General features: G+C 35.6%; 4 protein-coding genes across 6 annotated transcripts; 1 reads left to right on the top strand and 3 right to left on the bottom strand.

Moving 5' to 3' along the window:
* The first annotated feature begins 42,445 nt into the window (after positions 1–42,445).
* Positions 42,446–45,136, top strand: LOC113318548 (AP2-like ethylene-responsive transcription factor PLT2). 2 transcript variants are annotated; one of them, XM_026566717.1, is made up of 9 exons: positions 42,446–42,606; positions 42,865–43,128; positions 43,215–43,297; positions 43,907–43,915; positions 44,011–44,105; positions 44,225–44,298; positions 44,418–44,468; positions 44,584–44,660; positions 44,764–45,136. In XM_026566717.1, exons 2-9 carry the CDS (start codon positions 42,866–42,868, stop codon positions 44,949–44,951), a joined length of 840 nt encoding a protein of 279 aa, XP_026422502.1. In that variant the 5' UTR covers positions 42,446–42,606; position 42,865; the 3' UTR covers positions 44,952–45,136. The 2 variants fall into 2 exon arrangements, with proteins under 2 accessions (XP_026422502.1, XP_026422501.1); XM_026566716.1 differs by having other exon boundaries at positions 43,203–43,297.
* Positions 45,137–45,715: 579 nt separating this feature from the next.
* LOC113318546 (PH, RCC1 and FYVE domains-containing protein 1-like) lies at positions 45,716–52,504 on the bottom strand. 2 transcript variants are annotated; one of them, XM_026566713.1, is made up of 9 exons: positions 51,855–52,504; positions 51,581–51,667; positions 51,289–51,378; positions 50,916–50,996; positions 50,585–50,773; positions 48,310–50,433; positions 47,816–47,962; positions 47,102–47,364; positions 45,716–46,311 (listed from the first exon to the last, which is right to left on the bottom strand). In XM_026566713.1, the coding sequence occupies exons 1-9, from the start codon at positions 51,900–51,902 to the stop codon at positions 46,131–46,133; spliced, it is 3,210 nt and encodes a 1,069-aa protein (XP_026422498.1). In that variant the 5' UTR covers positions 51,903–52,504; the 3' UTR covers positions 45,716–46,130. The 2 variants fall into 2 exon arrangements, 1 of the variants encoding a protein (XP_026422498.1); XR_003344626.1 differs by lacking the exon at positions 45,716–46,311 and having other exon boundaries at positions 47,228–47,364; positions 47,816–47,972.
* A 1,133-nt stretch (positions 52,505–53,637) lies between these two features.
* LOC113318547 (receptor expression-enhancing protein 4-like) lies at positions 53,638–56,033 on the bottom strand. The gene is made up of 5 exons (XM_026566714.1): positions 55,225–56,033; positions 55,092–55,118; positions 54,837–54,959; positions 54,310–54,547; positions 53,638–54,227 (listed from the first exon to the last, which is right to left on the bottom strand). The coding sequence occupies exons 1-5, from the start codon at positions 55,269–55,271 to the stop codon at positions 53,778–53,780; spliced, it is 885 nt and encodes a 294-aa protein (XP_026422499.1). The 5' UTR covers positions 55,272–56,033; the 3' UTR covers positions 53,638–53,777.
* Positions 56,034–56,154: 121 nt separating this feature from the next.
* LOC113318549 (HVA22-like protein a) lies at positions 56,155–58,427 on the bottom strand. Its single transcript, XM_026566718.1, has 5 exons — positions 58,219–58,427; positions 58,101–58,127; positions 57,882–58,004; positions 57,267–57,513; positions 56,155–56,535 (listed from the first exon to the last, which is right to left on the bottom strand). Exons 1-5 carry the CDS (start codon positions 58,272–58,274, stop codon positions 56,464–56,466), a joined length of 525 nt encoding a protein of 174 aa, XP_026422503.1. The 5' UTR covers positions 58,275–58,427; the 3' UTR covers positions 56,155–56,463.
* Positions 58,428–72,089: the final 13,662 nt, after the last annotated feature.

Here is a 72,089-nt window from a genome sequence, read left to right as displayed (position 1 = left end):
TTGCATGGGTCTCTTTGTAATTTAACAAGGTGATTAGCTCTCGATACATATAGAGCTTTTGTGACTTTTAATCTTTGTTCCATCTTGGAAACAAAATTTGAGCATTGCTTCGCTCGATGATCCAATCATCGTAATCACATTATAAGGAAATAGTTCAACAACTAATTTAAATTCCTTAAGAGTTTCGTGTAATAAGTGGTGTGACCTTATTACGTAACAAAAGAAATTTGTCTCACTTACTTTAGAGTGTTACTGTTCATGAAGATGATATACTTTTCATCATAATGTACGAATGATCCTTGTAACTCAAGTACTTTTGAGCATATCTCAAGTTCTTTAAAGTATTTCAATCTCATGAAAATGATATACTTTTCATTCCATAAGTGCAGACAATGAATTTAATTCTTCGCAAAAAAAAAAAAAATTTTATTTTAGCTAATGAAATATATGTCAAACTATCATGTAGACAACATTTTAGGATCAAAATGTAGAATCTAACCATACGAATTCGATTGAATAAAGGTAAGAAAAAAAATAGGTAAGTGTATTGACTCATTATAGTCTAACAAGTGGACTACATCCCACTTAACATTCAAGTTTGGGGGAAAATGAATGTTTCGACAAACTTCCTTCAAAGCAATACATCGTCAGAAGTTAATATGTCGCCTTGGAAATGTTGAAGGTATGGCTTCCTCTTTGAAATGTGTATTTTTATAAATTGAAGATTTTTATGAAGAAATTATTGTACTTGCGTACACAAACTTCCACATCATAGACTCTTTTGTGGTGCTCAAGTACTTCTGAGTTCAAAAGGTCAAATTAGAGTCGAATTGGTTTAGTCAAAGTCTGGTCAACTATTTAGTCAAGACCCGATCCATTGGGTTGACAAGGTCATTTTTAATGAATATAAGCATATATGGTCCATTATATATGAAATATTTAGGCCCATTGATAATAAGTGTGAAACTATTAGCATATGAGCCCAAAACATATTGTTGACCCTAAAAATTGACAAAAATATTCTTTCACTTTTTCTGATCTCCAGACAAATGTATCATGTTCCGATCATGATAAACATTTTACAGTAGATTCACCATAATGTTTCCACAAAAATATTAAAATTTCAGAGACATCTAACGGCTAGATAAAAAGATATTTATGATTCCGTATAACTGTTCCAATTCACGTTTTTGTGGATACAACAGGAAATATCACGTACTTTGGAGTACTTTCCATGGTTGGATCTTTATGAAATTTTTATAGTATCTCCAAGAGGATAACGTATACCACATATAAATGTTACAGAATAATCCAACGGTTAAAATTATATGAAACTTAGGTTTTTCTACGTTGTTATAATTAGGGTTTTCTAAATGAAGACAGTTCTACTAAAATCAGATTTTGGAGATTGCATCATATTTCGATTTGATTTAATTTTTATCATAGTACATAAAAACTAATTGGATTAAACATACTAAATTTTCATGAAAATCTAACGGTGAAATCTATAATTTTGATAATCATGCTTTCGTGGAACCCTAATATATATTATGAAACGAAATTTCTTTGTTCAAAAAAAAAATAATACCTGGTAACGCATCCACGCAAAAACAAAAAAATCAACTGATCCAATATAGCTCTGCGGTATAGCTTCGTGCATGATAACGTGTTGTAGTAGAATAATAGGTGAAAAAGGAAGAGGCAGAGAAGAGAAGGATTTCTATTGATTAGCCTATCACATAGGTAAAGTATCCTTTATATACATGTAAAGAGAAACCCTTAGGCTTCTAGTTGGGCCGCACACCCATGGGACGTAGGCCCTACAACAGGATGACAAAATAAATAAAATTTTATAGCTTCTGATCCATCATGCTTGATTTTCTTGGCTCTTCAACTTCTTGAATTCTTCGTAACTTCAAGTTACCCATCGTTTCTGAATGTGTTCAACTCAGCATCATTGTCGTTGAAGATCCGTAACCATAACAATAAGAAAACAAATGTTGTCAATCATTGTTATTCAATGTCATAGTATTATTATGTTAATCAAAGTCCAATTGTATCATAACTTGGAAATAATATTACGGTGGTATGTTTTACTCTCCCTTAGTCAATACTTCCATCTTTTGCATAATAGGTAGAACCTATAGATTGGAATCCACTCCCCTTTACATAATGATCCGTAAACCATATGTATGTAGTGTGAACTACTAAATAATTCTCCCCCTTTTTGTCAATATAAATTGGCAAAGGTACGAAAACTATGGGATCGTTGTGAATTCTCAAAAGATAATTCATGACTAAAGAAGCATATCAACTTTTCTTTAGATGATATCACATAGTCCAAACTTAGTGTCTTCATCAAGGATTTTATTAAGATACAAGATAACCCCTACATATTACACAACCACTCTCCCCACAAAAATATCGTAATTAATCGCAAGCTCATTTAAGAACTCTCCTCATTTGATGTTATTCCCAAAAGAAGAACATGAGCGACCTTACTTTTACGAGAAAATAAGGATTTCTTTGGACATTAACAAATTACATGGATTTGTATCCAGTAAACATCGAATAAATTAACCATAAGACAATCTTTTTGATTAATTTAAACGGTATTACTCAACATAAGAAAACTTGCGGAGTAACATGCAGTACTTTCACAAAAGTAGATCAAGGAGAGATCAATACTGCGGAATATCTCAAAAAGTTCATTCTATCTTTTATCAATATATGCATAAAGACATAATAAATTTAGTAAAAGATAAAATGAACTTTTTGAGAAAATTCCGCAGTATTGATCTTTCCCTTATCCACTCTTACGTGAAAGTACTATATTAATTGACTCCGTAAGTTTTCGTATGTTGAGTGATTTCCGGATAAATTAATAATAAAGGTTCTCTTGTGATTAGTTTAATCGATGATATTTTAGACAATAACAAATCGCGTCCAAAGAAATCCTTATTTTCTCGTAAAAACAAGGTCGCTCATGTTGTTTTCTTGGGAATGACATATAATGGGAGAGAGTTCTTAAATGAACTTTTGCTTAATTACCATATCTTTGTGGGGAGAGCGGTTGTGGAATTTTGTAGGAGTCAACTTGTATCTTAATAAACTCTTTGATGAATACACTAAGTTTCGACTATGTGAAATCATCGAAACAAAGTTGATATGTTCTCTTTTAGTCATGAATTATCTTTTGATAATTTCATTATGATCCCATAATTTTCGTACCTTTGCCAATTTATATCGACAAAAAAGGGGAGAATTATTTAGTAGTTCACACTATATACATATGGTTTATGGATCATTATGTAAGGGGGAACGGTTTTCATTATAAGATGGAAGTATTGACTAAGGGGGAGTGATAAATATCACCATAGTATTATTTCAAAGTTGTGATACAATTAGACTTTGATTCTATATAATAATATTATGACAGTGTATAACAACGTTTGAGAACTTTTGTTTTCATGTTGTTATGGCTACGGATCTTCAACAACAATGACGCTGAGTTGAACACATTCAGAATCGATGGAGAACTTGAAGTAACGAAGAATTCAAGGAAGTTGAAGAGCCAAGGAAATCAAGCATGATGGATCAGAAGCTACAAAGTTTATTTATTTTGTAATCCATATGTATTGATAGTTTTGCCACTAAAATTGACAAAGGGGGAGATTGGTAGAGCGCTGCTCGGTCGATCTCGCAAGTGTTGCTATCTCAAGCTTGTTTGTCAAGTTTAGTTGATCAAAACTATATACTCGAATTCTAGCCTACTTATAGATATGTCTCGGACTAGGATAGAAGTGTGTACTTGAGATTTAGACTTCACGGCGTTCACCAATTGAAGAAGAAGATCTACCGAAGAGCTTGGAGGAACTTCATCAACAAAAGGTATGTGGAGACTAAAACTTATATATTACTCAGAAGTCTATTATATGCTATCTTCTGAAGAGACTAGGTAGTATAGCGATATAGAATTTTACATTATACACATTTGATATTTCGAGCCGAGTTTATCTCGTGTATCTATTTCTCGAAATATTTGTTGGAAGCTTTTATCTTTAACTAAGTTCTTCGTATACTTGAAGAGTTTAGTTGGAAACTAAATTTTAAGTCAAAGGTGATCATGTGAAAATTATCTTGAACATCTTAAATGATTTGTGTGAGACATTCATTGATGTTAACTTAGGAAGTTTCATATTGATCGATTAATCACTTGAAAATTGCTTGAAGCTAGTGGTATGTGTAAGATTACCATTGTTATCTTCTAAGAATGTTTCAATGATTAAATGAGAGTTTAGAACGACTAACAATACCTGGATATTTCATAGTATGTATACTTTGTATGTGCAATGTGGAAGTCTAGTTCAGGTCCAAAACTATTGTTTGCGAACTGGTTTACCTGTGAAAAGGTCCGGAACTGTTGTTTGCGTACCCTGTTTGGCGAACGGCTAGACAAAGCCCAAGTCCGGAACTGTTGTTCGCGTACCCTATTTGCGAGCAGCTGGACAAAGCCAAAGTCTGAAAATATTGTTAGCGTACTCGGTTAGCGGACACAGTGGTCAGGTTCTAAAATCGGTAAAGTGTGATTTTCATACTCATAAACTCAGGTTCGTTTGCGAACTTAAGTCCCTGGAACTTTAATGATTAAGGTATGTGAACTAGTTTTACAAACCGTGGCATTATTTTCATGATTTGGTTCTTGTATAAGTACTTTGTACTTTGTACATTTACAAACCAAACCGATATGGATTCAAATGGTTCATATACATATTCCTATGAGATGATGAACATCTGAACAACTCTCTTGAAACACATTTAGTTTCAATTGATTATCTATCATGATTGATTGATCATCATATTTGATATAGAAGTGTTAGATGAATATGGCTAAGTTAGTATAAGTGTTAATATGGCTAACTTCGGTTAACTGTTATTGAGCCAACAAGGTAAACACATTTGGGTATGGTTCATCCATATCTAAATATAGGTATATTTCATTTGTGTATATCAAGCTAATGACATCTAACGGTGGAGATTGATTGCTTAGTTTATAAGGAGACTTAGCTTGAATCTTAAATCAGGAGTTCATCTAACGGTGAATATCAATTGCTTTGTTACTAAGCTTTCTCAGCTTTGACTGCAAGCAACCCTGATTTGAAAGACTATATAAGGGAGAACTCTAGCAGCTGGGAAACCTAATCCCGACACGCTCGTGTGTCCTAGTTGTAAACTAGAGTCGATTATCCTTTAACCTAGGTTTTTCCAAAACCATTATTAGGTTAATGACTTGAAGATTTTTTTTGGGATTCGTGAAGCCATATCCAACTATTTTCTTTGTAGTTGTGTATTCTGATTATTAGAGTACGGCTCGGTCGAACTTGCAGGCGTTGCTATCTCAAGCTTGTTTGTCAAGTTTATTTGCCAAAACTATAAGTCTTGATTTCTATTCTACTTATATCTAAGTCTCGGAATAGGATAGTAAGTGTAGTTGAGCATTAGACTTCACGACGTTCATCGATTGAAGACGAAGAACTACTAAGGGGAGATTGTGGAACCTCACAAACAAAAGGTATGTGGAGACTTGAACTCATCCGTTACTCAAAAGTCTATTTAACCTATCTCCTATTTGATATAAAAGTTGTATAGCTATATAGACTTCGATTATACACATTTGATATTTCGAGTTGAGTTTAACTCGCTTACATATGTCTCGAAATATGTGTTGGTAAGCTTTCGCTTTAACCAAGTTAATATTATATTCTTGAAGAAAGTAAGAAGATGATCATGTGAAAATAGCCTAGTAATATCTTACATGATTTGTGTGAGACAGTCATTTAATGTATACTCGGAATGTTTCGTATTGATCATTCGATCACTTGAAAATTGCTTTGAAGCTAATAGTTTGTGTGAGACAGCTATTGTCGTCTTCTAAGAATGTTTTAATGATTGAAATGGGAGTTTAGAAAAATTAACCATGATTGGATATAGCACAATATGTGTACTTGTATGCTAAACTTTTGCATGATATTCCAAGTCCGGGAACCATAGTATGCATACCCGTATGTGCACTGGTTGGTTAATGAAAGTCCGAAAACTTAGTATGTATACCGGTATGCGTACTGGCGTGAGTTTCAAGTTCCGGAAATTCAACTGAGTTGAATCGATCAATTGGGAAATCCAACATTTGGTTGTTGATTTAAATTGATTGATTCTTGAACATTGGTCTTTGGTACCGTTCAAGTTAATTCTCTTATATTCAATCGGGCTCGCAAATTCCTATTTGCTGATTGTAGATTGAATTGAGAAAGAGAGATACAAAACTCTTTGATATACTTTTCTTTAGATTGAGTCTAACTGTCTAGTTGATTCTCTTGAAAGTATATTGGAGTTTGTATATTCAGATTTCCAAACGAATTGTTGGGTGTGGTTGTTAGACCCCCACTTTTTCAATTGGTATCAGAGCAGGCAAACATATTAAGACCTTATAAGTTTGTGTTTGTATCTATCTGAGTATGGACAATAATATCACTGACAACGCATATCCAGTTCAGAAACATTCTAACTTAGTCCAGAGCCTTGTTTTCCCCAATAAATCTCTCTTATCTTCTTCATCATCCAAAACTGTGTATAACTGGGAAGCACGCCTAGATGAACAGTTGGATGAACTGTCTGATGAAAGTAATTCAGAAGAGGGACAAGATGTTGATGAGTAAGTCTCAAAATACTTCAAGCTTTTTGATCATCTTTTAAAGAAAGAAAAGTCAACATCTTGCTTGGCTGAATTTCTGACTCCACTATGTCTTGAAAACAGGAAAATAAGAAAACTTTGATATGACTGTGGGTATAGCTTACTATAATCTATTCTTAAAGATCGGAGAGGAAGATCTGCATTTAAAGAATTCTGAATGTGATGAACTTCGCCAAAATCTCTTTGTGTTGAAAAAAAGACTTGCAGTAACTGAAGCAAGGTATGTCTCTCAACAAAATTGTTTAAAAGATAGAAAAAGGTTTTTCTCGCTCGTGAGAAACAATTGGAGACTGATCTTAGTGCTTCTCTTGAGAAAGTTAAATCCTTGGAAGAGAATTTGAAAAGATTCAATTCTAGCACTACAAAACTGTCTTCTACGCTAGGGGCATGTAAAGAACATTGTGATACACGTGGTCTGGGATATAAAGTAATAGACGCTCCAAGTACCGGTAAGATCAATTTTATTCTATCTAAAAATCTTCTTCCTGCTGAATATTTCACGGGCAGTAAAAGTGAAAAATCTTCTCCAGCAGCAGATGTATCTAGAAACCAAGAATGTCATCCCTCTAAGATTGCTCAGCTGAGAACGGTTAAAAATATTCTTGTCAACTGCTATTATTGCGGAAAGAAAGTTCACATTGAAAGAAGATGTCATCTTCGTTTACGGAAAGAAAAAATTCATAACATTCTTGTCTGGATGTCTAAAGAAGTAATCAAACCCGCTTCTCAGTGTTCACTTAGAAATTCATCCCTCAATCAAGAAAAATGTTATGATGGGCCAATTATTGATTATGAATATAACACAACTTCTGATTACAACTGTAGTAAGAACAATTTTGTATGGATGACTGATGACTCTGAAAGATTTGTGAAGAGAAAAAGGTCTCGAGGGAATAAGAAAACTTCAAACTCTTATTTTTTCTTCAAAAATGATCTTGCCTCTAAAACAAGTGTTCCTGATTATATTCACATCAATAATTGTGTTTCAGAACTCAAGACCAGTATCAATAGTTTTAAGCGCAAGATCAAGAAGGCAAGAAAAGCAGTCGACTCAGGTAATTTTTGTCCTTCTCCTGTTAATTCGTTTGAAGAATGTAATAAGGTTTTTGTTTTATGTCAAGGGAGTAAAAAGAAAATATCAATACCCCTGATGAGCTTTATCCTCATCATATTACAACCTGACCATTCTTTCGTATGTGTATCCTCTGTAAGACCATAAGATGATACACATATATCTCAAGAAGATGTTCCTTCCTTGACAATTGGTCCGTGTTGTACTTTTTGTATTGATCTTGTTTCTTCCTTATGAGCCTTGCTCCGGACAATTGTTGTGCTTTGTCTGTCTGATGACTTGTTTAAATATTTAGATTGTTCTTCCTAAATGACAATTTATTTTCAACTTTGTGTTTCACTCTTCATGAGCCAAAATTTCCTATCATGTGTTCAGAACTTGTTTTCAACATGTTCCTAAAACGTTTGCTCCTCTGGGTTTCTGGTTTTTGATTTTTTGGATCATAACCATGAATTTTGTGTACCCGCCCGTTACCAAACAGTCACATGTAACCCTAGGTTTCCTTGTGAAAATCACTTATATATATATCAAGTATCTCTTTTGATATGTATACTAGTTCGATAACGTCAAAACTTATCTTGGTGTTTTTATGTGCACAATGGAATGATGCAATAAGGAAGATAAGTTTGATGATGCGAAAGTTTTTGAACCTCACGAAGAACCCATATCCATAGTTTTCTTTCAATCAATTGATCATTAAAAGGATCTTCCAGTTCAAATGTCCCTTCAATTGGTTGGAAATCTTCTTCAAGATTTTCAGGTCGTTTGTGAACAACTTGAAATTGCAACAAAGAACCTTGCATCTCTGAAAAACGAGCTAAAGAAAGCATTTGATGAACTCGCCCTTGTTCGTTCCTTGGTTGTTGATCATGTCTAAGTTTTCTTTGTTTAGTATTTCTTTTTGATTATTATCTAGGAAACTTCTTATGAGAAATTATTCTTGTGTTTTAAGAAGGATAACGAGGGTTTGGAATAGCCATTATTGTGAGTACACATAGCTATTGCCAACGATTTTCATCTTGCAATTTTTTTTGATTTATTTATTTAAATTCTAAAGTTTATTTCGAAGTGATTTTTGCAGTATTAATCTTTATGGTTTTATATATTGCAAATTGTAATGGGATATGTGTTTACGTCCGTGAACCTTGACTGTCCCATTCTTGTTCAAAAGTTATCTCTATTATGTCGGTATGAAAGTATTGATAAAAGATAGAATGAACTTTTGCCTACAAAAGTTAATCCTTTTATGTCATTATGCAAATATTGATGGAAGAAAGGATGAACTTACAAATATTAAATCTATTATATGTCATTGTGCAAATAGAGATGAAAAATAGAATGAATCTTTGATTATATATTCCGCAGTATTGGGCGTTCACTGATCCACATCTTTGTACATATACTGTGTTGCTCCGTAAGTTCTATTATGTTGAGCATGACCAATTGAATTGATCATTTTTGAAAAAGCGGGGGTCTAACAACCACACTCAATATTTCACTTGGCAATCTGTATGGACAAACTCTAATATACTTTTTAGAGAATCAACTAGACAGTCAGACTCAATCTAGATAAAAAAGTATATCAAAGAGTTTATATCTCTATCTCTCGATTTAAATCTTACTCAAGCAAACTGCGAGTCTCAATTTAAATACAAGAGAGATAAACTTGGATGGTACCAAAGACCAATATCCAAGTGTCAATCAATTTAAATCAACAACCAAAAGGTCAGATATTCTAATTGATTGAACAATGCACAACCTGTGATATCTGAATTATATAAAAAAATATAATGCGGAAAAGAAATAACACAGACACAAGAATTTTGTTAACGAGGAAACCACAAATGCAGAAAAACCCCGGGACCTAGTCCAGATTGAACACACACTGTATTAAGCCGCTACAGACACTAGCCTACTCCAAACTAACTTTGGTCTGGACTGTAGTTGAACCCCAACTAATCTCACACTGATCCAAGGTACAGTTATGCTCCTACGTCTCTGATCCCAGCAGGATGCTACGTACTTGATTCCCTCAGCTGATCTCACCCACAACTAACAGTTGCTACGACCCAAAGTCGAATACTTTAATAAAAAAAATTGTATCACACAGAAAAATCTATGATAATAGATAAATCCTTCTCCCACGAATATACCTACGAGTTTTGTTCCATCTTTCGATAAATCAAGGTGAACAGGAACCAATTGATAATCCAGACTTATATTCCCGAAGAACAACCTAGTATTATCAATCACCTAACAATAGTCTTAATCGACGCAGCGAAAAAATATATTGTGGAATCACAAACGATGAGACGAAGATGTTTGTGATTACTTTTTATCTTGCCTATCGGAGATAGAAATCTCAAGCCAATTATTACAATTATACTCGTGCGATTGAAACAGCAAGATCAGATCACACAACTACAAGAAAAGTAGTATCGTTCTGGCTTCACAATCCCAATGAAGTCTTTAAGTCGTTAACCTGGTTTAGAATAAGAAACCAAAGGTTAAAGGATAATCGACTCTAGCTTAGCACAACTAGTATCACACAGAATGTGTGGGGATTAGGCTTCCCGGTTGCTAGAGTTCTCCCTTATATAGTCTTTCAAATCAGGGTTTGCAGTCAATGTTAGCTTAGTAACAAAGCATTCAATATTCACCGTTAGATGAAAACCTGATTAGATTAAAGCTAATATTTATCAACCGTTAGATCGAAAACATAGCTTGTTATACAAAAATGAAATGCACGTTCCCGGGATTGTGTAATCGTACCCAAACTTGTATATTAGTTGGTTCAACAAGAGTTAACCAAATGGTTAGCCATATGATCACTTTCATATCAACCATATTCTTCTTCACCATAACTAGTTCAAATGACTCAAATGAACTAGTTAGAGAGTCGTTCAATTGAAAGGAAATCTCATGTACTACACAAGACACAATTGAAGCAAAAATGATTTGATTCACATGAATCGGTTCATGAACTCTATATCCACGGTTTGCATTTGCATTCCTTAGTTTATAAAGATAAGTTCACTAAACATTGTTTTTAGACATAACCTGCTCAAGTTCGCGGACTGGCTTCGCGGACTTAAGTTCCCGGATGGAGTTCACAAACTCCAGCAGAAACTCTCGGGTTTGAGAACTTCGCCAGCTCGCGGACTGGGTTCGCGGACTTTGCTCACGCACTTCTTCGGTTCACTTGATCAACAAAGTTCGCAAACTTCGGCTCAAGCAATAAGGACTTATACATATTTGTGTTTCCACAACAATGCTTATATCCTCCAAATGGTTATATAGTCTAAACTCTCATTTGAATCATTGAAACATTCTCAAAGGACGTTATATAGTTGTTATTCACAAACCATTTTTCGTCAGAGCAATTTTCAAAGTGATTGAAACATAACATGACTTTCGTCACTAGGTAAAGATGAACTTGGATAAAGCGAAAGCTTTACCCATACATATTGAGAGAAATAGATAGGCGAGGTAAACTCGGCTCGAAATACCAAATGTGTATAATCTAAGTCCATATAGCAAAATGACTTTTGTGTCAAGATAGGAGATAAATAAACTTTTGAGTGATAGATAAGTTCAAGTCTCCACATACCTTTTAGTCGATGAAGATCCACCAGTTTCTTGAGTAGTCCTTCGTCTTATATGATGATTGCCATGGAGTTCTTGAGCTCAACTACACTTTCTATCCTAGTTCGATACCTTAGCTATAGTAGACTAGAAATCAAGACTTATAGTTTTGATCACTAACATTGACAAACATGCTTGAGATAGCAACGCATGTGAGTTCGACCGAGCAATTCTCTAACAATTTTCCTTGTGGTTAATTCAATTGAGATAATTTTTATTTGTATACAAATTCATATTCTTATGTGATTTGTTAATGTCCAAAGAAATCCTTCTTTTCTTTTAAAAGTAAGGTCGCTCTTGTTGTTCTTTCGGGAATAACATTTTATGGGGGAGAGTTCTTAATTGAACGTGTGCTTAATTGCCAAATCTTTGTGGGGGAGTGCGGCTGTGGAAGATTTTAGGGGTTATCTTGTATATTTATAAACTCCTTGATGAATGCATTTAGTTTCGGATATATTATTGCATCTAAAAAAAGTTGATATGTTGTTATATTTTGGTCATGAAGTATCTCTATGAAAAATTCATGAGGATTCCACTAGTTTTCATACCTTTGCCAATTTATATTGACAAAAATGGGGAGAATTAATGTGTAGTTCACACTACAAATACATATGGTTTACAGATCATTATGTAAGGGGGTGTGGTTTTCATGTTGATATGAAGTATTGACTAAGGGGGAGTGATACATATCACCATAATATTGTTGTCAAAGTTGTGATACAATTGGACTTTGATGTTGTATAATGATACTATGACACTGTATAACAATGATTGAGAGTAACTGTTTTCTTATTGTTATTGCTACGGATCTTCAACAACAATGATGCGGAATTGAACATATTTGGAATCATTGGAGTACTTGGAAGTGACGAAGATTTCGAGTAATGTTGAAGAACCAAGGAGATCAAGCATTTGGATGAGAAGATACAAAGTTTATTTATTTTGTAATCCATATGTATTGATAGTTTTGTCACTAAAATTGACAAAGGGGGAGATTGTTAGAGCACTGCTCGGTCGAACTCGCAAGCGTTGCTATCTCAAGGTTGTTTGTCAATGTTAGTGATCAAAACTACAAGTCTAGATTTCTAGTCTACTTATAGATGTCTCGCACTAGGATAGATTGTGTAGTTGAGCATTAGAATTCACGGCGTTCATCAATTGAAAACGAAGAACTACTAAGGCGAGCTTGTGGAACTTCATCAACAAAAGGTATGTGGAGACTGAAACTCATCTATCACTTGGAAAGTCTATTTCTACGCTATCTCTTGTATTGAACATAAGTCGTGTTACGATGTAGTTTTCTATTATACACATTTGAGATTTCGAGCTGAGTTTAAGTCACTTACATATTTCTCGGAATATGTGTTGGTAAGCTTTCGTTTCAATCAAGTTCATTTTGATCATGTGAAAATCGCCGAGTAACGTTTTACATGGTTTGTGTGATACAATCATTTGATGTAGACTTGGAATGTTTCGTTATGATTATTTCAATAACTTGAAATTGCTTTTATGCTAATAGTGTGTGAAAACGGCTATTGTCATCCTCTAAGAAAGTTTCAATGATTGAAATAAGAATTTAGAATACTTAACCATCATTGGATTATAAACATATTGTGCATTCTTGCATGTATGTGATCCATGACCGGAACTAAAGTATGCATACCCGTATGCGTACTTGAAGTTGTGAAACTCCACACATACCGGTACGCATACTTGCGTAAGGTATAGGTCTGAGAATTTTTGTTGGGATTTGGAAGTGTACTAAGTATGTGTACCCGTTTGCATACCGGCGAACCCAAACTCAGACCTGCTACTTAAGTATGCGTACCCGTTTGCATACTTGAGTGGTTAAAGTTCTAAAATCGGTTGGCTCATGAACTAATACATTTATATATTAATGAATGCATTCTTTGCAAACCGTGGCATAATGTTCATGAATTGATTCGAGTGAATCAAACTGATTTTGCTTCAATTGTGTTCTGGTATACTTCTATGAGAATATAGCAATTGAACAACTCTTTAACTAGTTTCATTTGAGTCATTTGAACTAGTTATGATTAAGATGAATAAGTTGATATGAGAGTGTTCATATAGCTAACCTCGGTTAACTACGGTTGAGCCAACATGGTGTACACGTTTAGGTGCGGTTACGCAAACCTAAATGAGGGTAAATTTCATTTGTGTATAACAAGCTAAGTTAGATCTAATGGTTGAAAGATATTAGCTTGAATCTAATCAGGTTTTCATCTAACAGTGAATATTGAATACTTTGTTACCAAGGTAACATTGATCGCAACCCTGATTTGAAAACTATATAAAGGAGAACTCTAGCAACTGGGAAACCTAATCCCCACACCTCCTGTGTGATAATAGTTGTATGAGCTACTGTTGATTATCCTTTAACCTTAGGTTTTTCACGAAACCCTGTAGCTTAACGACTTGACGACTTCATCGGGATTGTGAAACCAAACCCAACTATTTTCTCTGTAGTTGCGTGATCTGATCTTGCTGTTTCTATCGTATTTGAGTACTATCTTCTTTAAGATTGGCTCGAGATTTAATCTCCGATAGGCAAGATAAAAAGTAATCACAAACATCTTCGTCTCATCGTTTGTGATTCAACAATATCTTGTTGCGCTACCATACGATTAAGATTACTGTGAGGTGATTGATATTTCTAGTCTGTTCTTCGGGAATATAAGTCCGGTATATTAATTGGTTCTTGTTCACCTTGATTTATCAAAAGACGACTCGTAGTTATTTCTGTGGGAGACAGATTTATCCATTCCTATAGACTTTTTTGTGTGAGGCAGATTTGTTTATCAAGTCTTTGACTTTGGGTCGTAGCAACTCTTGGTTGTGGGTGAGATCAACTAAGGGAATCAAGTGCGTAGTATCCTCGTTAACAAAACTCTTGGTTTTTCTGCATTTGCGGTTTCCTCGTTAACAAAACTTCTGGTGTCTGTGTTGTTTCTTTTTCGCATTATATTTTGTTATATAATTGAAATATCACAGGTTGTGCGTTGAATCGATCAATTGGGAAATCCAACCTTTGGTTGTTGATTGAAATTGATTGATCCTTGAACATTGGTTTTGGTACCGTTTAAGTTAATTCTCTTATATTCAACCGGGCTCGCAAATTCCTATTTGCTAATTGAAGATTTAATTGACAAAGAGAGATGCAAAACTCTTTGATATACTTTTCTCTATATTGAGTCTAACTGTCTAGTTGATTCTCTTGAAAGTATATTGGAGTTTGTTTATTCAGATTGCCAAACGAATTGTTGGGTGTGGTTGTTAGACCCCTGCTTTTTCACTAGGTGCAATAAAAGTTTCAACAACCTTTAGTCAATCAAATTAATAATCGAAAACTAAAATAACTACGCAATTATCTAGTTTCCCACCAATGGTACTCGTAGAGTTTCTTGATCCCACAGAAGTCTTTAAACGAGCGGTCATAAGAGATTTCACCTAATTAGGGTATTTTCCTCTCTGGATAGACGGCTCCACCAGAAACAACATGAATGAAGTTTGCCTGGCTCTTAGGATAGTTTGAAAGAAATGCAAACTCAAGTATTTATAGACCAAGGTTGTTTGGACAATAAGGAAATTCCAAAACCGAAAATATTCTCAAGATATACATTAAAGTAATTAATTTCGATTTTCCTACTTCCAATTAATTACCAAACCATATTTCTGAAATCTCTCATAGAAAACTTCTATTATTAGTGTAGCACATTAACTAATAAAATTTTCCAGAGGATATGCTTTAATTGCTGGTAATTAAAACATATATTATGAAAATCATAATTAAATGATTTTCAATATTTCGGTTTGGCATCACCTTGAGTATGGGGGAATATCTTTGAACAATTAATGATAAGATTTATGTACATGTTCATATAATATCTACACCTAGAAGTTTCTATCAGCAAACCCCAATTCCAAGATCACACAAAACATAAAGAGATATGTGAGTATTGGAAACTCGGTTTTTTCCTTGGGATCGGTTCTACCATGACTCACAATTTAAGTTGTGACCGGTTATATCATGCTTCCCAAACTAGGTTGTGACCGGTTACACCATGCTTCCCAAAGTATCTTGTGATCGGTTACACTTACTTCCCAAATTAGCTTGTGATTTGTTACACCTTGGTTCCCAAAGTAGCTTGTGACCGATTATAACTAACTCCCGAAATTATCTTGTGATCGGTTACACCTTGCTTCCAAAAGTAGCTTGTGACCTATTACAACTAACTTCCCAGTGTAGCTTGTGACCAGTTAAACCTTGCTTCACAAAGTAGTTTGTGACCGGTTACACCATGTTACATATTATAGGCTATGATCGGTTATACCTCAATTCTCAACATAAGTTAAGATAGGCTCTACCTTGTCATCTTGCATTGTTCATCCAAAAGATATTCAATAAAGAACCTGACCAGTCTTGATTTCCCTTTCCATTATGAAACAAGTTTATACATCTACTTCCTTAAACCAATGTAACAATATATAGTTTTCTAGGATGAAATCACACCCATATCTTACATATAATCAAGTAACTAAATACAAAGATTATGTTAGTGTCATATATATACGAAGTTCCAAAAGATAAGCGTTTATACTTCGTAAGTCAAAAAATTCCTTGACACTTTGATCATAACGATATGGCCAAGTTTAACCACTAGAGTATATATATATATAGCTTCGCATGTTATGTTTTCAATATAACAGTATTTGAAAGATACGTTAGGAATGGAAACAAGATCAAGTCAATATTACTAACCTCAAGTGGAAGGATGATGTCTTAGTTGAAGTCGTTACTTCTTCTCATTCTTCAAGTCTTCGGATTCATACTTGTACGTCTCAACATTCCTAGACTTTCTAGTCTAACCTAAACGAAGTTGACTTTAGTATTTAATCAAGCGACTCTAGATGAGTTTTCATAGTAAAACATGACAACCAAACTTGACATACCAACACTTGGTGGGTTCAACCAAGCTATGCTCTAACAGAACCCAATACATATTGACTCAGAATAGTCCTACCTGGTTGATATAGATGCTTACTTTTTCAAGAGGTGATACTCAAACTAAAGGTTTGAAAAACACCTGTTTTATCCCGAAAAATAGCCATCAAAACGGTCACACACATGTATTGTGCTCGTGAGGGTTCCCGATACCCTTCTCCATATGACGTCGTTATACAAGAAATAATGTCAGGTTTTTAGGATGGTTTTTCAGTTTTCACGCCCGGTGGAACTGTTTTTCTAAAATTAATTTGAATGTTTTTTCTTTTAAACAACATGTTAACATGCGTTTTTTTTTATGATGTTTTCATGTTTTCACGCATGTTAACTTTCTTATAATTTTTTTTTTATATATTATTTTTGAGCGACTTTTTTCTCTCTGGAATGTAAACTTAAAACTTATAATTAAAATTCTATAAACAATACAAGGTAGCTATATAATTAAATAATTCAAGTTTTAATATATAACATTGTTAGACTAGTGTTCATCATTTAAAAATTTATCAACTACGAGCACCACCTTTATTCATCCAATTCATGTATTTATTATTTAGTCAGTGATTTCGTTCCTCACCATAGTTATCTACATGTTGGTATTGCATGTCTTAATTAGTATTAGTATCATCATCTTAATAGTCATCATACTCGTTTTCATTATAATAAAATTCATCGCAAATTTTGTCAATACGGGATTTTTCAACTTATAAAAAGATGAAATTTTCTAGGATTTTTCTAATTTGCAACTGCATTGAATATCGCATGGTACTGATATGAGTTTGCCACATTGAACGGAATATCATTGGCATTGAAAAACTTTCAACAGAAGAATCAACTCTTCCTCGTCATTGGTAGGCTGAGAATCCTTAGAAGTGTTACTTCCTATATTTACTGACATCCTAGATGGTTGTGATGCTCAAATTGTAGACGTTCTATTGAGGCCTATGGACCATGTGATATACCCTCTCTGGCATGAATAATTTTACTTCTTCTTCAAAAAAGATTCTTAAAAAACCAATTCTTTTTCTTTTGTGATATTTGTATTTGTTCTTATTATGCATGAATATTTTGTTATTCTTCATCAATGCAGTTCCATAATTCATTGTTATATATTTGTTAATTTTTGTATCTTCAACAAATTCCGTTCGATATGGTGTTAGAAGTCAAGACATGAGTCTTGTTTAATACTCACGTTTTGACCAACACTAGGCTTTGGTATAATATTTGTCCAGCGTTAGTATTTGGTATCTGGACCGGACGTGGACCCGAGTTGACTGTGTTAACTCTTGAATTTTGTTTGGTATTTATCTTAAAACATAAATAAATGTATTTAGTTAACACCGTTAAGATGGTCGTTACCAATTTTAATTGAAGAACCCTAATTGATGTTCTTCCCCAAATTGAAACTCCAACCCTCTATTGTAGTTTTTTTTGTTGTTGAATGACTCATCTTCATTATCTCTATCATCTACTTGCAAGATTTGACGCCACCCTTTTGAATGCAAACCTCTCTACATCAGCCACCACCAGAGAAAAAATTACGACATCAAGATTAACCAGAAACCCTGTTACGAGAAATTGAATGAAACCGAAAAAAAATAGCACATAAATATAAACAACTAGGTTATCGTCAATAGCTGCTTCAGTTCAATTCTGCTCAAAGGCCAAATAATTCTCAAACAAATCCAAGCTTAAAGCCTCCAAGAGTAACAAAACTAATAAACAAAACTCCACTAAATCCATCATTCACCACCAAAATCTCAACTAAGAAGAATCTGCAGACCCAGAAAAAAATCATGTACACCATTAACAAAGCTACCACCACCACTAAAATGCTTTAATTTCTTATCAAAAGAAAAACAATAAAATCTTTAATCATGGAACGCACTCTCCACCAAAATCAATCATCATCAGTAACTGAATCCTAATGTACCCTCATGTTTAAAGTTCCAAGTGAAATTAAATTCATAATTTTTTTAAGTTTTCGTCAAAACCCTAAATTGAATCTTGAATCTTTCAATTTTCTCGTTTAAAATCAAATTTTCACAATAACCAACAACGATTCGATGAAAACCCATTGAAACTCATTGACGAATTGTAAGAAAACCCTACAACATCAATATGTTTATCGCTGCCGTCAAATTTAATTTGGTGCTGAAATATGCTGTGATGATTTAACGACTCCCTGTTATAATGATCGAAAGAAGAAAAAAAAAAGGGAGACGAAAATGTTTTTAAGCTTTTGAGGTTTTCTAATTATTGAAAAAAGAAAAATGAGATGATGGGGTGCATCTGCTTGAAGAGGGATATTCAGATCTGTTTGGTGTTAGAGATGAAGAAACAGAATGAGTTTAAGAATCTGAGTCGTTAATGTTTTTGATGGAAGAAGATCTAATGTGGACCGTCCATGTATATGATGGGCTAAGAGCGACTGCAATGGTACGACTAAACTCAAAGATCAAAGACCAAAAAAAAAGACTAAATATGAGTTTGATCTGTATTGTGACGTTATGGGGAGAAGACCAAATTTGGTCGCGCGTAAAACAGTTTTACGCATGAAGACGGGCGGAAGTATTAGTTACGTTTCATTTCTGGGCGGAATTATAAATTACGTTTCAAACGGGCGTAAATATAAATCACGTTTGTTATCAAGCGTAAATAAAAATTACGTTTGGTAAGGGGCGGAATCTTAAATTCCGCCCGTTGATCAGACGGATTCCAAATGACCGCTCGAAGAAACGTAAAACTAAATTCCGTCCGAGTTAAACACGGTCACACAGCACGTGTGAGATCAGACGGGCGGAATTTTGGTGTCCGCGTGATGAGTTGTACGGACGGACATCTTCTGTCCGCGTGATGAATTTGTCAGGCGTAAAATATTATTACGCCTGAGACGGGCGTAACCAAAATTTCCGTTTCATTAGGGTTTAGGGTTATGGCATACTCTCCTGTCCGTCCGATCAAATCGGGCGTAATCTTAATGAACCGCACCTTCCACCAATACCGCCTCTCCTTCCCAACCACAACCCATCTCTTCTACACGAGCCTTCTTCTTCTCAGTTCATTTTCTTCCACAGTTCATATTCTTACACAGTTCATATTCTTGTTTGCTTCACCGCTCCTCTTCAGTTCATATTCTTCTTCTCCATTCCCATCTACCAACCGTACAGATACCCTAAAAACTCCACAAAAACCCTAAAAACTCCATTATAAGGTATGTATTTTCTACTTTCTTTATTCAATTTGTGTAATAATAATATCATGTATTGTATTTTTTGTTCGAATTTATTTCAATTTGTGTAATAATATGCGCAGGTATTGTATTTTTTGTTCGAATTTATTTAGGCTTTTTACGTTGAAAATTGAGTCAGACTTTATTACTAATTGGATATTCATATTGGGTTAATCAAATCTTATTAAAATTGGGTTAATCGTAATTTAATTTAATTTTTTGTTTTATTTAATAGTTATAAATATTAATTATTGGATAATTATTTTTTGTTAATTTAGTTACGTGATTTAATTTAATATATTTTTTTGTTAATTTAATTTCGTAATTTAATTTATTTTTTTGTTAATTATAAATAGTTATAAATATAGTTAATTGGATAATTATTTTTTGTTAATTTAGTTACGTGGTTTAATTTAATTTATATTTTTGTTAATTTAGTTTCGTATTTTAATTGAATTTTTTGTTAATTATAAATAGTTATAAATATAGTTAATTGGATAATTATTTTTTTGGTTAAATTTATGTTTATGGAATTTTATGATGTTGAAATTTTGTTCGGTTAAATTTATGTCTATTATGGTTCGTGGATTGGTCTTTTAATTATGAAATTGTATTTAACATGTTTGTGCGTAGAATGAACAAGTTTATATCGAGGTTTAGTGGTCGCCAAAAGACCAACAAGAGACAAAAATCTACCGAAGCTGATTACAACTTAATCTCTACCGGTCAAATTGAGGAGGTCGACGTCCCCGGGTTAGGGAGGTTTCCTATAGTGGAAGATGATAAGCCGCACGCTACTGAAGACATTACATTTTCAGACGCACCAACATTTAAGTTTAAACATCGTGGATGTCTGGCATCGGTAATTCATTATTATAAATTTATTTCAATACATTGTCCTAGAGTTAAATATTTGATTGAAAAAGCGGGGTGGGAAAAATTGTTGAACATAGAGTGTAACGTTACCCAACATGCCGTTGTTGATTATATTGTTGAGAGGTTTTGGGATACAACCAACACGTTCCATTTTCCATTTGGTGAGATGGGGTTCACGCCATTAGATTGGGTCATGTTAACTGGACTGAGTATCGGTGATGGTTATGTAGTTCCGTATGATTCGAGCCTATACCAATTTGACTATGTCCGTGAGAAGATTTTTCCGGATATCACACAGGGAACAAGAGGCGCGTCGTGGATATCAAACTCAATTACAATTACATATTTAAGCTCATACTTCAAAGAAGATAAGTTGGTGGCGGCTAATGAAGATTCTCTCCTCGCCCATAGAATAGCAATTGCCTTTTTTATGTATGTTTTGGGTCAATTTTTCTTTCCTAATGCAAAGAACTATATTGATGCTGGATGGTTAGCTGCTTTCGAAGAAATTGATAAAATACAAGACCTTGACTGGGGCGGTAGTGCCTTTTCGAGATTGTATGCAGGTCTCCGACAAGCTTGTAGGAAACAACAGAAGGCACTAAGCGGGCCCTTCCAAATATTAGAGGTATTTTGGTAATCGATTTTATTTTAATTTTCAACGTAAAGTATATTTTCATTTAAGTTTATTTCCTTGGATATATTAATTTGATTCATTAATTTTATGGACTAGTTTTGGGGGTATGAATACCTAGGCATATGTCGACCAGACATCTCAATGACGGTAATGAACAGAAATGGCCTGTAATTTCCAGATGGAATGGAAGGAGGTGTCAGAATGATATTATTCGTTGTAGGATTTTACTGAATCAGCTGACGATTGACCAAGTGACATGGCACCCATGGGAATCATACACCGACGTCCTCAGTTCTGAGATGGGAAAGTCTGCTAGGAAGCTGTCGGACTCGAGATGGATATTTTCTTGGAATGGCGTTGTGAGTTAGACATGATTTTTTATATTATATCATTAATATTAATCGTCAATAACATAGTTTTTTATTTTTCGTTATTTATCTAATTAATAACGTACTCACTACAATTATATTCCTTTTTGGTTATACAGCATAATGTTTATTTAGGAGAAAGATGTTGGAGGCAAAACCATCCCTCGTTTGCTGTTCCCATGAGACTACATGTAATTATTGGGCATTTGGGTGATGACCAAGCAAAACTCCTGCTAGCGGACGGTTTTGTTGATGCAACCGAGGTGGTGCAAGTTGTGCAGTATGAAGTATATTTAGAGTATTGGAAAAAGGTTACTAATTTCAGAAAATATGTGACACATCCTGATTGGGAGGTCCAAACATTTGGGTACAGCGGTGACTTCTATTCTACCGAACTTGGAAAACCAGATGAACATGTTCTTATTCCACCGCAACAACAATTATCGCCCGTAAGTGTTCGTTCAACTTTACATTGCTTATTTCAAAAAAAAAAAAAAATCTCATCTATCTCATTTTTTCATGACAGGGCGATAGTTATGCATTATTCCAAGAATATGCTGATTTTACTAAACAATTTCGAGATTTTACATTACGAGAAACGAAAGATAGGATGGAGTGTCTATTAGCGAAAGATGAACTTATAGGAAACCAGAATAATAAGATCACGGAATTGGAGTATCAACTGTCTCTTTTCCGAACGCCACACACCATCCAACCTTCCATTGGATTCGGCGCCTTTTCCCCCACATTGCCCCCACAAGTGTGGAGTTCTATGAGTCAAGGATCATCTTCAACGTCCTCGGTCAGGCCCATTCCGAGAACGGCTTTTATCCCACCGCGATCGGCACCTCCGGATACGGGAAATGTTTAGCCGGTGATGACTATTTATATGGTTTAGCTTTGAATTTATTATGTTATTTATCTTTGTTATGTGTAGTCATACTAGACATTTATTATGTTATTTATCTTTGTTATGTGTAGTCCGTGAGTAGTCATTCAATCAATCAATTTCTATCAAATTTCAGCGAGTGGTTATTTGAATCCTTTATCAAATTTCAGCGAGTAGTCATTTCAATAGGCAATCAAATTTCAGCGAGTAGTCATTTCAATAGGCAATCAAATTTCAGCGAGTAGTCAGTTCAATACTTTATCAAATTTCACCGACTAGTCATTTCAATACGACAAACACCTCACTGACAAACAGTTTACAAAATTTGTCAAATACTTTATGTTATTTTATTTATTAAAGTAAGATGTTACAAAATGGAAGCATGTGATCTCCGTCACTCACTCTATAAATACCAACACACCTCTTTTTACAATCACACACTTATTCTGATTCGGATAGAATATGGAAGCATATGAGAATACCGCTCACTATTGTTCTTCTGTTTCATCTTCTTCTTCTCTTCTTCTAATAGTAGTTTTTATTCCTCGGATGATGATTCAATAGCAATTATGCAAAATAACATGGCCGTTAGTATGGGAGTCCTTGTTACCAATTCTAAATGGCCTCAAACTCGTATCAAAATACCAAGAGATCGTGAGACTGGTGCTGAACTTCTGTGGAACGACTATTTTTCTCCGTATCCAAACCAACCACCTAATGTTTTTCGCAGAAGATTCAGGATGCGTCGACAATTGTTTAACAGAATAGTGGAAGGTGTTACAGCCGAAGACAGATATTTTGTGCAAAGGCCCGATGCGTGTGGAGTTTTAGGATTAAACCCTCATCAAAAAGTAACTGCAGCGGTGCGAATGTTAGCTTATGGATGTGCGGCAGATGCAATAGACGAGTACTTACGCATAGGCGAAACCACGGTGTTGGAAGCAACTCGGAGGTTCTGCAAGTCGATTGTCAATGTGTATGGGAAAGAATATTTGCGTGAACCTACGGCTGGTGATGTTGAGTTGTTGCTCAACCAAAACAAAGATAGAGGATTTCCAGGGATGATAGGTAGCCTAGATTGCATGCATTGGAAATGGGATAAATGTCCGTCTGCCGAATCAGGGGCTTACACCGCGTATAAAGGGAGCGAAAGTATCGTGTTGGAGGCGGTGGTGTCGTATGATCTATGGTTTTGGCATGCATTTTTTGGTATGCCAGGCTCTAACAACGATATTAATGTGATGAACCGTTCATATGTTTTTCGAAGTCTGGTCACGGGAAAAGCACCACCGGTGAACTATGTGGTAAACGGTCATTCTTATGACATGCCGTATTATCTAGGTGATGGAATATATCCAGAAATTGCTACTATTATTATGGCGTTTAAACATCCGCTTGGTAGGAAAAAAGAGATATTTTCAGCGATGCAAGAGGGTGCAAGAAAACGTAGAGCGGGGATTTGGTGTACTTCAACAACAGTTTGGAATCATCAAACAACCTGCTAGAATGTGGAATCCAGATGTGCTTGCCTATATCATGAAAACGTGTATTATCTTACATAATATGATAGTCGAGGATGAGCGTCTACCCGGTGAATGGCCACATGTTTATGATCATCGTAGCAACCCGACACCGGTTAATATATTAAGAGGCAACAGTGAGGAGTTTTCCCAAATTAGAGCTGAGCAACGCCGACGTCATATGCGCAGCAAAGATAGGCATATTCGCTTGCGCGATGACTTAATCGAACATATATGGGCAGAATATGGGAATTAAAAGGTTGGAGACGAGGACAAAATATTGAATTAAATGTTGTTTCCCATATGAAAAAATTATGTGATTTTATTTTAACGAATAATTTTAAGAAATGTATTAACTCTATTTCATATACTCATCACTTGGTAAATTAAAGTAAGATGTTACAAAATAAGTTAAAGTTGATTAAATTAAATGAAGATAAAATTAAATCCCAAATATTACATAATAATACGACTAATGACAAAATTAATACATATTAAAACGTAAATAAACTACTAAAACTATTATCACTTATTATTAGACTTAATACTTAAGGTTCGAACTATCCCGTTTTGACGATTATAATTGGCTCCTTTTGTCCCGTACTATTAAAGCCTTTCGAAGTTCGAAGTACTCCTTTTGTACATGATCCAATTTGGAAAGATCCATCATCATGATGCGAAATTCATCGTCTGCGACCTCCTTGGCTATTTTAGCCGCATGCTCAGCTTGTTTTTGTGCAAACTCGGCCTTTTTTTTTCCATCTTGAATCTTGATTGTTCCCGGTAATGAGAATTGAAATTTTCTTGCTGTGTAATAATTATTCCCATCAATTCCTCTTGGCTGTTGGATTTCTCTCGCCCGGTTTTCTTCAATCGTTTAGCTGCTTTTTTTCCCATCTGACGAAGGTATGTATTCTCTATGTCTCCTTTATCTGTGTCGTTACCGGACTCGACTTGAGTGCCATCTTCCTCGGTATTCACGCTACTATCCAAATCGTGCGTCGTATCAAAAACAAAAGTCGATCGACGATTATATTTTATATTTTCTATGACAATTGGGTAGCACTCTTCGTGCCTAAATTTTCTTCCATGATTGCATTCCTTAAACCGTTTGTTTACTTCTTCGAGCTGTTAATGTTTTTAAAAAAATTAGGTTCATGGGCATCTCAATATTAGAAAATAATTGTTTCAAAACAGAGAGAATACTCACGGTCATTTCCGGACCCCATCCCGTATGATATTCACCTTCCACTTCCGCCTGTTTTGCCGAAAACAACGCCACTTCTTTACTTATTCCCTGAAATCGTTTTTGCCAGGAACTCCAAGACCGCTCTGGTTTATCCGGTAAATGAGCTTCAATATCATCCTTGATACGAGTCCACAACGCAATCTCTGATTGATCGGCTCCAACGCCGGGATCTTGAGATATTGATAAATGAATTTTACACATCGTGACATCTTCGATTGTCGTAAAATTTGGACCTCTTGCTATTCGTGGTGTTGACATTAAAAACGATTCGATGAAAATTTCAAAATGATTTGAAATATGGAAAACTATTTTTTCTTCCTGATACTATTTTTTTTTGCCGAATACAAACGAATGATATGAAAATGTGAAAGGAATTCATCTGGTATATATAGGTATAAAATAAACCCGTTATTAACATTCAATTTCAAACGTTCGAAAGATAAATATCTTACCAACGGTCAAAAATCTGCTACGCAATCCAACGCCAACGTTCGAAAAATTTATCATTCTAACGTTCGAAAATTTCATTTCATGTTTCATAACTATGAGGCGTAAAAAAAAGTCCGTTTGAGGGGCGGAATTTTGGTGTCCGCCCCAGAGGCGGAATTTGTGTCCGCCCCAGAGAGACGGAATTGGTGTCCGCCCCAGACAGGCGGAATTTGGTGTCCGCCTGGCAACGTGCGGAATTCTTCTGTCCGTCTCATCAGGCGTAAATTTATGTTACGCCCGCAACAAACGTAAATTTAAATTCCGCCCCACCAACATACGTAAATTTGGTTTACGCCCGTTAACAAGCGTAAATTTATGTTACGCCCAGCATCAAACGTACTTTAAGTTTACGCCCGACTATATCAGAATTTGGGATTTGGTCGCGACCATATTTGGTCTGGAATTTGATCTTTGGTCCAAATTTGATCTTTACTCCGTCCCACTGTGTTAGGATCTCATCCCATAAATTTGGTTATACTCGCCCACTGTGGATGCTCTAAGGACACAGTTAGTCATTGTTAATAATAAAGATAAATAAGTTTCAGTAATTACATATTTAATTGACGGAAATCATAGACACGTCATCACTTAACTGGTCAAACAAGGCCAGCGTTAGGTCCAGGTACTGGTGTGGTTTGGAAAACACACAAAAACTCTTGCAAGTATACAAGGCCAAGTTTTAGTATAGAAAGTAAGCAAGGGATCATTCCACAGAGACTTGGGGTGAATTGAAGTTTCCTAGATAGCTGAGCTAGTGACAGGCAGTGAAGTTAAGAGAAAGACCAAGGCAGTGAGCCAAGGGCAGGGACAGTGAGCAAATAACCAAAGGCAGTGAAAGAGAAGTAAACAAAGAAAATTCAAGAACAATTTAATCAAAACAAAACATGGAAAAGAAATTGTGGATGGGAAGTGCAGGGAGATGGATGAGAGTTTCCTTCACCTAGCCAGTTCACCTAGATTAAGTTTTTGTCAAATATCTAGTTAACCAACCTTACAGCCTTAGCTAACCCCTAGTATTGGCTGTCTGTTTAAAGCACAACCAATCACAGACTAACTAGGCAGTGGCTCACTAACTAATGTAGCTAATGAATTCCTTAGAACCACCACAGACCCCTAGCATTAGTGGTCTTCTTACAGCACCACTAATCACAAATCAGGTGATCTTTCAAGAATCCAACTAGCCTAAACTGTTTTAAGCTCAGCAAAAACCATCCTAATAGCTAACCATCATGGTTCAGTTCTTTTCTCATCCTAGAGGGGAATTAGAACATGTTGCAGTTAAGAGACCTCATGGTTGTCAAGCATCAAACCTCAGAATAAGAACATGTGAGATGAACAGGGGACTTACAAGCTCATGTGTAGAAACAAACACACAAACTAATTAAGACAAACATAACATGGATATACAATCACACAGAACACAACAGGAAATAACATAACATAACAAACATAACAGGAGCATAACAATTAACAGGAAACAATATTAAGCAGAACATGGATAGTAACATAAAATGAATTAACAGGAATATCACATATTGAACTGAAATTAAGCAGAAACTCAAAATTAACAGGACATGAGAGTCCTGGATGTAGGCTAGTCCAAACATAAGTTCACATCACACCCACAGTTCCCTTTTTTAACCCATTTACATTTTAGGGTTCTTACACCCAATTCCCAAATTTACCCAATTGACAGTAAATTAGGTATATGATTTTACCTAACGTAATGGGTCTAATTCGAACCCACATCCCTATTCTAGCTCCTCCATGCCTTCCTAACAGAAATTAGGGTTTTCTATAAAAATCCCAAAAATTGAGAAATTAGGGTTTCGTAAAATCTTACATTGATGGCACAATTTCTTCAATCAATCGCTGACCCATCCTTCCTTGTTCACCTGCTCCGTCCCATGCCTCAATTGCATCTTTCCAACTCGTCCTATTTTATTGATTTCTTCCCTAGGTTTTTAGAGAGAAATTAGGGGAGAAAACTATATAATAGGAGGCTAGAACAAGGGGGTAATGATGGAGAAAGATAGGGGTGATGATGGTGGAGGTGTGGTGGTGGCAGTGAGTTGGTGGCAGAGGTGGTGGTGTACGGTGGTCTGCTGTGGAGAAGATGGTGGAGAGGGTATGGCTCGATGGTTTGGGAGAGAAGGGGGGTGTGTCTGGTTAGGTGGGTGGTGCTCGGTCACTAGGGTGTGAGGCGGATGTATCTAGTTTTGATGTTCTGTGACTCTGAGCTGCGAGATGCGAAGATGGTTGGTAGATCGGACGGTGATGCGGAGGCAAGCGATGAGCGACCGTTGGATTATATGATACAACAAAATGAACGGTACTTGATGGAGTTAGGTACTGTAGTGTAAGGCGGAGATATCAAACTTCGATGCACAGCAAGGTAGCGACCGTTGGATTCAACTACCATCTAATCTGAAGGCTTGGAATTTCAGCGCTGTGGTGCTCGGCAGAGACATCATATTTTGATGATCTATGAAGGAGCGACCGTCGGATGCTTCTGAGAACTGATCTGATGGCTGAGAACGGAGGCGCTTTTGTGTGTAGAAAATGAGGTTGTGCGCACCATTCTTCGCGGCTTCCTTGCGTAATTTCTCCCGGCTTTTCACTACTTTTCTGCTCTTTTCGCTCCGCGACTCATCCAAGCTTTATTTATTACCTAAAAATGCAAAATTAATTAATAAAAATATTTATTCTTGAAAACAATGAAAATACAGAATATGGGATAAAATGTAGAATTAATGCATAAAAGATGAGTTAAAATGCCAACAAAAAGGGATAAATATATACAATATTTGGCACTCATCAAATACCCCCAAACCTGAATTTTACTTGTCCTCAAGTAAAACAAAACTAAGGAAATCCTAACTATACCACTGTCGCTGGTCTCTCGAATGCATTTAGCGTATGCACTAAGCCTTTTAAACCTAAGTGTCCCTAGTGGACGAGTTGAAGTCTCGTGAAGGTTTACCAGAGGTGTGCCTACAAAACCTAAGGACAAAATATAAGCTCAGATTCCATCAAACGTGACATGTGCAAAACAGTTTAAGCTCACAGCAAAATGGAGATGTCAATCTAGCTATCGAAGGCACAATCCTAGCACTGATAACAAAAAAAGACATGTGATAAGAGTGTAAAGTGTATCTACACATGTGTAAAGAAAGATCTGAAGTCATGACTACTAATCACCAAGAGATAGTTTCTCAGGCTAAGAATTGAGGTCGAAATCTAGCTAGCTGTCCGGACTTTACGAGAATTGTGAATGAGTTGGAGGTATTTCACAATTTCTCGCGTTGTACATCAATGGCATACACCCTCCTTGCTTATTACAAAGAAACAACAAAAGATGACAAATTACATGACTCTTATTTACATTTACTATTCTCTTTTATTTTTGGAACAAGAGATGATGGAATTGATAAATACTTGATTTTTTTTTTTTTTTTTTTTTTTTTGTATTTTTTTTTTTTCTCTTTTTTCTTTTTTTTTTTTTTTTTTTTTTTTTTTTTTTTTTTTAAAACATGGAAACACTTTTGATACATAACAAAAAGAAACAAAAAATTACATGACACTTTGCAAGAGGTAGCCCTTTTTGATGCACCCAGTTAAATTCGATGGTTGTCTTTCTTAATGTAACCTCCACCTTCTATCCCAACCAACCAAAGAACAAGCTAGTCCAGTTTCGTTCAGTATTCTAAAGTGATTGGCAATCGTAACTTCCTATCAAACACCTTGAAGATCGAGGCCATACATGTATTGGTAGATCGTGCGCGTGCAAATTTCTTATCACTATGTGAATTGTGCTAGAATCAGGGTGCCTAAATATCTAGACTAAGACTCCTAATAAAACATATTTGCACAAGAGTCAACATTTCAAGGTAAATGAGCTCCATTTTTATGATTTTTTTAATTTTTTAATTTTTTTTTTTTTTTTTTTTTTTTCAAAAAGATGAAGGAGTTCGTTGTCAATTATAGCATATTATCGTGGTATCTACTCTATACCCCCAAACCTAAACTAAACATTGTCCTCAATGTTTCAAAAGATAACAAAATTATAATGCAACATATGAAGAAAATGCTAAGTAGAGTAAAAGGAGAGAGAATACCCGATTCGTCGAAAACACGAACCGAACTCCATTATTCACCGGCTAGAATCCAACATTTTCAACTTAGATTATATTGGATTAGCAAAAATATACAAAAAAACCAAAAAGTTTTAAAAATTATCTACTGGATTATACAAAAATTCACTATATACATAAAGTCTAAAGAGTTGAGGATCAACCCAAAAGACAAAGTGTTGAAACATAGAAAGTTTCAAAACACTAAAATTGGACTGAAATGGGAGTGAGAGTGAAAAACCGAATGAATCACCCCTAAACCTAAATTGTTCAACAGGTTTACTTTTAAGCACAAAATCTTTTAATTTTAGGGGTTCGGGATTCAAAAGGTCTAACTCATATGGACTGTTTTCGGGATGGGCAAAGAAATGCATTCCAACTGTGGCTCTTTAGAAGTGTTATATTTTGAAGCAAAATAGTCCAAGAGGACTTGGGAGGCACACAGTTCTAATCCTAGATTGGGAATTTTCAGAAAAGTTGGTTTAAATTTTTTGTTGCAAACCAAATCTAGGTTGGGTGGAATAATCTCAATTTGAGATTTAGGTAAGAAAGTGGGTACATCTAAATTATTTTCATGGGTAAGATCAAGTACCAACACATACTTTCCCTAAATCAGAAACAGGTAAAACATGCTCACATTCATCGAACAAAACATCAAGACCTAAATCAGTATCATGATTGTTCGAAGTACTCAAATCATCACCGGAAGAAATAACATTTTGTGACTTAGGCAAGGAATCAGACACATCAAATTCGTCCTCATGCATAATAAAATTAGTGTCTACAGAAGATTCAACTATTCCTATGTCATGTTCATCTTCACAGAAGAATTGTACAAGCCCCATATTAGAATCAAAATCATATGAATTACAATGAGTATCAGAAGAAACAACATTCATGAAGGTTGAGGCTGAGAAGCCATATGTTATTGAACCAAAAGGTTCCACAATATTTTCAGCAAAAACATGTCTTCTAACAATATTATCATCATAATCATCATCATGGTAACATGCATATTGATCCTCATTAAAAGTGGTGGTGTCCTTAGTCGATTCATGTTCCTCTAAATCAGGTTCATATTCAATATCATTTAGATGAATGGGACTGGACCTTCATTAGGGACAACATGCATTTCCTCATGAATTTCCTCCTTTTGTAGTTGAAGCAAAATCTGATCTAACTTCGCCTGAATGCGTGACATAGTTCTATCAGAATTTTGCTCACCGAGTCTGAGAGCTTCTACGGTGGAGTCTAAATTCATGGGAGTACAAAATTCTTCATGTTCAAATTGTGGTGAATGGTACATGTGTGCATGGTCATTAGGGTTTACAAAAATTGATCACAACCTTCGAAAGGTTGATTATGGTCCCAATGACTACCAGCCTCACAATTTGTGGGCATTTCATAATTTGGATTTTCATGGTATCCCCTAGATTTCCTAAATTCATGCAAAACATAGCATATTCATCAGGGTGGTCTAAACCACCACAAAAGGTACAAACATGCATATTAGGTTGGCTAGGTTGATACATGGGTGAATAGTTATACGGGTTTGCATATTGAGGCTCATGACCTTGAAAGGTCCATAATTATAATCCCTATAACTATTGACATCATGGTCTGTGGGAGGCTCATAAGGTGAATCTTGCCGTAAGCATCTCTAATAGATTTATTCCCAGAGGCAGACCAAAATCCAGACATGTCTTTGTTTTATGAAATAATCACACAAATCACAAAAAAGTAAGGCCCAAGGGAGATGATAAAAATTTGGTTTAATTTGGGAGCAATTTTGGTTTTTGAAATTAGGAGCAAGCCCACATTGGTGGGAGAAATTGCTTTGTCAAGGGAAGGTGAACTAAGCCTACAATGTGTATGCAAACTGAAGCCCAATGTAGCTTTTGAAATAGCCTAACTGTTGCTTGTTTGGTCGGAGGCCCAGTTGGGCTTTCAAAAGTTCAGTTTTTCTAATTTAAAACTACAGGCCCAAATCAGTCTAACATCACAAGCCCACAAGCAATTAAACAAACAAGCCCACAAGTAATTAAGATTACAAGCCCAACAGAAAAATGGAAAAAATTATTACAAGCCCACAAATTAAAAATGGAAGCCCACAGGTTGGGTTCTCTTAATGGGTTTAGGCTTACTTGCTTAAGCACAGCCCAGCTGCTCAGTTTGGTTGCAAAAGCCCAGTTGGGCTTTGGATCATCCTAAGCTTTGGCTTTTCTGAGGCCCAGTTGGGCTTGGCTCAACTTGTTAAGCTTGGCAGCAACTTCAGCAGGCCCAGTTGGGCTTGTGATTTGCTACTGATTGGCTTGTGATTTTTTTTTTTCAGCAGCACAGTCCTGTTGGGCTTGGTCTTCAGCAGGCTCACCAGCTCAGGGCCTTGCAGCAGGAGCAGATCAACAGCAACAGGTGCAGAAGCTCACAGGATTCTTGGCCTGGCACCAGCAGGAGCACCACAGCAGCACAAGAGCACCAGCAGCAGCAGGTGGAGCAGCTCAGCAGCAATAGCAGCACCACAAATTCAGCACCACAAGTTCAGCAATAGCAGCTCAGCAGCAAGGCGGTGAACAAGAATTGTAATGCAAGATTGATTGCAAGAATGTAAAGATGACTAATATGCAAATATGATATGCAATCAGGACAGCAAGATGCAATGAGTATGCAATGCAAGGATGAATATGCAGGTGAGGCTAGATGAACTAAGAAAACAAATAAGAATGCTTCGAAATCACAACGCCAAGTCCCCGGCAGCGGCGCCAAAAACTTGGTGTGGTTTGGAAAACACACAAAAACTCTTGCAAGTATACAAGGCCAAGTTTTAGTATAGAAAGTAAGCAAGGGATCATTCCACAGAGACTTGGGGTGAATTGAAGTTTCCTAGATAGCTGAGCTAGTGACAGGCAGTGAAGTTAAGAGAAAGACCAAGGCAGTGAGCCAAGGGCAGGGACAGTGAGCAAATAACCAAAGGCAGTGAAAGAGAAGTAAACAAAGAAAATTCAAGAACAATTTAATCAAAACAAAACATGGAAAAGAAATTGTGGATGGGAAGTGCAGGGAGATGGATGAGAGTTTCCTTCACCTAGCCAGTTCACCTAGATTAAGTTTTTGTCAAATATCTAGTTAACCAACCTTACAGCCTTAGCTAACCCCTAGTATTGGCTGTCTGTTTAAAGCACAACCAATCACAGACTAACTAGGCAGTGGCTCACTAACTAATGTAGCTAATGAATTCCTTAGAACCACCACAGACCCCTAGCATTAGTGGTCTTCTTACAGCACCACTAATCACAAATCAGGTGATCTTTCAAGAATCCAACTAGCCTAAACTGTTTTAAGCTCAGCAAAAACCATCCTAATAGCTAACCATCATGGTTCAGTTCTTTTCTCATCCTAGAGGGGAATTAGAACATGTTGCAGTTAAGAGACCTCATGGTTGTCAAGCATCAAACCTCAGAATAAGAACATGTGAGATGAACAGGGGACTTACAAGCTCATGTGTAGAAACAAACACAAAACTAATTAAGACAAACATAACATGGATAATACAATCACACAGAACACAACAGGAAATAACATAACATAACAAACATAACAGGAGCATAACAATTAACAGGAAACAATATTAAGCAGAACATGGATAGTAACATAAAATGAAATTAACAGGAATATCACATATTGAACTGAAATTAAGCAGAAACTCAAAATTAACAGGACATGAGAGTCCTGGATGTAGGCTAGTCCAAACATAAGTTCACATCACACCCACAGTTCCCTTTTTATACCCAATTTACATTTTAGGGTTCTTACACCCAATTCCCAAATTTACCCAATTGAACAGTAAAATTAGGTATATGATTTTACCTAACGTAATGGGTCTAATTCGAACCCACATCCCTATTCTAGCTCCTCCATGCCTTCCTAACAGAAAATTAGGGTTTTCTATAAAAATCCCAAAAATTGAGAAATTAGGGTTTCGTAAAATCTTACTTTGATGGCGCAATTTCTTCAATCAATCGCTGACCCATCCTTCCTTGTTCACCTGCTCCGTCCCATGCCTCAATTGCATCTTTCCAACTCGTCCTATTTTATTGATTTCTTCCCTAGGTTTTTAGAGAGAAATTAGGGGAGAAAACTATATAATAGGAGGCTAGAACAAGGGGGTAATGATGGAGAAAGATAGGGGTGATGATGGTGGAGGTGTGGTGGTGGCAGTGAGTTGGTGGCAGAGGTGGTGGTGTACGGTGGTCTGCTGTGGAGAAGATGGTGGAGAGGGTATGGCTCGATGGTTTGGGAGAGAAGGGGGGTGTGTCTGGTTAGGTGGGTGGTGCTCGGTCACTAGGGTGTGAGGCGGATGTATCTAGTTTTGATGTTCTGTGACTCTGAGCTGCGAGATGCGAAGATGGTTGGTAGATCGGACGGTGATGCGGAGGCAAGCGATGAGCGACCGTTGGATTATATGATACAACAAAATGAACGGTACTTGATGGAGTTAGGTACTGTAGTGTAAGGCGGAGATATCAAACTTCGATGCACAGCAAGGTAGCGACCGTTGGATTCAACTACCATCTAATCTGAAGGCTTGGAATTTCAGCGCTGTGGTGCTCGGCAGAGACATCATATTTTGATGATCTATGAAGGAGCGACCGTCGGATGCTTCTGAGAACTGATCTGATGGCTGAGAACGGAGGCGCTTTTGTGTGTAGAAAATGAGGTTGTGCGCACCATTCTTCGCGGCTTCCTTGCGTAATTTCTCCCGGCTTTTCACTACTTTTCTGCTCTTTTCGCTCCGCGACTCATCCAAGCTTTATTTATTACCTAAAAATGCAAAATTAATTAATAAAAATATTTATTCTTGAAAACAATGAAAATACAGAATATGGGATAAAATGTAGAATTAATGCATAAAAGATGAGTTAAAATGCCAACAAAAAGGGATAAATATATACAATATTTGGCACTCATCAGGTACCAATCCCTAGCATTGGACAAATGTTAGATCAAAGCCTATTGTTGGCCTAAACCTGAGTAACAAACTCCAATTATCCCTTAACATTTTCTAGAAAATTTATATAATTAAATAACCAAAAAAAAAACTTATTTAAGATATGTTTCACGTTATCCCGTCCACAGTAATCTTTGGATGTGAATTTCAAGTCATTATTTAGTTTTCCACTATAACATCTTTTTTTCCCTCTAAAGAGCAATCAACAAAAGCGTTTTTTCCGTAAATAACATGAATTTGGCCGTAACGCAGTATTTTTCTTTTTTTGAGCAAAGAAATAAAGGTTCATTCAAAAAAAAAGGAACAAGCAGCCTGATTCATGGCTTACAAACTATCCTTCTGTAAGACATTATCTAAGACACTATGAGGGGTCACTCCACCAAACTTGCGACCCAATACTGACTCTAGATATTTTTACCAACTTATCAACGAGATGGTTACAAGGACTTCTTTTAAGCATAACTTTGCAAGACTCTAAATCCCAAAGAATCGAATGACATTCAAGAAGGATATTTTGGTCCACCCATTTAAAAGACTCAACAGAACCGGAACAACCCCTAATTACTGATAGATTGTCTCATTTCAACAATAACTTTTTTTCAAACCTCATTCATTGAACCATTGAAGCGCTCTGAGCAAAACCAAAGCCTCAACTTGACTTGTATCTTGTAAAGTATGTCATTATCCCCACAAAGCCACCTGAAAAATAACGAATTATTAGAGAAAACCTAAAAATCGAATTATCTTGTATAATTGAAACATCAACATTAGTTTTTAACCAATCTACATGAGTTCTTTTTACCATTTTTCTATCAAGGGTTTATTATGGTTCTGATTAAGGATTATGATATCAGGTAAACTATTTCTAAAATGATGTATCCTGCAGATTGTTTCTCTAACTGTTTGGTTTTTGTTTTCAAAGACTTTTTCACATCTAGATTTCGTTGTAACTGCAAGACTTATATGATCATTAGATAGAGGTAAAAAGTTTTTATTGTTGTTATTGTTGTTGAACTAGGAAACAATCCAATCTTGAATGATGTTGTGTTGCCATAAAGAGTAATGTAAGAAAGGAGATATGATTTTCCATATAGTTTGAGAATATTTGCATTGCAGCAGAAGTTGAGTACTTGATTCTTCTTGATTGTTGCAGATAGGGAAAAGAGGATTCATATCTTCCATATATCATGCATGACTTCTAAACAAACTGTTGACTTTATAATGAACCTCCATATGCCAAAGCTTCAATGATTACTTCTATTGCATTTGATTTTGGTTTTGCTACAGAGGCTAAATTTTGTTTAGTTCTCTATAAACTGAATTAGTAGTAAAAATACCACATCTTTTTAAAGTCTCCAGTATAATCTATCTAGAAGAGCTTGATTGAATATCTTAGTGTCTTTAAAACCAAGACCACGTTATCTTTTTGTTTTGCGAATTTCTCTCCAACAAGCGGAAGTTGGTTTATTTGTATCATGCAGAGAGACAATGTTAGAAATCAGCGAGAAAATTTGATTCCAGAAATAATTCCTTTGAATCTTTATTCCAAAAATAATTCCTAACTTTCTGATTTTTTTAATCTTTATTCCAGAAATAATTCCTTTGAATTCTTGTCAGTCAGTTATGAGTTTTTTCTGGAAGAGAAAATATGCTCATCTAATGTTGATTCATAGAACCAAGAGTGAACTTGATTTGTGTACTTCTACCCACTTGACTAACAAGTATGCCATGTCAAGCTTGAATTTTGTGTTTCATCTTCTCAAAAATAAGATCAAAAGATTTATCCTTGCTTCTAGGTATGAAAAGATTGATTCCAAGATATCTCTCTAGTTGCATTTGAGTCATGTTTAACATCTTAGAAACATCCTGACAAGCTTCTGGACTTAGATTTTTGCTGAAGAAAACATCAGATATCCCTAGATTCACAAGCTGACCTGATGAAGAAGTAAAATACTGAATTATATGCACTAGATTGTTGATATACTTTCTAGTAGCTTTGATAAATAATATCCAGTTATCTGCGAAAACAGATGTGAAACTTTTGTCTTACTGGTTGAACTGCTTCAATGATATTCATATTAACTGCATTGGAAATAAGCCTGCTGAAAACTTCCATGCACAAAATGAACAGATAAGGAGAGATGGGATTTCCTTGTCTGAGTCCTCTAAAAGGAATGATAGGGCGCATATGGGAGCCATTAAACAACACAGATATTTATGAAGTAGATACACATGCTGAGATAAGATTGTACCACTTCTCAGAGAAACCCAAATGAACCGTAGTCTGAATAAGGTATGTATATTACATTATGTGGAAAGCCTTGCTCATATCTAATTTGATACCAACAACCCCATGAAAATCCCTTGTTTTCTTCATGAGTCAACCATTTCTGGAGCAATAATAATATTATCATTAATGTTTCCACCCGGAACATATGCCACTTGCCATTGAGAAATGATTTTTGGAAGAATTTGTTTGAGTCAGCTGTCTAAGAGTTTAGTAATAATTTTGTACAAGATATTACACAGACTGATTGGTCTGAAATGGTTAAGATTAGTGGAAACTTCTCTTTTTGGTATCAACACTTCATATGTTTTATTTAGCTGCCTTGGAAAAGAATTATTGATGAAAAATTTCTGAACTAAACTTATAATCTTCCTTTACTATATCCCAATTCTGCTGATAAAATCCTGCTCGGTAACTATCCGGCCCTGGTGGTGCCTAAGCATTGGTTTTGAAGACAATATATTTAATTTCCTCTTTCTGTAGGATTAGCAACTAACATCTGATTTTCTTGAGGTAAAACACAAGGAATGATTATCTTTAAAATATCATGTTGAATTGTAGGAGATGAACTTGTAGTAATTTCTTTGAAATAATTTGTTAGCAGAAGTTGAAGTTCCTCCTTTATCGGTAACCAATTTCCCTAAGCATCCTGTAGAGTGTCTATATTATTCCTTCTTTTTTTTCCTGAAATTGGCTTTAACGTGAAAATATCTTGATTTATTATCTTCCTACAGAAGGATATTTTCTCTTGATTGCTGGAAAATGATGTTGTTCCTCTTTTCATATAAGGAATTAAGCTTGTCCTCCCGGCTTTTGATCTGCTGCACATCAGGTACATTCATTTCTTTGTCTCTCTCCAGTTGTTCTTGAGTTCTTCTTATTTTTGTTTTTACCTGACCAAAATGCTTGTGATTCAATTCTTTAAGAGCATAAGTAGTTCTCTGTAAATTCTCAATTATGTCAGAAGTTCCTTGATTCTGCTGCCAATTATTTTGAATAATTTCTTTTCAAGATGGATCAAAAAGCCAAATTTGATGGAATCTGTGAGGTTTGATGATATGTTAAATGGGTTCTTGAGTTTGAAGAAGAATTAGTGCATAGTATGACCCATGAGGAACTAGGTTATAGATTATATAATCAACAAATTTAGATAACCAAAGAGGATTAGATAGAGCCATGTCAATTCTGGTTCTCACTATTCTTTGGGGATGTTTATGATTTGACCAGCTAAATGGTGATCATTTAAAAGGTATACCAGTTAGAGGCTTAGAGCAAGAGTTTCGAGTGTATATAGTATGAATCTTGACGAAGTGGTAATATGTGTAGAGAAGCTCTGTGTTTATGAAGAACGTAAAGTATTATTAAGATCACCAAGAATATATATCCCATGATTTATCTATATAATATTTATTAGATAATTCGATTGTTCTTGTCTGATATTTTGATTATAAGACCCATATACGCAAGTTATATGACAAGACTGTTAGAGCATTGCTCAGTCGAAATCGCATGCGTTGCTATCTCAAGAATGTTTGTCAATGTTAGTGATCAAAACCATAAGTCTTGATTTCTAGTCTATTATAGCTAAGTCTCGGACTAGGATAAAAAGTGTAGTTGAGCTCAAGGACTTCATGGCGATTCATCATACAAGTAGAAGAACTACTCAAGGAACCAGTGGAACTTCTCGACAAAAAGGTATGTGAAGACTTCAACTTATTTATCACTCAAAAGTATATCCACTCTATCTCTTACTCTTTGAGACAAGAAGTCGTATGCTATATATATAGACTTTGATTATACACATTTGGTATTTCGAGCCTAGTATACCTCGCCTATTTATATCTCGAAATACGAGTTGATAAGCTTTTCTCTTTAACCAAGTTTATCTTTACCATGTGACGGAAGTCATGATATGTTTCAATCATCTTGAAAATTGCTTTGACGAGAAATGGTGTAACAACTATATAACGTCCTCTAAGAATGTTTCAATGATTGAAATGAGAGTTTAGATTACATAACCAATGGTGGACATAAGCATTGTTGTGGAATCACATTTATGTATAAGTCTCATTCCTTGAACCAAAGTTTGCGAACTTTGTTGATCAAGAGAACCGAAAGAATGGCGTGAGCCAAGTCCGCTAACTCAGTCCGCGAACTGCCGAAGTTCTCAAACCCGAGAATTTCTGCTGGAGTTGACAAACTATTGGCGTGAGCTAAGTCCGCGAACCGCGCGAAGTTATCATACCCGAGAATTTCTGCTGGAGTTTGTAAACTCTGCCCGGTAACTTAAGTCCGCGAACCTAGTCTGCGAACTTGAGAAGGTTATATATCTGAAGATGATTTCTGAACTTAAAATTAAAAAGACTAAGGAATGCAGTTTGCAAACCGTGGATATAAAAGTTCATGAACCGATTCGAGTGAATCAAATCATCTTTGCTTCAATTGTGTCTTGTGCAGTACATGAGATTTCCTTGCAATTGAACAACTCTATAACTAGTTCATTTGAAATCATTTGAACTAGTTATGATGAAGAAGAACGTGGTTGATATGGATGCTCATATGGCTAACCTTTTGGTTAAATATTGTTGAACCAACAAGTGCATACGTTTGGGTACGGTTAACAAACCTAGAAGCGTGCATTGTCAAGTGTGTGTAACAAGCTAAGTTTTCGATCTAACGGTTGAGAAATATTAGCTTGAATGTAAATCAGGTTTTCATCTAACGGTGGATATTGATTGCTTTGTTACCAAGGTAACTTAATCGCAAACCCTGATCTGAAAGACTATATAAGGGGAACTCTAGTATCTGTGCAAAACTAATCTCCACACCTCACGTGTGATACTAGTTTGAATACTAGAGTCGGTTCTCCTTTAACCTTTGATTTTCTTCTTCTAAAACCAGGTTAACGACTTAAAGACTTCATTGGGATAGTGAAGCCAGACCGATACTACTTTTATTGTAGTTGTGTGATCTGATCTTGCATCTTCTATCGTACGAGTACCATCAGATTGATTGGCTTGAGATTGATATCTTCGATAGGCAAGATATAAAAAGTAATCACAAACATCTTCGTCTTATTGTTTGTGATTCCGCAACATCTTGTTTCGCTACCATACGATTAAGATTGTTGTGAGGTTATTGATAACTCTAGGTTGTTCTTCGGGAATATAAGACCGGATTATCAATTGGTTCCTGTTCACCTTGATTATTATCAAAAGACGGAACAAAACCTTTTAGGGTTTATCTGTGGGAGACAGATTGATCCTTTGATAGACTTGTCTGCGTGAAACAGATTTGTTTATTGTCAAGTCTTCGACTTTGGGTCGTAGCAAACTCTTAGTGGCGGGTGAGATCAGCTAAGGGAATCAAGTGCGCAGTATCCTGCTAGGATCAGAGGCGTAGGGAGTACAACTGTACCTTGGATCAATGAGAGATTGATTGGGGTTCAACTACAGTCCGTTCCGAAGTTAGCTTGGAGTAGGCTAGTGTCTGTAGCGGCTTAATACAGTGTGTGTTCAATATGGACTAGGTCCCGGGGTTTTTTTTCATTTGCGGTTTCCTCGTTAACAAAATTTCTGGTGTCTGTGTTATTTCTATTTCCGCATTATATTTGTTTATATAATTGAAATAATACAGGTTGTGCGTTTGAATCAATCAATTGGAAATCCGACCTTCAGTTGTTGATTGATATTGATTGATCTTTGGATATTGTTTTTGGTACCATCCAAGTTATTCCTTGTATTTGATTAGAACTCTAGTTCTTTCTCGAGTAAATCAAATCAAGAAGAGAGATATAAACTCGTTGATATACTTTTAATTGATTGAGTCTTGTTGATTCTCTTAAAAGTATATTCGAGTTTGTCCATACAGATTGCTAAGCGAAATATTGGGTGGTGTTGTTAGACCCCCGCTTTTTCAAAGACTAATTTGGAATACCAGAAAAAATAATGAGATTTATCATATCATCATTCATGTTAACTGAATAAGGATTCAGGAAATCCACACACTTTCAGACAAAATTCCTCTCAGCATGAGATTATTGATATTAAATTCAATTAGAGCACTGACATAGTTCTTGTCGATTGGATTACCATATGCAGGTTCTAGCTTCAGTGGAATTCCAAGGATGTTGGCAATCTGATTTGCCACCTATGCATAGGAATATTCTGGCGGGAGCTTTTTAATATCTAACCAGTATTGTTGACTGTTGAAATCGATATTTTTGTGATTTATCGTTGAATTCCATTCTCTAAGAATAATAAGATATCTATCTAATTCCACGGGAAATTATCTAAGACATCATTGTGTTCTCCCCCGGTTTCGAAAGTGAAAGTAAAGATGTTGGTTGATTGTTTTATTCAAAAATAACTATACCCCAAAGCATAAATAGTTTCTTACTCGGCTTTCCCTGGAACATAGAAAAGTCACCCATAACCTTACCAACAAGGTTTTCTCCACTCTTTGACTTTTTTTTTTGTTGACACCATAGTCATATCCACATTTAAAAAATATCCGTTTTCCCGAAAAAACGGCCGTTAAAAACGGCCACGTCTATGTAGTGTGGTCGCGAGGGTCACCGATACCCATGTCTAAACAACATTGGTAAATAGGAAACAAAAGTGTTACTTAGACCAGTTGTAACTATTTTCACACATGTAGTAATTGTTTTTCTAAAATTGATTTTACGTTGTTTTCTTCTAAATAGTAATAATAGTATAATGGAATTATTTTCCATAAATCTGCCTCCAATAACATTTTAACATAAGCTTTTTAGGTCGTTTTGTCCGTTTTTATATCCGTTATATCCGTTTTTTTCTAAAAAAACAGATAGAAAAATGTTTTTAACTAAATTTTTGTTTCTAAAATAAGAGATTTAAAATTATAATTAAAAAAATCAAAATAAATAAATAAACAAAGAAAATCAATTGAAACGTAGTAACAACGTTATTTGGTTCCGTTATAACCGTTTTCATGCATGTTAAAACTGTTAGATAGGAAATTCATATCATAATATATACATATATTTTTTCTATTTCACCGTTATCACACCCGTTATTTAAAAAAATAAACGTCAAATAAAAGAAATACATTTTCCCCTAACCAACGCATTTTTTACCTGAAACATGGTCAAACCCGTCAAAACACGTTATATTGGTCATGGCGACCTTGACTCGACCTATGACCCGTTTTTCAAACCTTGAGTCATACCCGTCAAAAAGCATTATAATGTGACCCCCGATTTGTAAACCTCGCTCAAACTTGAGATTTTATTGTTGCGGATTAAAAACGCATCTCTAGGTTAGGTTTAAAGATTTGTTCTCATCCTTTTTCTTGTTAATGTCCCTCGAGATGCGGTTTTCCTAAACAACTCCATTTTCCCTCCTCCTCCTCATTCATCCATCCTAATCTCTCCATAACTCTTTTTAATTGGTAAGTAAATTTTCATTTCTGTGTTGTCATTCTTGTACATCGTTACGATCTGATTCTAGAAGTTCAAAATTTGTTCAACAAATTTCCACAAAAGCATCTCAATTTGATGAACTTAGTTATAGTCAATTTCTTGTAGTTTTAGAAGGATCTTAATTTGATGTTTTTATGGTTATTAGGTTTTTGTAATTTGAGTAATCAAAGAACCCTTTCTCTTACTACATAATTTGATTAAGTTTTCTCACTTTATTTGTGTTCCAGAATGGGAACTCTGATTCCTGCTTCAGAAAATGAGATATGTTTATTAAACCAGGAGGTATCCCTTATAGACCAAGTTTCAATAGTGGCAGACTATGAGAGATTACCTTCTTCCAATGATTCATCTTCTAAATTAATTCCACCACCATCAAGTAGCAGTAGTGTTAATGTAAATCCTGCAAGCAGTAGTGCAACTGGAAACGAACAAGTAAAGAAGGCATTATATAAAGTTGGTCAGAGAACATCGAATTTTCGTGGAGTTACTAGGTAAGATATTCATTAAACTTCATTTCTACATGTTTTTTTGAAAATGTTATTATTTTTTAAAACTTATGTTATAGTTTGTTCTGCAGACACAGATGGACTGGCAAATTTGAAGCACATCTTTGGGATAACACTACCATAAGTGAAACCCGGAAACGCAAAGGAAAGCAAGGTATGTTTTTCGTATGACTTTGAAGCAGTAGCTTTTGGGATGATCTTTAGGCTCAAGGTAGAGAACATTTTGTTGCTCCAAACAATGAGAGGTCATGATAGTGACACCAAATAAGTGGAACTAGAAAGTGCAGAATGTTTTATGCCTGTGATCATTCGACGATAAGATCATAGTAGAGGTGTTGTAGGCTACAGTCAATTTAATAGATGAACATACATAGGTATTTTGAACCAAGATAGATGACTCATTAATGGCTGGTAGGATGGAGAGGGAGAGATGCATGCATGGCTCATTGCAAACAATGCTTTATTATTATTGGAATACCACATATATTCTCTGTTGAACATAAATTTGGAATCTCATGTTTCAGATGCTTTATCAGTTCATTTGCAATACCTTGTTTATCTACTTCAAGTTGAAGAGTACAAATTGCTCAGTCATGCTAATTGTGGCTTGATTTATCTGTGCTTGAGCTCTTTTAGTCCATCTATGTGTGGAAAATTGTCTGTTTATGTTGCTGATGAAACTTTTTTTTGTTGTTGTTGTTCTCTTTAATGTTGTGTCTTGTTGATATGGCTGTGGCTGGATGTACTACTGGACTGCTTACAGTATATCTTGGTTAGTAAAGCTTTTTAGGTGTCACTTTTGTTTGGCTTTGGTTCTGATTGATCAAATTGTGCCTAAGTTGATATTTGACACCTATTCCTGCACAGGTGGATATGAAACTGAAGAGAAAGCAGCACAAGCATATGACCTTGCAGCTTTAAAGTTGTGGGGAGCAGGAGCACATTCTAAAATGAACTTCCCAGTAAGGATCTTTCACCCACCAGACACACTTCTCTTGCTTCTTTTCTTTCCTACTCTTTCTTCTAGAAATATCAGCCAATGCCGATGGCGCTTCATAGTGTTTTTCTGTGGCATTCACAGATTCCCAATTATGCAAAAGAAGTTGAGGAAATGAAAGACATGTCACGTGAGGAGTATATTAATTCTCTAAGAAGGTAATTCCAACAGCCTTTTTAGTTACCAGACACTGTCTATCAGTGGAAAAAATGTAAGAAAAAGATACTGGACGTGTGATGTAACTTTCTCTACTTTTGTTCCATTTTCAATATTTCAGGAAAAGCATTTGCTTTGCAAGAGGCAATTCGATTTATAGAGGAGTCACAAGGTTCAACCAATATTTATAGGCCTTTCTTTATGTCTAGAGATGTGATTATGAAATGGACTTAATTCTTGCTTATCCCATATGCCCATCGATTTTGAATGCCATGTAATGACTGCAGACAACATGAAGGTCGTCGATGGCAAGCTAGAATTGGTAGGGTGGCAGGTGGTAGAGATATCTATCTTGGAACATATGGTACGTAAGCCATGTTTACTATTGTATGCATTTTCATCGAAAAGCTATAGTCATTTCGAAGGAAAATCATTCCTAAGTTTCGTCTTGGTCTTTTAATATTCAGACACCGAGGAGGAAGCTGCAGAGGCGTATGATATTGCGGCCGTTAAACTTCGAGGAATGAGTGCCATTACCAATTTTCATATCAGTAACTACTACAAGGAAGGCTCAAAGGAACTGGATATTGTCCCTATAGACGTTACAGAGAAAGAGCTTCCGAAAGTGAAAATTAGAAGATTCATAATGCCGTGAACTTGAGTGAGGTGAAGAAAAAGAAGGTTTAGATGTGGGTGATGAAATCGCTTTTTTGAATTTTTTTCAACTTGTAATGGCTAGATTGCCTATCCTAATTTATAGTCTGTATACCTCTCCTGTCCTAGTAATTCATAATAGATGAACTGTGTCTTTTGTTTAAAAGTCTTCCTCTCTTTGTCTTCTCTACTGATCTTAACTTTCAAGTTGAGTCCAAGTTCCAGACTCCAGAATAACATTTTCATTTCTTTTCTCAGTATTGCGCTAGGATAACAGAAATCTGCCAAATTCATGCTTCTTCCGACGGTCAAGAAAATAGGAAGCACACACTGGACAACTAAGTCGTTGTAGTATAGTGGTAAGTATTCTCGCCTGTCACGCGGGTGACCCGGCTTCGATCCCCGGCAGCGGCGTTAATTTTTATTTCTGTTTTGCTGCTCACACAAGTTCACAACTCACAGAAGAACCAAAATCATCATCGCAAACAGAGAAGGGAGAAACCATTCCTTGCATCCCATTTATGTTTGTTTGATATTTTGTTTATTTTGTCCCTTCTTCCTCCGGCTCCGGCAAAGTGTCTTGGAAAGGGGATGTTATTTTTGGGCACATCGGGCCTATGTTTGGAGAATGTTCATGGATAGTTTCAACGGTAATGGTAATGGTGGCGTTATGTTGCCGAGTGAGAGACTTTGGGAGAAGAAAAGATCTGCCGAATAGCTCATTCTTAAAGAGCACCACAATAGGTGATTTTGTTGGCTTTCACATGAAACGATCTCCGTAGAAACTTTTGATAACTGTAAAAAGTATGAAATGCCTGATACATTTTTGTTTTTGTTTTCCCCTTTAGTATAGACTTTTGATGGTACTCGAGCTAAACATGGATAACAGAAGCCCAAAAACAAACAGGGGAATGTTCTGCAAACCTAAGAACAGAGTTGGGGATGAGATTGCAGACTTGTCAAAAGAAGTATCCAAACCTCACAAAACAATATAAAGGCAGCAGAATATCTGACATTCCTCGCAATACAAATTTTCTTGACCAACTTCTTTAACCTCTCTTCCTGGCTGCAACTTTCTGAACAGGACATCGTGCGTTAGAAAAACCATGCCGGATGAGCGAACCCCAAAAAAACAAAATTTACAATATCCGGGAGGCAAAGGTATGTATATCAGTTTATATCAGTCACTAACGTTATCATCCGTCCCATTATCCGGTGGAGGGGGTGGGGGTGGGGGAGGGGGCAAAACAGAAGGCACCGGGACCGATCTTGCTGAACTTCGAATGTCATGGCGCTCATGTACTTTTGCTCTGTTCTCTGCCCACCAAGTCTCAGCTTGTTTCTCACTGAATCGTCTACGACTGAAGAAAAGAAACCAATAGTTCAGTTTCAGCGCAAATGTCATTGAGACAAGATTTATATAAAAATTATATCAATAGTAGACAGCCTATGATGGGAATTGAAGGTGATTATGTTAAAAAGTAAAGTCACTTGGGAAGAACTTTTCCCTCCAAATTATTGAACATGCTTATTCCACACACAATACATGCATGCATAAGCATCATGTATTCTGACTATGGAAGTTCTATGATAAAGGTTTAGTTCCTGTTGAAAAGAGAAAGAAAAGCCGTCACAGTGACACTTTGTTTGAAATAATATCTTGTATCGACAGTGAGTACTCATGTTAGGCACCCGTGGACATGGAAACAGCTCTGCTAGCCATAAAACTTCAATGTTTCTGCTATATAGCGCTATAAAACTTGAAAAAATTATATGAAAGAAACATGACTGCATGTGCTTCAACATAAGCCTGGATGTAGTCCCGTGTCCCCATATTTAGTATTATGAGGTCACAGTGACAGACACCTCTTACTGGTATCTGTGTCATTGTTAATAAAAATAAAAATACAAAATAAACAAGAACAAGATGTGTGGCTGTGAAGGGTATATGTGTGATTATGGTTCTGATCTGCTGAAGGGTTTCACAAATTGATAATGTTTAATTGAGGTTTAGCAAAACATGCATAAATAAGTACCGGACAATTAACCTATAGTAGTCTTATTCAACACACCTAGGATGATGAAATAGAAGTTGAATTGGAGAAGATTAACTCAAAACAAAACACAACAACTAGCGAAATACATGCTCACCTGAACCGTACACGCCTAAGATCTTTGCCACCCCCTGGCAAGGAGGAAAGTGTTATGTACACGCCCGGTTCGTCTTGTACTACCCACTCTGCGGGATCAGTTTGTTCTTTTAATCCATTTTGTACGGGTGAGTGTGCTGAGTCCCCATTGGACTCGGGTTCTGGAAGAATGAGGTTGCTCAAATTTGCCTTATTAGGAACTAGAGTTGGACTACCACAATTTTCAGTAGATTCCTGAGGAACCTTTTCAGCCATTTCTTTTAACTGCCACCATATTAAAAATTATTGGTGTTAGATCAGTAACTATATGCAAAATAAAAACATTTACAAACCAAAATATCTGCAAATCCCTATACCACCGCATCACAAAGTGCCTAACATGCAAATTGTTAAACAAGTCTTTTGCAATTACTTCTTTTTTTTTTGGCAAATAAAGGAACTCAAATATTCGACCGCTGGCAAGCGTATGTTACGCTCACTGGATACACAGAAAATGCAAAATAAAAACATTTACAAACGAAAATATCTGCAAATCCCTACACCACCGCATCACAAAGTGCCTAACATGCAAATTGTTAAACAAGTCTTTTGCAATTACTTCTTCTTCTTTCTTTGGCAAATAAAGGAACTCAAATATTCAACCGCTGGCAAGTGAATGTTTAGCTCACTGGATACACAGAAAAAATCAACGAAGGATGCACAGAACAATTTTCACCTGTGCTGTGAGAGATTTAATCACTTCTTTTGCAGCTTTACATTTTGCAGTTTCATCCCCTGCTACCGCGGTGGCTTCCTTTAGCTGCTTTGAAGTCCTTTCCAACTCGGCTTCTAGAACTGCGGATTTGTGGGTAAGCTCCTCTACCTACAGAAAGCTTTCAAGTCACATATTACAGTAAGATATTCCCTTGTTACGTGAGAAAATACAATAAATTCAGCATAGCTTGCACTAGGGCCTTACCAAAGGTTTACATGATCATCATATAATAATGATAGGACAGATTATGATTTTTGAATATTGAGAAGATATCAGTGACAATATGATCTAGTGGGTCCAAGTATTTGACTGATAAATACAACAAAAACAAGAGTTCAAAACCAAATCATACCAAGAACAGACGTCATTGCTAACACAACGCAAGTACGCAAAGTGAAGATAGCATATAGATGACTACACTCTGATTTTCGTATTAAGCATATAAAAAGATATACCTGTGCTCGTAACTTGGTTATTTCTTGGTTGAAGTCGCTGTTTCCATGTTTTGAGTCATCATTATCTACTTCTGGTGTAAGAACAGTCATAGCTGGGCTTGGTGTTACAGACCGAGGTGGACTTCCCCTCCTAGAAACAGGAGACGATGCCCGGGAAGCTGTTCTAGAACCAGGAAGAGAAGCAGAAAATATTTTCTTTGACGACTCTAACAAAGAAGTTGACATTTTTGTCGAATAAAAGCTTCCGGATTGAGAATTTCCATTTTGAATTGGTGTGAAACGGATATTATTCAGCTCTAGTTTCTTATTGCGCTTGGAATATCTGTTATCACCTTTCTTGAATGATTCCACTGACGAGAGCCTGGAGAGTTGTCCAAGTAACCGAGCCTCTAAAATCTCCTTTTCTGCCATCTCGCTGGAGCTCCGTGGTATACTTCCACCTTGGTTTTTAGTAAACTGGTATACTGATCCAGATTCAATGACCTTCTTAAGTTTATTGAAGCAATCATCACACACACGATAAGGCTTGTTAATATTTGGAGCTAAAGACGCTTTAAGAGATTTCCTACTGCTACATGCTTTGCAAAAGACTAGTCCGCAGTTATAACAGTTGTGACGTTTTCTTCTAAAACTAAATGGGTTACGGCAACCAGAGCATATGGAGTTATCAGCAGTGGAGACCCATTTATGCAGACAGATTGCAGCTGTGAAGTTTGAACCACACACCACACTCTTGACTTGTTTATCCCTCAGAGCTTCAACAAGCTTTGGGGTGTTTCTGTCTTCATGGTCACCGTGACCTAACCGGCCATTTGCTCCCTTTCCCCAAGTGTAAACCTCGGTCTTTGAGGTTAAAACTGCAACATGATACGAACCACATGATATCTCTTCTACAAAAGTATTGTTGAGTTTACCCTGAACACAAGTGGGAAGCTTTCCATCAGCTTCAGGATTACCCAACTGTCCATAAGCAGTACTCCCCATTGAATATACTTGTCCAGAAGATGTAAGAGCAATTGTCATGTTATGCCCACAAGCTACTTGACTAAAACTCACATCAACCAAAGATGCAACACATGCTGGAACTAACCTACTGTCTTTATCGCCGTGTCCAAGCCGGCCCTTATCCCCATCCCCCCAGGTGAACAACTTACCCGACGAAGAATTACCAGAACCAGAAGACCCAACCGTAACTTCTACAATTGCAGCACTGTGCCAAACACCACAAGCAACCTTAACTGTTCTTAGACCTCTCAAAGATTCCACTTCCCTTGGAGTGGTTGTGTTGTTGCGATCACCATGACCTAAGGCGCCAAAGTTTCCATCCCCAAATGTAAACATCTGGCCTGCTGATGTTACAGCTGCTGTATGCCAAGGTCCACAAGAGATTGATGAAATATGCAACCCTTCCATTAAACCACAAACCTTTTTAGGGATCCAGTGACTATTTTCACTCCCATGACCTAGAAGACCAGAATTATGAGTACCATCACCCCAGGTGTAAAGATCACCAGACAATGTTACAGCGCAAGTATGATATTCCCCGCATGCTATTAGCTCAATATTCATACCACTAAGGGTATCGACAAGCTTCGGGTGTGAAACATCAGCCTCTACACCATGCCCTAGTCTACCTCCTGACTCTTCTCCCCAGCTAAAAATCTCACCTTGTTTGGTCACAAGTGCAGCATGCCTACCTCCACAAGCTATATTATGGACATCAAGCACCACTGCTGATTCCAGAGCCTTGGGAAATAGTGCATCAATCTTGGGCGCAGATGCACTTCCAACTCTATGCGTACCACCACCCAGCATTCCATCACTAACTCCTTCTCCCCACATGAAAACATCGCCAAAACAATCAAAGTCTTCATGAGAACCCTGGCTCGACGAGCTAACCGCACTAGACAAACTAACTCGAACAGTGTCAACTGCAGAGCCCCGTCCATTTGAATTATCTGCAGCTGCAGATGATAATGAACTTAGAGAGTTCGAAACTGACACTGACTGTGTGAAAACCTTAGCAGTTGCGGTATACAAAATCACATCAGAGAATGCCTTTCCGAAACCATTCTGTGTAGGGTTATCATAAGAAACCAGACTTTGTTGGGTGTCTACAGAATCCTGAAGGTATAAAAAAAAAAAAAAAAAAAAAAAAAAAAAAAAAAAAAAAAAAAAAGAAAAAAGAAAGTGAAATTCAAAATAGATGAAGGGAGAAGTATAACTAAATGTGCAGTTAATGGTTCAATATAGATGGAAAATAATAAAAAAAAACCTTCTGTGAGTAGTCACTACTTCCAGAGGCTGCAATTGATGGTGAGTTTCTCCGAGTATGGGTGCTAGAACTATCTCCTGAAACTCTATCTGCTCTTGATTCAGTTCTTAGCTTGCGGTAAGTACCACGTGAAATCAATGCCTTAAGACCAACAAACCAGACTTCGGCTTCATCTTTATCCTTACATATCTGTCAATGGGCAATAATGCTCAACTGTTACAATGTTGAAGATGTACTATAAATCCATCATAACTTTGCATTAGTACAAAAGCAAGAAAACAAGAAGTGGTTTTTCTGTGCAGAAAAAAATGGCAGGAAAAGGAACACTCACCAAATCCAAGGACCTGTCGTTGTACAGAAGAGAAAACGATTGATATTCTTTCTCAGGCCGTGGATATCGCTGAAATATTGCCTGAAAAAGAAGCCAGGTATCACATCCATCACACTGAACCTCCAATTTCACAAGTGAACCATAGCATACAGGAAATATGTTAAACAAAAAGAAAACATTTGGTGTAGCATCCACTTAGGACTCATTTATGCATATTGGTTTCTATTCTAAGGCCATGTGTTGCAGTTTAGAGTCCACCGTTTACTCTAAAACTATAGCATCTTATGCATGGTAACAGACTATAACTCAATGTGCGAAATAGAATTATTTTTCTTGAGCTTCTGAAAAGAATAATGGATATTTGAAAACTTACAGTACGTTGTCCAGGTATGATCTTTGACACTTGACTAAGCTTGAGATGTTTCTCCTCCTTACCAGAGTACCATATCAATAAAGATTCATCCTGTGGAAGAAAAAAGGAAAAAATATCAGAAGGAACAGATATAAGATGGACAATAATATCAGAGGTCAGAAATGTTAACTATCTATATACTGTGAGTTGAGGGTTTAAATACTTCAACCCATTGATCAGGCAAGTCAATTCAACAGCATCCATATCAAGATACAGAAAATCCTAGCATGCTTAAAGATTCAAGGTTACTTACAGCACTAAGCCTAAATGGACAAAACTTTGGCTTTCCCCTGCGACCGTACTTTAGTAAATATGCTCCCTTTTTAAGTGCTATAATAGCCTGCATATCCAAGAAACCAACAAATAACCAAATATAAATTCATGGCACATAGAAAAACATGGAACATATATACAATCTAGTACTACTTCCACAAGTTTAAGACTTCAAATACATTTGTCCATGTGAATATGCCGCAATCCTTTCCAGTGTCATAGTTTAAAATCTTTTACTGTTTGAAAAATATTACCTGTTCAACATCTCTTTCACCAGGAGTACTCCTCTGATGATCCGCCATTCACGTCGTAGCGAAATCAAGAACTGTCTTTGTTCTGAATACAGCTCATTTGATGAAAAACACAAAGAAATATATGTCCAAATCCGCCCCATATAAAAAACAACCCTCCTAACGAGTTCTTTGCTAGGAGATGAAACACCAGCTTCCTCATTTACCCCATAATCACAATAACATTGATAAACGTCTCTTCATCAAAAACCCTAACAGTTGAAAAACTCCTCCACCCCCTTTCAAATGCAACCCCCCAATATGAAGGTTTCCAGCTCAAAAACAGCTTAACAAAACCCTAAACTTTCATTTTTCTTAGCAAATGAAGAAATAATCAAAATGTAAACCCTAGAAGTCTCAGAAAAATTAGGGAAACGGGCACAAAAAATATTTTACCTACATAGAAAGATCCGCTTCAACGAATCTTAAGGTTATTTTGGAAACAAGAGAAAAAGAAGAAGAAATGGAGAGATTGGAACACAATGTATATATGTGAAGAAATAGTCAGACGGAAAAAGAAAATTTGATTTGCAGGTTTTTTGTTTGGGGAAGAAATATTAACGTGCACCGTCTTCTCTCTCTTCTGGTATTCCCCCCTCTTCTTCTTTGTTATTTTAACTGTTTTTTATTTTTATTCTCTGCTCTTCTTCCGGTTGATGACACGTCAGCAACCGAAGAGAAAAGAAAACGAAGCACAGATATCTCCACAACAAACAGCATTCGATTAGTCAACTACAAGGTCAAACATAACCAATGATGACCTGCATTAACTGAAATTGATTTTGGTTACTGTGAACAACTTAAGAACACCTGGATCATAGGTTACAGAATGTTTGTTCTCTCCATACGTTGTCACACATATCCAGCTCCACGATTTTCGTACGGGACCTATTCGGTTTTTGAGAGGTCGCTATGATATAGTAGTAAAGTTTTTGGATAATAATATCAATAGCTTGTCTTCAGAATTTGTCGTTGTTAGCACCTTATTGGTTGTTAATATAGAAAAGGCTAGAAAACTTAGGACATACACTATTCAAGAATGCTATTTTTTGGATTTGGGTCGGATTGCTATGCAAGTTCTATCGATTAGATTTGGCTGTTAGATTAGCCAAAAAGTGTTGTAGTTCAGAAAAAAAGTGTTGTGTATTTGTTAACACTGGTTCTCTCTCCTAACAATTGCTCGCATATAAATTAGTAGGGAGATAGTTGCGCTTAATGGTTCAACGCAATCAAAATCACATTTTCGCGGAATGATTCTGTGCATCTAGTATACTAGATTAAAACTACCATAGGACTTAGGAGATTGTCCTAACTGACGTGGACTTCAAATCTAGATGCTAGATTAAAAGACCACTAGACTAAGCCTTACAGCCAACTAGCAAGTTTTTTTTCTCGTTACAGAACCAGCAGTCAAATGCGGCAAACGGTGGCTTCTCCATCCGTGTGCTTCATTGTGCACTTCCTTATCAACTTCGTTTCGGTTATGGCATTTTCTCTATTCTGGTTCTGGTTTGTATGGATGAAGCCGGAAGAGAAATGAAATGCAGCTGACATCTATATTCTCAACAACAAAAATAACAAAACGGGCAACTCTATTTCGTATACGGCAGGATTTTGATGAAATTGACCATCTGACAATGTTACCATGATTTAAGTGAACCTAAAGACATAGATTTTTAAATCTTAACATAATCTAGAAATATACAAAATAAAATAATCATAGAGCTACAAATTATTTCAACCTGTTTGACATAATAAAAGCTTAAAAAATAAATAAAACTAAACTGTTTGCACGTAGTGACCGTCAATCAACTAAGTTGTTCGTGGATATCACGAGTGTATTTACACAGCAAGTTTATCAAGTGTTAATAATGTTGTTACCCACTGTTAAAATATCACCATTTTACCCAATGGCTTATTCTTGGACTTTCCCCACCTGCGAAATTTAATCTCCCGTTCTTTTGGTGCTTTAGGCTCTGCAAATTTGCTGTCTGGGTAATCACCACCTCTCAATGGCACAGTCTTCAGCCTACCACTAGTTCTGCCATCATTTGACTGCGAGTTATCATTCGTAGAGCTCGATTCCCTGTTAAAACTAGGGTACCTCATGGATTGAGACCTAGCAGCGCCGTTGTCCACATGTGAGTCCTGGTTGGAATCAAAATTTACAGTAGGATTTCTCATGGAATAGGACCTAGACCTTAGTGAGCCGCTATTTTCATCTTCTGGTACGTCATAAGTGTGAGGATTCTGGTAGTGGGTATTCGGCCTTGCGGGCATGGATCTGAATTCATTAGATTGAATCAATGGTTCTCTACTCAATGGTTCTCTACTACGCTGCAAGACATATATTTGTGAGTTTTGTCACTCAAAGCAAGATTCACAACCCGAAAAAGAGAAGAATGAGTGATTTACGTACCCCCAAAACAGATGTTATGCTCTGCAGTGCTGAATTGAGGAACTTCCCTAAAGATTCCATGATGCCGAGTTGGTCCTTTAAGAGATTGTTCAAAAATGGTGGTGAATCAGACAGCAATGAGCTTGGATTTGTTTCTAAAAATTTTGCCTTCACTTGCTGATATACCAACTCCGCTCCGTTGAAGTGAGGTATAACTAGAAACACGTTAATAACCGCCATTACTAGATCCCATGGAAGCCTAAAGCCATCACAGCACGAAATGACAAAATAAGAAATCAAAATAAATCAAAACACTACTTTCTTCAAAGAAAAGGATTGATATATAAGGAAACAAATATTAAAATCGTATATTTGCACATCCATAAAAAACCTACGCTATAGATTTGAGTGTTCGTGCAACACCTAGTTTTCAATGTAATAGAAGAAGAATTGCAAGCAAAGTAACGGGATATATTTTACCTTCAAAAACAAAGAAACTCTAAAGTATATGAAGTTAACTAAATACGGGGATTGATGATGATACTTACCAATCGATGATAAATTCAAGAAAGTACTCTATGAGTGCCAAACCCGAATAAATACTCCAATATTTCAACAAAGGACCATGGTCCGCTGCAGCTCCATTTTCCACTGCTTGGATTGTAAAAAATCTAACAGCAAACCATCATCTCAATTAAAAACCACATATGAAACAAATCTATGTGCACAAATAAGCAGATACAGCTAAAACTACGATAAAAAAACAAACAAATAATTTCTCATAGTACTGTCAGAGCACTTACAGGGGATAAATCAGAGACAATAGTGGCCTGCGTATTCAAGAACAAAAAATCAAATTAAAAAAACATTGAAACATAAAGAAAAACTCAAATCCTTTAAACCAAAAAAATAAAATAGAAAAGATATACTACGTACCCAGAAGCCACGTCAATCATAAGCGCGATAAAACTCCCAGAACCCATTGATTAGAAAAACTCACTTTTCTGTTGAAAAGAAGAAGACTGAGAAGTTCTTTGGCTAAAGGTTACAGCAAAACTAAGGCTGAGCCACAACAAGCGATATTAACATACCAAGGAAAACTTCACATTTATATCAATGCGGGTAGAACTAAATATCTTTGGAGATGAAAGATTTTTAGGCATGAGGATATGCAACTTTCCATAGTAGAGTGAGTTATTTTTGGAAGTCAGGTGCTAAAAAAGGAAGTAACAGAATTCCCGGCAGTTGCTGAGTTTTTTTATGGTAGCCGTTGGGCTTTGGAAACATCTCCTTTTTAAGAAACCAAGGAGCAGTTGATGTGGCTGCGTCAGGAATTAGAACAAGTCCTTCTGTAGGGGATCCCTTTCAAGTGCCAAGTCGAATGCCACTAAGCGCTAGTGACTTTACGACTCAGGTGCGATTCCAAGCTTCCACCTCCAACGGGACCTTAGAAAATAAAAGCTTTTGGGCCATTTCCTCCGATCTCTTAGTATGCCAAGGAATGGATATTGAATTTGTTCATCTCTTGGTTTTTCTATGTGGCTGGATGCCAGCGGTTGGCTGACAATGGTGTTTTCTGGTGGTATTATTGTTGAAGGTGGCTGATGATGAAGTTTGCGGAGGAAAATGGTACTGTTGTGTCTTTAGCGAGGAAAGTGCTTCAGGGTTAAGAATTAGAGATGCCATAAGTTCAGACTAAGTTGGTTCCTTCCCTTAGGTATTTTTCTGCGTGTTTGCTCTTGAGTCTATGAGAAATCACAAAAAGAGAAAATGTGTTTCTCATAATTGATGTTCAAATATTGAAACACCGAACCATTTGGTTTATAACATTCATTCACACTTCAGAAGAAAAAAGGAACAAAAAGCAAAAAAGAAAGCTGCATTCCCACAAAATAGACGCATATCTCATGGCTTGATAAAGCTAAACCAGACATTCGAGTGAAATAGAATAAAGGGTTTACATGTACAATATGATTTATGAGCATGACAGGTTATAAGAAAAGAAAAAACATCAATACCAAGAGACTGCGTCCTGGCTTGGTGGAGATAACTGAACAGTCTGAACATCCATAACAATCAATCTACTATAGAAACTATACCAATGTAATGTTTAGCCTCACCTTGAGGAAGTGATTAGTTGGAGAGTAAATACGAAGACACTCACAGCAAACATATTTAGTATCTATAATCGTCACCGTCGAAAACCAGGGGATTGTTACTCCTTCTGGACCTGGTTTCTTTATCAGCCTGCGGATAACAATATTACACGTGAGAGCATGAATCGAAGTATGGGTATAGGAATTCCAAGTATTCACACTAACTTAATATTACTAGTGGCAAAAAGAAAAGAACAAACAGGTTCGCAGGTTCTGATCAACCTTCCAGAAATCATGTCTTCAACTGATAGAAGGTAACCTAAGGTTCGACCCAATTGAGTCGAATACAACTTTTGCTAGACTGTATGCAAAAACGCATACATACTCCGGATTCAAGGATCTTCTCTCAACAGCGCATTCTCATCTAGACGACCTTATTCATTCAGGTACAAAAGACAGTATACTATATACATATCCCTAATTTGAAAGAATAACAACTAATAGGCCCGATATGAAAAACTTAATTAGGCAAACAAGAAATGATAACTAGACTTCATTTAGAACCGCAAAGCAAAACACATTGCATCCTAACATGACATGTGGGTCATTAGACCTGCACACTTGTGTGTTTAGAATCTCAACTCCCCCTTCAGCTTGCATAAAAACATAAAAAGGTGTCCAAAATAGCAGGACTTTTGGCACATGAAACCAACATTTTGTTTTCCAAAACATAAAATAGAATGGAAGAAGGTAAAATGCAAATTTCCAACTGATATTTGGGAGTCTAGGATCAAGTCAGTCATTGTTCACCACGCCAAACAAACAGTTAGAAGTTTCAAAGAATCTTGTTTAGCTTAAATAGAGTATGGTTAATCTACTTACCTTGCTAATGAGCTTCTCAAATGCTTGTGTTCCATTTTCTTCAATGTATCTCTCCGCAGCTGTTAGGATGTCATCTTGCTTACTGAAGACATTTTTCTTCCCACTTGGAATATACCATATGTTAACTGTTTTCGGGTTAACGAACGTTGGTCTAACAAAATGTTCATAGACATATGCAGCCCCGCTGAAATAGGGTAAGACCAACCAGCATGTAGCCGCAAGTCTCACGTAAGACCAGAATGGAAGGCTGTGAAAACAACAAAAAGAAAAGATGAAAGCATATTAAAGAATACAAAGGAACTTCAACTCCATCAGTTCCTGTTATATGCCAATGCACAATCAAAATATGGACTGAAAAATCTCCTAAGGTTTAAGAAATGGATCAGTATACAGTAAAAATTGAATTCGAGGCAGAATCAAAGAAATTGATGAAGTCTTGGGTTCTAATGTAAATACAAGACAGTATTATTAATTATACTAGTTGAACCAAATTTTGGGGGTCCAAATTAAGGGTTCTGATAGTTGCGCTTAAGAACCCTAGTAAATTTACCGAACCCCAAACTGAAAGAACTGTGATAAAATAACAGCAAAGGGAAAAAAAAAGATCCTACTTACTGTTCAATGAGTTTAGCAAAAGTGAGCTCAAAAAGAGTAATCATGGAATAAAGAACCCAGTAAGTAAGCCATTGTTGATCATCAAGACGAGATTTAGTCTCAATTGCCCTTATAGAAGCATATCTACGAACAAATCAAGCATGAAACAAAATCAAAATCTCAAATGGACTCAGAAATTCTTACTAAATGAAGAAAATAAAAAACGACTAGAGTACTTACAAGGGATAAACCAGTGTAATGACAGGCCTGAAAGAATCATAAAGTTAAACGAAATTAGAGAACCACATGATGAGAAAATGAGAGAGAGATCTCAAAAATTAGAGACATACATACATACCCAGCAAGAACATCAAAGTTGTTGAGCAACACCTTGAGAAAACTACCTGAACCCATGAGTGTTTTTGAGTATTTTCTTATGTAAAAACTCTACTTTACTCTTGAATGATTTGATCTAATTGTTTTTTCTCAATGATGGAAAAGAAATGAAAAGAGTGTGTGAGAAAGTGTGAAGTTGTACATAGAGATTCCCCTCTCACCAACTAAAAAACTAAGGAATGCTGGTCTTCTAAACTAAAGTAACGGACGTTCGAGTTCTTCACGATTTTTGGCTTGTTCTAGTAAAATATTTTACTGTAAATAACGCAGAACTAACGTGCCTAAATATGTACAGCTAATACGGTTTGATGCTCGGTCCACACTCCACAGAGGAATTTATTTTTACTAGAGCGCTGGGCACGCAACCTGCATGCAAAAAAGAAAATTTGTCATATCACCATAGTTATTCCAGTGGAGCAGAGAGCTAGTACTAGGACATGTAATGTAGATCTTATAAATAGTTTCTTCACTGTAGAACATGCTCAAAAGAGTAGCAGACGCTTATACCGTTATTGTTAGGGCTGATACCAATCCATCTACAAAGTTACGATACATTTTCGTCTTCTTATAGTTATTATGCATTTTTTCAATGAAAAATGTAGAAGTTATGGAAGAAATGATGACAATAATATAATAGGTAATGATCAGGTGTATCACACTGTTATAGATATATATCTAAAATACATAACATAGTTTGGACAAATTAGCCTAGATAAAAAGTGGTCAGGATTTGTCTAGGAAAAAGATAAATTTACGGTAATGCTTTTATCAACATAAATGTTATCATTTCTCTTAATTGGTGTCTCATTAATTGCTCATGATGAATGATTTATTAAATTTTCATTTCTGTTAATTAATCTAATAAATACATAATTTCATTAATAAATAAATTAATGTTTTATTAATTGATGTCTCATTAATTGCTCTTGATGAATGATTTATTATATTTTCATTTCCTTTAATTAATCTAATAAATACATAATTTCATTAAAAAATAACTTTACAAAAAACTATATCAATAAAAACTATCAGTGGTTGTTTCTCACAAGTGATTGTTGTGATTGGATTAGAAATGCATCTAACAGCCGATATTTACTTATCATATCACTAATCTCTCATTATTTTGTTACAATATATATTTTATTATGTAATAAAAATTTTATTTTAAAAATTATAATAAATAAATTACTCTATTAATCATGATAATATTATTAACTAATGTTTAGGTTTGCTAAAACTTATGTAAGTCGAGTGGTGGTTGTGGCGGAGTTGGTGAGTAGTGGAGATGGCAAAAACGTTATGGCATTATGGACAGTAGTGGCGGAAGCTGTTTCGGTAGCAAGGGCGGTGATGGTAACTATTGGCGAACAATGGTGGCCAGTGAAAAATAAAATGCATTCAAGTCCTTCAACCATAATAGCAGGTATTTGATTAATCGGTATCACTTTTTTGCTTGATCTCGGGTCATTTTTGCTTACGTTTCTTATTTTTATATGAATTTCAATATCAAGAGAACAAATGACTAAACAAGAAAATTATGGTTATTTCATCGAACATGGTATGATTTATTTTAGATGTTCCAAGGGGATTTCGACAAGCACAGTTGGGATCTGATGGCTTTGTCTCAATTCTTTAATGGATTATGTTATCTTTATGAAGTTCACTTCCCCAAATATTATTATCCTTGGTTATCTATCGTATTTATTTTTACTTTTTTTTTTTTCGTTTAGCTTTGAAAAATTGGAACCCATTAATATTTTCTTTTTTTGAGTGTGATCGTTTTTCTTATTTTTTTTACTCATATTCTCTTGCATTAGTGATTCTAATTATTTTCTCCATATTGTTTTTCCATCTTCATTTTTCAGATTACTCGAAACATAGTTCCTTAATGCTGGTGGAATTAAATATTGAGAATATATATCCTATATCAAATGAGCAACTCATCTTAAGGTTAACCACTACGTATTTTGTTTTTTATATAATTTATAATGTGTTGTATTTATTGCAAATCATCCATTTCATTAGTGTTGTGTCAATGTTCCTGTGTTCCTAAAAGCGTTTAATATAGGGAAAGCAACAACGAACACTATAACACTTTAAGATGCTCTATTCTTTTGTCCTACCGATCATATAGGGGATTCATCATCTTTGGATAACTAATTTGTTAAAGCTACCCTGTCAGCTTCCTCCTCGGTATCAGACGTATGATGTTAATTTAATTCGTTGCGTCCAAAATATTTTACCAAAAAAAAAAAACTTCCAATATTCCTGTGTTTAGAAACATCTCTTTCTTCATTCAACTCTGTATAATTTAGATGTCTTAATAATTCAGTTTTATACTCACCTGTTAAGTTACATGGCTTGGTCAAATAACCACCCTGATATAATCTATGGCTCATAATTTTTCTTTCTATTTGATTTCATTTCACCATGCAAATCACAAGCTAACCTTCTCATACTTAGTCTCTATCCTATTACTAATTGTTATACTTGAATGAGTTGTGCTTTATTTGTTATATTCTCAAACTTTGATCACACTGCTAAATATTTATCTCAACTTTGTTGTCATGGATTTTTAGAATTTTAGTTTTTTGTGGATCAGTGGCAACGATATTGTGGTTTTAAAACATTACTATTATAAATGTAACCTATATTTCTTTTTCACACATGTTTACCACTATAAGATAGTGCAAAGAATATATTGATAACGTACACATGTTTACCGCTATAATTTTGTCATCGAGACTGTTTTCCCACCTTATTAAGAGTTTTTCTTCGGCACGCTTATATGATTTCAAATTTTCAGGTAACAAACGCAAAAATAATACCAATTAATGAGTCATAATATTATAGTCAACAAAAGTTAAGAGCTAACAAAATTTGATTGTATATGAATTATTGCATCCAAGATATTCCATAAGGCATTTCACGCAAAAAATACTCCTTACTAAATGTTTTAACATCATTTTTACTCAATGATGGATAAATGAGTCTACTGTTATCAGGTTAAGTGGTTAACCATTTGACTTACTAGCTAACCATGGTTTCATCATTTTTATGCAGCGAAGAACCACACATAAATTTGGAAGGGCAATGTCCTAGAATGTGTAGGAGTTTTGATGTACTAGAGATCTTATCGTGTTATTGAATTCATATGAACATAGAAAGTGATATTTATTGTTGAGTCCATACTGAGTTTTAATCTTTTTGGACTATTCTTAAAGGGAAAAAAGTCAACAAGGATCTGGACATTTTTAAGGCCTAGCCAACTATCCAGGACGAATGAACTCAAATGACATAATTATTTAATAACTAACATAGTTTAACGTTTTGGTTTTTCTTAGTCACTAAAATAGGGATTCAGAAGTGCAGTATCATTTCAAAAGACCCATAAGATACCTTTGTGAATTATAAAACACTATAAAAAAAATTGTTAATTGGGAAAGAGAGTGCGAAATTAATTATGATAATTCGTGGCTTGAGGATACAACTCTAACATATTTGGGAAGAGGTGAAAGTTTCAAACATAGAAATGAATCATACATGGGTATATGAGAAACGATTTGTAGACTGAAGGCCAGAAATATCAATCAAATTTTTCTTCACTTTTAATATGGAGAGTAACACGATAGATAATAAGTTTTTTTTTTTTGATGAAAAATCAGATCACATTTCATTCAATCCAAAAAGGTGAATACATGATTGTTCACAAGAAAAAGAAGATCAAAATACAAGAAAAATAAAATCCAAATACAAATAAAGATACCAATCACATATAAAGAGAAAGAGCAAAATACTGCAAAGGAACCCACTTTTTGTTTGAATTGGGTACAAATAAAAATAATAAAATATTATATCTAATATCCAAATACCGGTAAATGCACATTAAATAAAAAATTATGCCCGTGACGTAACGTCATGGGTTAAGTCTTAGTATAAATACAATTGACAAATCACATCAAGTCAGTATTATTGACTTGACTTTGCTAAACATATAATCGTAGTACATCCCCTCTTTTTTCACAAGCAACACTATAACATGTAGAAACGGAAAAAGTAAAAATATGCACACACGATTAACAAGAGTTAGTATGAAACATACTCAACAAGAGTAAAAAAGCGGACGTCTAACAACCACACCTAATATTTCGTTTAGGCAATCTGTATGGACTAACTCCAATATATTTCCAAGAGGATCAACTAGACAGTCAGACTCAATCAAGGAAAATACATCCAAGAGTTATATCTTTGTTTCTCAATGTAATCAACAAATCAAACAGATAGAAATCCGCGAGTCTGACTATTATGAGAAACAATTTGAACGGTACCAAAGACCAATATTCAAGTATCAATCAATTTATATCAACAACCAAAGGTTGGACAATCTAATTGATTGAACTACGGACAACCTGTGATATTTCGATTATAAAAAAAAATACAATGCGAAAAAGAAATAACACAGATACCAGAAATTTTGTAAATGAGGAAACCGCAAATGTAGAAAAACTCCTGGACCTAGTCCAGATCTGAACACCACATTGTATTAAGCCGCTACAGACTCTAGCCTACTACAAGTTAACTTCAGATTGGAATGTAGTTGAGCCTTAACCAGTCTCACACTGATTAAGGTCAGTCGCGTTCCTTATGCCTTTGAATCCCAGCAGGACTCTACGCACTTGATTCCCTTAGTTGATCTCACCCACAACTAAGAGTTGCTACGACCCAAAGTCAAAGACTTGATAAACAAATATGTCTCACACAGGAAAGTATATTGAATAGATAAATCTGTCTCCCACAGAAATCCCTACGAGTTTTTGTTCCGTCTTTTGATAAATCAAGGTGAACATGAACCAATTGACACATCTGAGTTATATTCCCGAAGAACATCTTAGTAATAATCAATCACCTCACAGTAATCTTAACCGTATGGTAGCGAAACAAGATATTGTGGAATCACAAAGAATGAGACGAAGAGCTTTATGATTACTTTTTATCTTACCTATCAGAGATTGAATCTCGAGCAAATCTTAAAGAAGATAGTACTCAATACGATAGAACAAAGTAAGATCATAACACACAACTACAGAGAAAATAGTTGGGTATGGCTTCAGAATCCCAATGAAGTCTTTAAGTCGTTAACCTATAATGACTTTAGAAAAACCTAGGTTAAAGGAGAATCGACTCTAGTCGCAACTAGTATCACACAAGAGGTATCGGGATTAGGTTTCCCAGTTGCTAGAGTTCTCCCTTATATAGTCTTCAAATCAGGGTTTGCAATCAATGTTACCTTGGTAACAAAGCATTCAATATTCACCATTGGATGAAAACATGATTAGATTCAAGCTGATATCTTTCAACCGTTAGATTGTCTTAGCTTGTTACACACAAATGAAATGTACCTATTGAAAAAGCGGGGGTACAACAACCACACCCAATAATTCGTTTGGAAATCTGTATGGACTAACTCCAATATACTTTCAAGAGAATCAACTAGACAGTCAGACTCAATCTTAAGAAAAGTATATCAAAGAGTTATATCTCAATTTCTCAATTCGATCCCAAATCAAACAAATAGGAATTTGCGAGCCCGATTGAATATAAGAAATAACTTGGACGGTATCAAAAACCAATATACAAGTATCAATTAATTTAATCAACAACCCAAAAGTCAGATTCACAATTGGTTGAACTTACGTACAACCTGTGATATTTCAATTATATAATAATGCGGAAAATAAATAACACAGACACCAGAAATTTTGTGAACGAGGAAACCGCAAATACAGAAAAACCTCGGGACCTAGTCCAGAATAAACACACACTGATTATAAGTTGCTACACCAATTTCCTACTACCTATTCAGACTAGATGTAATACCTGATTCAGCAAAAACTCCTAGCACAACATCGATTGTCTTTAGGAATTCTTCTCATAAATCTTCTAGCAGAACCTAAGGCTTTCTTTAGAAGATCCAACAAACGATTGATACGATTCGATTTTTGTTTGTACAAAACACCGATTTGATTTCCCTTTAGATGTAAATCAAGGTTTTGGAAATCTTGTGTTTATTTTGATAAAAAAAATTACTAGGTAAAAGTAATATCAAAACAAACGTGTAGATTAGGGATTATTATACTCTTCAATAAAGGAAGAGAAACCTAATTATTCTACGACAAGAACAACTAGAATAAATCTAGAGATATCATGTTTAAAACTTCTCAAGGATTTTTACGAGATGCCTCAAAAGAAGTTTTTCTTTCTAGTCTCCGATTTCGACTAACAAGTGTTGGTATACGATCTGAAGCTGAAATCTATCAAAACCTAGGGTTTATGATCAACAACTCTGGAATGGTTTTATATCAGAAGAGAAAATCTTAGAATAGACAAGAGGTGAAAACCCTAGATTACAAGTTGTATAATCAATCACGAAGATTTAATTCAACTTGGCTTTGTGATCCCCAATACAAAGACTTTTATTTCACTCTTGTTCACAAAGAACAGAAGACATGGAAACAACCTGCAAAGCTTACGCCAATTTTCCAAAGGGGATGAAAATGTGTAGCATTCACGAACTCAATATTTATAGTGAAACCTAGCTTGAAAACTAAGCAAAGCTATTTTCCTTTTTCAAGACTCTCCTAATTTTGGGAGTCTTTCCTAAGTTACAACTCTTGCCAACATAATTAAATGAATAATTAATTAGCAAATATTGTATTTATGTGAATAAATCACATTTTAACTTAGGCAGAAATTTAAAGTTATCACAAACACTTTAATATGGTAATCAAATATGTTTGGATTAATAGCCATCTTGCCTAGATAAGGAAACATCACCAATTTGACCAAAAATGCATTTTAGTCACGTAATTGGGCCCAAGTCCGTGAACTGTTACAAACAACCCATGGATTGTTTCCTACTAACGAACTGTAACAATTACAGCAACACTTATAATTGTTACTTTAATAAATCACTCATAACTTCATCGTTATAACTCGGAATTGAGTGATTCTTGGCTCGTTGGATTCGTAAGCTCATTCACTATAACATGAGATTCTTTATAAGGATAAAGGTTATTGTCTCCAAGGTCATGAATCAAATAACCTCAAGCATATGTACATAAATGTACATTTACCGTCATTGGAATTGTTCCATAGAGTGAGCATTTATCTTGATAGATTAGAAAGGTAGAATTGAACAAGAATCCAAATGAAATCAATCACGTACCTTTGTTGATGAAGTACTTGTTGATGTATTCTTGTAGTCTTCAATCTTCAATCTTCATCCTTTAAGGGTAGCTTCGATTCAACTTCTTAGACCTAATCTAGTCCGAAACTATCTTTAGTATGCTAAATCAAGAATGCATTTTGGAAACTAAAATTAACAACTAACTTGACATACCAACGCTAGTGGGTTCAACCGAGCAGTGCTCTAACAATCTCCCCCTTTGTCAATTTTAGTGACAAAACCATTTTACATATGGATTGTACTTGACAAAACCAAAATCCTACATGCTTGATTTCTTTGGTTCTTCAACTATGAGTGTGCTCATCCTGTACTTGTTGAAGATCCATCATAGTATTATTACACAGCTTCAAAGTTCAATTGTATCGCAACTTTGACAATAATACTACGGTGATAGGTATCACTCCCCCTTAGTCAATACTTCATCTCAACATGAAAACCACTCCCTATTACATAATGATCCGTAAACCATATGTATATGTAGTGTGAAATAATTCTCTCTCTTTTTGTCAATATAAATTGGCAAAGGTACGAAAAACTGGTGGGATCATAATGAAATTTTCATAGAGGAACTTCTTGATCAAAGGAAAACATATCAACTTATTTAGATGATATCGCAGAGTCAAAACATAGTGACTTCATCAAGGAGTTTATTAAGATACAAGTTAACCCCTACATGTTCCACAACCGCTTCTCCCCTCAAAGATATAGCAATTAATCACAAGTTCATTTAAGAACTCTCCCCCATAAGATGTCAATACTGAAAGAACAACAAGAGTGACCTTACACAGAGATAAGGATTCATATATTGGATTTTAGAAAACCCTACAAGGAGATAGAGTTAAGATTCAATCATTGAAAGTCTCTCATGAGATCATATTACTAGAAACAATAGAACTATCTCATGGTAACAATACACAATATATAATCATGAAGATCATGTATTGTGATCATCTTTTCTAAGATACACACTTGTATACACAAGTATTGATATGCTTATAAGGAAGAATAACCTTTTCCATAAGGATTTATACCAAGAATGGTTACCATAAGAGTATGAAAAAGATTCTTTGACGATAAAAACCAACATCCAATGGCGTGATTATTGCTTCTAACCTGTTATACATACGAATTTAAATCACACATCAAGTTAGGTAATTAAGAATCATACGCGTGGTATTCAACCATATTCTTATTCACCATAACTAGTTCAAATGACTCAAATGAACTAGTTAGAGAGTTGTTCAATTGCAAGGAAATATAATGTACTACACAAGACACAATTGAAGCAAAAACGATTTGACTCACTCGAATCGGTTTATGAACTATATAGCCACGATTTGCAATTGCATTCCTTAGATTATAGAAATAAGTTCACAAACATCGTTTTTAGACATAACCTGCTCAAGTTTGCGGACTTAAGTTCCCGGATGGAGTTCACAAACTCCAGCAGAAATTCTCAGGTTTGAGAACTTCTCCAGTTCGTGGACTTAGCTCATGCACTACTCCGGTTTACTTGATCAACAAAGTTCGCAAACTTCGGTTCAAGCAATAAGGACTTATACATATATTTGTTTCCACAACAATGCTTATATCCTCCAGATGGTTATATAGCCTAAACTCTCATTTCAATCATTGAAACATTCTCAGAGAACGTTATATAGTTGTTATTCACAAACCATTTTTCTTCAGAGCAATTTTCAAAGTGATTGAAACATAAAATGACTTTTTGTCACTAGGTAAAGATGAATTTGGGTAAACTGAAAGCTTACCAACACATATTTCGAGAAATATGTAAGCGAGTTAGACTCATCTTGAAACAATAAATTGTTTCCACATTTTCAAAAATTACCAAACAAAATATGTGTGCCCCAATTCTTTTGCAATCCTCTCCGCATTTATTAGGGATTCTTGGTGAGGATGCACTTTCAACACAATTAGGTTGTGTTGAGGTGAACAAAATCTTGCTCACCACAGGTATTCGAAACAAAATCATGCACGGACTCTAGGAATTTAAAAACTTCCTTGAAACCTTCAATAATTGTTCCATACCTTTTTAAGATGTTATCCCTTGTCGAACTCTTGTCTGGGAGATCCTTCTTAATAGTACTCGTTGCCTTATTGATCTTCTTTGGTAGCCATTTCTGAGTAGCTTTTGGAGTAACGTATTCCTTTTTCTCCCCAAAAAAATTATGAAATTTCTTAGAGGGAATACTAGAAGAACTGATATTATGAGACTCAGTTTTTCTCCAGTTTGGAACATCAGATCTTGTCATCTTAACAGAATCAAATCTGGTTTTATCTCGTTTAAGATATCTGCAATTCCTTTGCAAGTGACCTAGTTTTCCACAATAAAAAAAATGTTTAGTAGGGAAAAAGTTATGTTTAGTGTTACCTAAATGTGTATGTGCTTGCTTTGGAGCTTGACATAATTTTCTCTTTTCGTTATTGGCAGATGATAGAGATACTTCACTTTTATCAATCGTGGAAGGTTTTGGTTTAGAAGAATCTTTAGCTTTGACAAATTTTACCTCTTTGCAAATACCATGAGCGTCTATTCCTTCATTGCCCAATCCTCGTTATCACGATGAATTCTACATGCTCCCAATATCGAGGTTAATTTATCCGAGCTGCTATTTCTAGACAAACTCTCTTTTAAGCTCGAGTTTTCTTCTTCCAACCTTTTGACCTTTTCAAGCGCAATAACTAGATCATTCTTGGATGATTCATATCGACTTTTGAGATCTTCTCGTTCCGAATCAAATAAAAAGTTAATCTCAATGTTCTCCAAGTTATCTAGCTTTGCTTGAAGAATAATTTCCCGATCTCGACCTCCGGCAATTTCTTCCTTAAGGTTTCGTATTTCGTTGAGATAATCCCTTGCATCACTAAAATCAAGTTGGTCTTGTAAGTTTTTATTCCGACTACAAAGTCTGTCATATTTAACTCTCTCACTGAAAATGGTGCTTTCAGCATCCGAGAGTTTCTGATGACATTCTTTAAGAAGATTATTAGCAACTGGATCATCATGGAACACTTTTTCATCAGAATCAGTATCCGAAAGAATTTTTCCAGAAGCTAATGCAACCTCGCCTACCAACTCTTGGGGATTATAAAATTCAGGTCCATCATCAAGAGTACGCAAGGCTGCTGCATATGCCGATTGTCTACGGCTCCAGCTAGGACATACTGAAGAAAGATGCCCGAAACCACGACAGTTATAGCATTGTACATCATCATTAAGAGATGTTGCACCTTTAGAAAACTCTTTTTCCTGTCTCTCAAGAATTTTCTAAATTTTCGTGGAGTAACATCCTTAGTATCTGGCGAACCACATTTATCCTTGGAGGATTCAGAATTGTATGCATCTTTAAGAGAAATCACCTCTTTTCTAGATGCGTGTTTATTATCAAAGATCTTTAAATTTCCAACAAGAGTATTTCTGAAGAGTGTATAAAGATCGTTTCCTTCTTCAATGACATGTTTCTTAGACTCGTATCTTGATGGTAGAGACCTGAGAATTTTGCACACAATATGTTTTTCCGGAATAGTTCTTCCTAACGCAAATGAGGAGTTAACTATTTGAGGAAGTCTTTGGTTAAACTCATCAAAGGTTTCATCATCAGACATGCGAAGGTTTTCCCAGTCAGAAGCTAGATTTTGAAGCCTTGCTTCTTTCTTTGTGACATTCCCTTCGAATACAGTTTCTAAGATATCCCAAGAATCTTTAGACTTATTACACGTAGTTACGTGGTGCTGAAGATATGGGATAATGGCATGGATGATAGCATTTAATCCATCAGAATTTTGCTTTGCAGCAAGAATCTCAAGATCATCGTAATCACCAATATCCTTTGCAACAGTTACACCGTCTACTGTAACTAATGGAGGATTATAGCCATTAACAATACGAACCTATGATCGAAAATCTCGCGATTGAATAAAAGAACGCATAATAATTTTCCACCATAAATAGTTCGTGCCATTGAAGATTGGCGGTACGTTTATAGAGATAGCACTACTGTCCATAGAATCAGATTGCTACAAACACAGAGTTATGAGGTCTTAGTGTATTTGCCGGCTCTGATACCAATTGAAAAAGCGGGGGTACAAACACACCCAATAATTCGTTTGGCAATCTGTATGGACTAACTCCAATATACTTTCAAAAAAATCAACTAGACAGACAAACTCAATCTTAAGAAAAGTATATCAAAGAGTTATATCTCAATTTATCAATTCAATCCGCAATCAAACAAATAGGAATTTCCGAGCCCGATTGAATATAAGAAATAACTTGGACGGTATCAAAAACCAATATCCAAGTATCAATTAATTTAATCAACAACCCAAAGGTCGGATTCACAGTTGATTGAACTTACGTACAACCTGTGATATTTCAATTATATAAAAAATATAATGCGAAAAATAAAAAACACAGACACCAGAAATTTTGTTAACGAGGAAACCGCAAATGCAGAAAACCCCCGAGACCTAGTCCATAATAAACACACACTGATTGTAAGCTGTTACACCAATTTCCTACTACCTATTCAGACTATATGTAATACCTGCTTCAGCAAAAACTCCTAGCACAACACCGATTTTCTTTAGGAATTCTTTAGAAGATACAACAAACTATTGATACGATTCGATTTTTGTTTGCACAAAACACCGATTCGATTTCCCTTTAGATGTAAATCAAGGTTTTGGAAATCTTGTGTTTATTTTGATAAAAAAAATTACTAGGTAAAAGTAATATCAAAACAAACGTGTAGATTAGGGATTATTATACTCTTCAATAAAGGAAGAGAAACCTAATTATTCTACCACAAGAACAATTAGAATAAATCTAGAGATATCTTGTTTAAAACTTCTCAAGGATTTTTACGAGATGCCTCAAAAGAAGTTTTTCTTTCTAGTCTCCGATTTCGACTAACAAGTGTTGGTATACGATCCGAAACTGAAATCTATCAAAACCTAGGGTTTATGATTAACAACTCTTGAATGGTTTTATATCAAAAGAGAAAACCTTAGAATAGACAAGAGGTGAAAAACCTAGATTACAAGTTGTATAATCAATCACGAAGATTTAATTCAACTTGGCTTTGTGATCCCCAATACAAAGACTTTTATCTCACTCTTGTTCACGAAGAAAAGAAGACATGGAAACAACCTGCAAAGCTTACGCCAATTTTCCAAAGGGGATGAAAACGTGTAGCATTCACAAACTCAATTTTATAGTGAAACATAACTTGAAAACTAAGCAAAGCTATTTTCCTTTTTCAAGACTCTCCTAATTTTGGGAGTCTTTCCTAAGTTACAATTCTTTCCAAAATAATTAAATAAATAATTAATTAGCAAATATTGTATTTATGTGAATAAATCACATTTTAACTTAGGCAGAAATTTAAAGTTATCACAAATACTTTAATATGGTAATCAAATATGTTTGTATTAATAGCCATCTTGCCTAGATAAGGAAACATCACCAATTTGACCGAGAATGCCTTTTAGTCACGTAATTGGGCCCAAGTCCGTGAACTGTTACAAACAACCCATGGATTGTTTCCTACTAACGAACTGTAACAATTACAGCAACACTTATAATTGTTACTTTAATAAATCACTTATAACTTCATCGTTATAACTCCGAATTGAGTGATTCTTGTCTCGATGGATTCGTAAGCTTATTCACTATAACATGGGATTCTTTATAAGGATAAAAGTTATTGTCTCCAAGGTCACGAATCAAATAACCTCAAGCATATATATATAAATGTACATTTACCGTCATTGGAATTGTTCCATAGAGTGAGCATTTATCTTGACAGATTAGAAAGGTAGAATTGAATAAGAATAAAAATGAAATCAATCACATACCTTTGTTGATGAATTACTTTTTGATGTCTTTTTGTAGTCTTCAATCTTCAATCTTCATCCTTTAAGGATAACTTCGATTCAACTTCCTAGACCTAATCTAGTCCGAAACTATCTTTAGTATGATAAATCAAGAATGCATTTTGGAAATTAAAATTGACAACTAACTTGACATACCAACGCTAGTGGGTTCAACCAAGCAGTGCTCTAACACCTATATTTAGATATGGGTAACCGTACCTAAACGTGTACACTTAGTTGGCTCAACAATAGTTAACCGAAATTATTTATATGAACACTTTCATATCAACCTTGTTCATCTTTATCACAACTATTTCAAATGACTCAAATGAAACTAGTGATAAAGTTGTTCAATTGCTTATATTCTCATAGAAGTATACAAGACACAATTGAAGCAAAATCGATTTTGATTCACTCGAAGAAATTCATGAACATTATATCCACGGTTTGCAAAGATTACATTCCTTGTTATATAAATGTATTTGTTCACGAAAAACCAATTTTAGAACTTAGCCCACTCAGGTATGCAAACGGGTACGCATACCCAAAGTTCTCGGACCTGGTCTGTTCGCCAGTATGCAAACAGGTACGCATACTATTGTTCACGACCGAACTCAGTTGAAATCAGTACGCATATGGGTATGCATACTATGGATCCCGGACTTCAACTATTGAATCAGTACGCATGC

The sequence above is a fragment of the Papaver somniferum genome, chromosome 10, assembly GCF_003573695.1.
Source record: "Papaver somniferum cultivar HN1 chromosome 10, ASM357369v1, whole genome shotgun sequence".
Taxonomy (NCBI): Eukaryota; Viridiplantae; Streptophyta; class Magnoliopsida; order Ranunculales; family Papaveraceae; genus Papaver; species Papaver somniferum.
This window is presented reverse-complemented; position numbering and strand designations above follow the sequence as displayed.

Coding starts and splice junctions, on each gene's coding strand:
- LOC113318548 (XM_026566716.1), top strand. CDS start 42,866: ATGGGAACTCTGATTCCTGCTTCAGAAAATGAGATATGTTTATTAAAC. Junction 44,106..44,224: donor ATTCTAAAATGAACTTCCCA/GTAAGGATCTTT, acceptor TGGCATTCACAG/ATTCCCAATTATGCAAAAGA. Junction 44,469..44,583: donor ATTTATAGAGGAGTCACAAG/GTTCAACCAATA, acceptor TAATGACTGCAG/ACAACATGAAGGTCGTCGAT.
- LOC113318546 (XM_026566713.1), bottom strand. CDS start 51,902: ATGGCGGATCATCAGAGGAGTACTCCTGGTGAAAGAGATGTTGAACAG. Junction 50,774..50,915: donor ACGACAGGTCCTTGGATTTG/GTGAGTGTTCCT, acceptor GCCCATTGACAG/ATATGTAAGGATAAAGATGA. Junction 47,365..47,815: donor TTAAATCTCTCACAGCACAG/GTGAAAATTGTT, acceptor ATATGGTGGCAG/TTAAAAGAAATGGCTGAAAA.
- LOC113318547 (XM_026566714.1), bottom strand. CDS start 55,271: ATGGGTTCTGGGAGTTTTATCGCGCTTATGATTGACGTGGCTTCTGG. Junction 54,960..55,091: donor TTGTCTCTGATTTATCCCCT/GTAAGTGCTCTG, acceptor GTTTGCTGTTAG/ATTTTTTACAATCCAAGCAG. Junction 54,228..54,309: donor GCATAACATCTGTTTTGGGG/GTACGTAAATCA, acceptor TATGTCTTGCAG/CGTAGTAGAGAACCATTGAG.
- LOC113318549 (XM_026566718.1), bottom strand. CDS start 58,274: ATGGGTTCAGGTAGTTTTCTCAAGGTGTTGCTCAACAACTTTGATGTT. Junction 57,514..57,881: donor TTTGCTAAACTCATTGAACA/GTAAGTAGGATC, acceptor TTGTTTTCACAG/CCTTCCATTCTGGTCTTACG. Junction 56,536..57,266: donor TTGAGAAGCTCATTAGCAAG/GTAAGTAGATTA, acceptor TGTTATCCGCAG/GCTGATAAAGAAACCAGGTC.